Here is a 57,172-nt window from a genome sequence, read left to right as displayed (position 1 = left end):
CAAAGCCCAAAAAGAATTTTAAAAAAAAAAAGAGTAAAAGCCATCAGAATAATTTTTTTTAATTTAAAAAAAGAGTATTCCCTGCCTCTCTGCACTAGACACTAGTGCATTGCATTAATGTCAACACTCTACACATTTTCTTTTTCTTAATGTTCTATGGTTTCAATCAGAAATTGAACTGTCATTTCTTTTCCCAATGACTCCTACTTTTGGAAAGAAAATTAGAATAAAAAGAATATTAGGAGAAAAAAGAAGGTCAAAAATAGTAAATTTTTTAAATTGAAAGTTTTTCTTTATAGTGTTCTCTCCCATTTATTTTCCTCCCCTTTTTTCCTCCATCCAAACTAAACCTTAGAAAAATTACAGATAAATAAATTCAAGGTTAGACAAGATGCTTCTTTTCTTTCCTTCGTATCAAATCTGCATAATTACAAAAGGAGGATGGCAACCAAGTCCCCAAAAAAACAAAAATTAACTTCTGGACCCGGTTAACACAAGAGGCAAGAGGCAGGAAAACCTTAAAAGCCCAACTACAATAATTCCACATCATTAAAATTACAATTAACAACCCTAAACAGCTCCCATTTCGGTTTCCCTATGTTCACCAGCTTTGGGTTTTTTCTCAAACAAAGTCTCCAATTCTTCCAAGCTCTTCCCTTTGGTCTCTGGTATGAACACATAAAAGAACAGTGTCCCCACCACCATTATCCCACACAACACGAAGAACATTCCGGCGAACGTTATCTTCTTTGATATCGTCAAGAACGTCATCGACACCACGCCGGAGACGAGCCTGTTCACAGATATCGCCAAGCTTGAACCTTGGGCCCTCATCCTTGTCGGAAATATTTCCGACGAGTATACCCACGTTATGGGCCCAAGCCCAATTGAAAAGAATGACACGTCAGCACACACTGCCACCACACACAGGATGATGGCCCAAAGTGGCTTCCTGACTGATTTCTGTAGAAACAATGAGCCCACTCCGAGCCCAGCTAGAGAGATGGACATACCCGTTGAGCCCAATAACAATAGGGGTCGCCTTCCAAACTTGTCTAGGTACAGAGCAGAGAGCAGAACGAATGAAGTTTTGGCTAAGCCCATGATCACGTTCACGCCGAAGAGTTGTTTCTTGTTGTGGATCCCGGCGGCTCTGAACACTTCCGGGCAATAGTACACAACGGCGTCGTTTCCGGAGGCTTGCATGAAGAAGTTCATTCCGATGGCAGTGACCAGCATGCGACGGACTGCTGGTGAGGGTCTCAGCAATAGCTCCTTCCAGACACCTTCCCCGCGGAAATCCCCTTCGCCGCCGGTGACCATTGCCGCCGCTGTGGTAATTTCCTGGAGTCTTTGTTCCGCTTCCTCCGGCGACGATGAGGTTTTCAGGAGGACCTTTTTTGCCTGGGCGACCTTCCCTTTCATGGCGAGCCAACGAGGGGATTCCGGCATGGCTATGACGCCGAAAGCGATGGCAATTGAGGGCGCGGCGGCGAGGCCGAGCATGAGCCTCCAGCCCAGGTGTAACGGAAGACTGGCGAGGCAGTAGTTAATTATGTAGCCGAGCAGGATGCCGAAAGTGATGAAGACTTCGGGAAGGGAGGTGAGGAGGCCGCGGCTCATGGCCGGAGAGAGCTCGGCGGTGTAGAGAGGGGCAATCATGAGGGCACAGCCGACGCCAATTCCGGCGACCATCCGACCGACCAAGAGAACCCAAAAATTGGGCGCGAGACCCATCAAAACGGCACCTAAAAAAAACGTGAATGCGGCAAACACAATGGTGTATCGGCGGCCAATCCAATCGGACATTTTTCCAGAAGCAAGCGATCCAAACAGAGAGAACACATTCAAAACACCCACCAGGATTTCTTGTTTTGAAGAAGAGATCCCCATGTCCTCCTTAATCAAAACCGAAGCACCGCTCATAGCCCCAATATCTGCAGGAATTCACACACACAATCACGCATAAATCACAAATGCCACATGAATCGAATTCAATTCAACCTTTCGAAACATAGAATCAAACATACCATATCCAAGGAGAACGGAAGTGACGGAGGCAAGAAGAGCACACAGAATAGTGAATCCATTGAGGCGAGGTGCGGGTTTCGTCTGATGATCGCCATTGTTATCATCCATTTTCTCTGTTCTGGGAAAATCAGAGTGAAAATCAAAGGAAGAAACAAAAAACGACGAAATTCGATCGAGGAGGGGGTTAAAGAGGGGGCAGGTGATTCATGAGAGCAACGAGTGTGGAGTTAAAAGAGAGAAGAAGAAGGAGAAAGAAGAAGAAAAATGGTAATAAACGGATAATGCAAAATCTCGGCTTGGTTTGGGAGGTAACTACGATTACTCTCTGCAAAACTAGGCGTGCAGTGTGGATGTTATGGACGTTATTGCATTTACACTTTTGCCCCTGGTTTATCCACTTTTCTATTTTTTCCCTTCGCTTCTGGCGGATCACAGGAATAAGAAGATCAGAGTCTAAACTCTCGTCAGATCTTCTACAAATTTGCCGATCATTTCAAATACCTTATCCTCTTTATCTAATTCAGCTTGCTCATGTTGTTTGCTTCGCAATATTGTGGATTCTTTTTTGTAAAAAAAAAAAAAAAGAATATAGCCAGCAATTTTTTAACCTAATGGGTTAAATCCCGCTAATAATCTTAAACTGTTAATGTTAACGTCTGTTCTTTTAATAATAATGTTAATGTCATTCTAGTCCTATTCATAAAGTAGAGAGAATAATTTTTTTTTTCCTAACTATAGTATGTCATTCATTTTTATTACAAGTTTCTAATTTTGTCACTCATTAAATGTTTATGTATGTTGTTTAACTTTTAAAGCACATGCATTTAATGGGATCAAAGTTAGAAATATAATCCCTTCAGTTTTTATTATAAGTTTTAAATAACTAATTCACGGATAACGAACTATTAGTTAAAATTAGTTAAAAACAATAAATAGGTTAGAAAGATAATTTTGTTTCTAAATATGTCCTTATAATAAATAAGAAAAATGATGAAAGAGAATGTGTGGGAAAATATGATAAAAGAGAGCATAATGAAGGAAAGACAATAAATAATTAAGGAAAAAATAGAAAAAATACATTAAATGTTAAGACAAATCCCAAATTGAAACTTATAAAATGGACAATATCTTTTCCTAAATTTAAAACTTATAAATAAGATTGGAGTGGTACTAAATTTTTAGACAGAGTTATTGGATTTTGAAGTTTTTTATTGATTGGGATGGAACATGTGCTAAAAAGTGACTAATCATAAGTAGGGAAAGAAGGAACAAAATATTATATTAATTTTATGGGTTTCGATTGTCACCACTAAAATCAAAACATTTCTCTCATTTCGATTTATGCCTATTTGCCACCCAGCAAGCAAAAAGGCTATAGATAGATTAGAGTAATATTTTTAACCCCTTATATAAAAATATGAAATTAAAAAAACCCGAAAAAAAAAATACATGAATGGATATTGGATAATGAATAAATCATACCCAAAAATAGGAAAAACATGAAGAGTGATTTTCTCTCGACAATCATTTTTATCCATTTAGTTTATATTGTGATTTGAATTGAGTAACAGATAGTATAAGACCCATCTCAATTATCCATTTGTAATTCACAATTAATAAATCCCAGTGATTGATTGCTTTAATGTAAATGTATTTTATAAAAAAAATATTTTAAAGTAATATATACTTAGTTGGCACAAAAATTAATATATACTCCCTCTTATCCTAAATATAAAATCTATTTTATAGTGTAAATTATACTATAAAATGAGCCTTATATTTTGAACGGGAGGAGTACTTAATTTTCCTACTATCATTTCAACGTAACTCTCTAGAAATATTTATGTCCTTTTTCAGTTTTTCTAGTGAGGTGTCATTTTAATTTTTCAGTCGCAATAATTAAATGAGTGCTATTCAAATCTCAAAAAGACAAGGGATGAACTATGATTCTAGTTGTCCTCTTAGGGTGTGTTTGGATGAACCAAACCGTGGTTTGGAAAAGTGATTTTGGAGAATAGATTCTAGAAAGAATAGATTTTATGAAAAAGTGATTTTGAGAAGTGAGAGTGTTTGGATAGTTGTTATCAGAAGCACTTTTTATATATACAAATTACTAAAAAAAAGAAATAAGTTAATATGATAATTACAGAAAAAATAGATTTTATGATATATTTTAATTTAGAGGAATAAAATTGTTAATAATATATTTTTATTAACATAATTAATAATACATAAGATAATATAATTAATAAATAATTAATATGAATATATATTTATAAAATATAAGATTAAATATGTTATAAAAAAATATGTTTATAAAAAAATAACAAAATACATATCCTATAGGCTCTCACACTCTCCCTTTTTTCTCCAAAAGCAAAATTTTTTGCTTTTCCAAAACCATGATTTGACCCAAAACTATGGTTTGGTTTTTGAGAGGGGTGTTTGGATAGCATTTTGTACAAACCATGATTTGGGCTTCCAAATCATGGTTTGTAAGTGCATCCAAACGGTGCCTTAATAAATAAAAATTGACCAGTAATACATTTTCTCCTGGATTCTTGGCGACAGCCTGCCAGAATTAGGAGCGGGTTATCAAAGTCAAAGTACTACATGTATTTACAGAGCATAGAGAGCATTTTCCCCCTCTCAATATAAGTCAGCCCGTTAACTTTATTATATCAATCTAAAATTTTGTTCCTAATTTATTACTTCTCTATTTTTTAATATAAGACTTAATTATTAAATTAATTTTAGTTCTAAATATAAGAGTCTTTTTTCATATTTATCAATTTTTTCTAAATTACCCTTATGGATACTCGCTCAATCATAATCAAGTAGAAGAAGAGGGGATATTGAGAAAGATAATTATGGTATTTTAGGAAAAACATGTCATATTTTGTTATAATTAACTAACTTATCTAATTTTTTTAATCTAATCAAATTAGTTAAACAAGTCTTATATTAAAAACCGGAAATATTATGTATATAGTTTTATTCTTAGAAAATGTACATATTAAATGGGATAAAGTTATAAAGTTGTTAAATTTTAGGATATAATTAATTAGGTTTGAAGTATTTCTTTCTAGTTAAACATGTTGAAAACTAACTTATAAATAAAACTAGAGGATTACCATATAGAGTACTACCTCCAATGTTTAATATTACCTCCGGTCTTAATTATAAAATTTTATTTGTAAACTACAAACAAAATTTTATAATTAGAACCAGAAGTAGTATAAAACATAGTGGCCTAATTTGAAGAGGCTAAGAAAACTAATAAATTATTTAATTATACGATATGTTATATGATTTTTCTAAAATACTTATGTGTATTATTAAATTATATATTAGTTTAGTTTATAAGTTAGACAAATTAGTAAAAAAATAAATAAATAAAAATACTTTAAAGTAATTTATTTATTTTTTTAACTTTTTCAAACTGGATTTTATGTTAATGACATGATGTAGTATTAAATAAGGGTAAAAGTCAAAAGTGATTAAGTTTTAAGATTGTGCTTATGAGTTTCAAGGCTTCTCTTGATTTCAACTAAACATATTATACATGCTTTAAAATAGGATTAGAAGACTGTAGAACAGTACCATCCTGTGCCCTTTTTATAAGAATCATTTTATCAGATCACATAGATTAAAGTGTTAATTATAATTGATTAAAGAGAATAAATATGTAAAAATTATAAATTTTTCCCCAAAAATAACCTTATACTTATTTTTAGGGTAAAGGCAGTACTATAAAAGAGAGAATAAAGAAATAAATTAATAATGCTTTAGAAAATGAGATAATAAATATATTAAATATTAAAATAGGTAATTTATAAGGACAAAATAGGAAACTAGCTAAGAAAATTTGAAACATCTTGCAAATATTTTATACAAATAGATGTTTCAATTACTCCCTTGGATGAGTAAGTTAAGATTAGATTTAGTCCTAATATAATATTTTAATTCAATTTATTTCTTATATTTATTATTTTTTAAAATTAATTTACTTAATGTATAAATTGATATATAATCTAATATTATATTGGATATTTTAAAGAGGTAAACTGGCAATGTAATATTTGTTGTAATTGACTAATTCATTTGAATTTTTTAATGTATTATAAGTGCTATTATGTTAAACACCAGATACAAAAAATAATAAGGACTGCATCAATTATCATCAATATAATTACTTAGAAACAAGAATTTATGTTATTTTACTGATAATTCAATTGCAGTTTCGTTTAGAAAACCCAGAGATTATGTGAATTTGCGTGGTTAAATAAATAAATTTGACCCGTAATTATGAATTGTGAATCATCATTTGTGTGATGGTAAGCACAAGCAGATTTGAAGTTGAACTTAAATTAAAAAAATAAAAAATAAAAAAGAGTCAAGTGGCAAAGCAATCAAATTTCACATCAAAATGTCAATAAATAAGAGTTTGTCGCATTTACCAACTCAATTATTGAGAGGAAAAATCAAAGGCAGTCCATTAATAATTGTATGTTCATGGAGGGGTCATTTTCTGGTTCCACAAACACAGCACTTTGTTTTTATGCATGCTTCTGTTATAGTACCACATTATTATTCAGCTTTCCTCATGCAACTTTCTATCCTCAATGTAGTAGGACCATGTAGTCCTTACTCATATTTGTAAGTTTATAAGTTGTAACACATTTTTCGCATGCTAAGTAATACTATCTCCTGTACTTAATATAAGATCTTGTTTGACTTTTATTTTGGTCCTAGATATAATATCTCAATTCATTCTATCTCTCATATTTATATACTTTTTTCCAAGATAGTTCTTCTAATAATAGTAGTTCCAACGAATATACTTGATTAGTAAGGATATTTTAGGAAAGATAACATCTATTTATTACAAATAACTAACTTAACTTATTTTTTTTAATATTTTCAAATCAGCCAATCAGCTCTTATAATTAGTATCGAAGGTAGTACATTAAATTGGCCAGATTTTTCAATCTTATCCTTATTAAATTTTTCTTTTAATATTTACCGATCATTCTCACATTTCTGTCTTCTTTCTCTCTCTTCAATAAGAATTAAATAAAGGCAAATTTAGAAAACAGAAATTAAATATACTGTAAGAGATTTACATTTAAAACTGAAACTTTTTTCTAATAAGTGACTTATATTTAAAACCAAAATTTTTCTAAACAAATGACTTCAGTCCAAAGTGGTATATTACACATCAATGTCTTCAACATATTACCCTCATTAATTTCCTTCTCATTTAAGACTTAAGTATTAGAAATTCCACTTAGAAATTAGGACCATTTTTCTTCTTTTTTTGGCAGAGACTATATATGGACCATATTCATCATCACTGATCCCAGTTTGCTTTGTTTCTTTGCCTTTGTATCTTTTTGCTTTTGTTTTCCCAGAAGCTTATTGGCCACATTCAAACAAGCACTGTATATGGTAACTGCATTCTTAGAGAGCTCTCGAAACAGACCTTTTTATGCATTATGGCTATCAGTCTATCACTACGTCTGCATCATTTTCTTTACTTTATTCAGAGTCTGTGTGTGATTTTATGTTTGAAAATTGAAAAAAAAATCTAAAAACAAACTTTAAAATTTTAAAATTCCAAATCATGAATAACTATTAAAATATGTTGTTATTTGCTTTTTAAATATTATCTATTATTATTAAAGTATAGTAAAGAAGACTGATTTAAAAATTTGAAATTTAAAGGTTTTTTTTTTTTTGAAATTCTCCCTTAAAAACGACTCTAATTACAATTTTGATTATATGTATATAATGTTCAGCTTCGATCCTCTAACTTTACATTTTTTAATATAAATGATTAATTTTCCAATTGATAGTTCGGAGACTTTTTTATATTATTTTCTTGGAATAAAATTGTAAGTTTGATTAAAAAGCATAAAATCTGGATTATAGAAATCAGATTATAAGATTAACGCCTAACTCCTTTTGAAAATAGTGGTATTAGCATATTGGACTTTATTTAGTTAGTTTCAGTTTTAAAACAAAACTGGTCAACTTTGAAAATAATATATTGTATTAATTACTCCCTCCTATTATTTTTATAAACTTCAATTCTTTTAAAGAAGTCGTACAGGAAAAAAAATACTCATTTCATCCTATTTATAAATCTTTTTCAATATATTTGACTAAAATAAAGAAAAATTTTAAACCCTATTAATTTTGTATTAAAATTAACAACTCCAACCTCATCCCATTTAACATATAAACTTTTCAAGAAAATAATAATTTAATCTACATAATAAAAATAAAAGATAAAATATTATAAATAGGTCAAAAAAAGTTTCTCCTTATGCATTATAAGTAGAACCAAAAAGAAGTTTGCATGGAACTAGGTTCTTTATACTTATGCGTCCATCAAGCTTGTGTGTTGAGAAAGCTGATTAGTGTAAGAATTAGCTTGTAGTAAGCATTAATTAGCTTTCATGTTAGATACACTTCGGTCTTTATTAAGTTGCTTGTAAAAAAATTATTTTCTAATTTTATTCTTATTTAATTTTTATTCGAAAGAGAAAAAATGGAGATAGGTGTGAGAATGATTTGTAATGGTAAATATTGAGAGAAAAATTAATAAAAGTAAATGTAAAAAAATTTATTAATTAAATACATTTATTGATACTTAAAAATACTCCTCTGGTCCTATTTATAGGACAAAAAAAAGATATTTTTTGGTCCTATTTATAGAGTACTGAGAGATTTTTTTTGGTATGAATATACAATCTTACCTCTCATTTATTATTATATTGAGTATTGACTTTGTTTATATGAAATATAATGTATATTAAATATGGATAAAGTTAGAAAGTTGTTAAATTTTAAATGAGAGTTAATAAAATGTAAGGTTTTTTTTAGTCTATATAAAATATACTGAAAGTATCTTATAAATAGGATGGAATCGGAGGAGTAAGTTATAAGAACTCATAATAAAGATCGGAGTAATTTACAATGAGTATTAATGATGGATGCTGATATTGATACGTGATACGTTTTTCATTTGGTTAGAGCAGAGGCAACATGAGGAGGAGGGAAGGTGATTGGAATGTATTGGAGGAAGGTAACGGCGGATGATTGACTCCGCAGCTATGCAGTTTTTTTTTTTTTTGGACCGATCCGCAGTTATGCAGTTACGCTCTTGACTAAATAGTCAATGCCATTGAAAGCTGTGACACATGCATCGGGACCCCCCCCAAACTCTGAAATTATAATTATTCTTCGAATTAATTAGTTAGAATTATTATCATTATAAAGACTATTTTAAGAAATAAATAAATAAATATAAGAGATAAAATAGATTGGAGTATTATATTTAGAATCAAAATAAAAATCAAATCCACTGGTGTCATAGGAACTCAGGCAGCTCCAAAGAAGAAAGAAGCTTCGGCAATATCTTAAATTTAGTACTAAACTAAGGATCGTTCATGTTCTTGTCAACTGTTAACCAGAGGCCATGAATGATTTCTATTGCAATTTGATTCCTCTCGCCAATTACAACACATTTCTTGGCTGCATCTGCTCTCGCCTTTGATCTTGATTCAAGTCATTCAACCCACTGCTCAAATATACTATTCAGAGATAAAAAACCTCGCCAAGAGAATAACTCTAAGCTGGAACAGCTTCAAATTTCTGGGAAATAGAAGAACCCGGGGTGGGGGGACTCACACATACTCCCTGCTCTAGAGGCCCAAATAAATACATCACAGTCTTCTCTCTCTATGTGTCAAGCTTCACACACTCGTAACTTGGGCTTGGCCCATTACATGTGGGTGCAATAGTACGGGCCCATCAATCATCAACTTTCTGGACAATATTTTCACGGCAATATTATATAACCATTTGCCAATATTGAGTCTAGGAAAAAGAGCTAATTACTCGCACGAATCAGTACCTATTATACACATACACAACCATGTGCTTAAGCATACATGACCTTGGTCCGTGGCCAGAGAGAATTTAGGAAGTGTTTGGATGAAACCAAATCGTGGTTTGGAGAATAGCTTCTGGAAAATAGATTCTAGAGAGAATAGATTTTGTGAAAAAGTGATTCTGAGAAGTCTAAATTAATATGATAATTATATAAGGGATAGATTTTATGATATATTTTGATTTGAAAAATAAAATTGTTAATGAAATAATTTTACTAACATAATTAATAATATATAAGATAATATAATTAATACATAATTAATGTGTCTATATATATTTATAAAACATAATATTAAATATGTTTATAGAAAAATGAATTTTTTTATATAAGAGACCGACTGGGGAAAGAGTAAAAGAGGAAAGGAAGAGCAATTATTTGAGTTGGGGCTATTTGGTCATGTGTGATGGGCCTACTATAAGCTTCCAATAATTGGAACCAAGAAGCAACTCTGATATGCTCCTGATAAAACCATGGTTTGGGGGTTCATCATATTTTCAGGGACTATTTGGCTGATATTTTTTTTCAAACCATGGTTTTGAGGGTGCTCGCCAAACAGGCCCTTAGAAGGACAGAAGCGAAAATCACAGTTTACGCCCACATGCAAGTTCATCCAGTGGGCTCGAGAGTAACCTCCAAGTCGCATCAGAAAAATGTCCAGCAACACATTCCTTTTACACCCACTCCAAGTCTCTAACCATAAATTAATTACAAATTACTTGCGTTAGTAATCTACACAACTATATAGCAACTTGCAGCTAATTGATACTAGTGTCTTACTGGTGAAAGTTTTTTCACTTTCACTAGCACACTCACGGGTTCCATTCGGTAGTCACACGCAGCAACAGTATATTGCAACTTGTAACCCTACTATCAATGCATAAATTGGAACACTGTAACAGATAAGATGGAGTGGGTTATTCAATTCTGTCGAAGAAAAATTTTCAAAATATTTACACTGGCGGGCCAGAAGATTTGTTCTTTTAAGTTATTATGAACGCTTTTAGTTGAACAATTGTATCATTATCAGCTAAACATTACGCAAAATACTCAAGAAGTTCTGTGCCAATTTGTGAGACCCAATCAACAGAAGTACGAAAGAAGAGTTCCCAAAACAAAAGATCCAATGCCAGGACCGATGAAAATATGAGCCATGCCAGTGTTTGATAGCGATTCCATGGCCAACCTGAGACTTGAGCCATTGTCTTGAGAAATGGAAATGAACTTGTATTTAGATTCCTTTTCTTTATGGACCACGCCGTAATCCACTGCACACGACCCGGGTCTAGGTCGAATTGCTCCCTTAATCTCCTCCCCAGATCAGGCATGTGACCACCCCCATAGAGTATTGCAATCCTATTGTGTCCCTCCTGAATTGCCTTTCTCAGGGAGTCTACTGCGGCTTTATTCCTCTCACCAATTATAACAGATTTCTCCTCTACATCTGCTGTCACCTCTGTTAACCTTCACAACAATATTTTTGGCATCAATGACCAAAAAGATAAAGGAAGATTGAGGTATGCATCAGAAGCAAATGATGGCATATATACTCACTCAGTTGCTAGCCTCTTTGCAAGGAAGAACTTAATTGCAGCACCAAAATCAAGGCTTGACAACGCCTCTATTTCAGGATACGCTGATGCTTGACTTCCGGCATCTGCACAGACGCTTCCAATGATAAAAAGGCCAACGAGAGGCATAGGAAGTACCCGAGAAGCCCATAAAAGCTTGGACCTCCATGAACCAAGATCTTCTGGAACAGAAGAAGCCGGCTGCAACATCGCCTTTGTGGATCTAAGAGTCATATCTCTTGCAAAAGAAAAGAAGCTTTCACCTTTTTCAAGCTGAAACAAAAGGACATATTTTTATTATTTGAACAATGGAAGAGAATAGAGTGCGAGTGGCAAATTTTCGGGGAATGCAAAAGGAACATAAAGATTGACAGATTGTTCAAGACAGATTCCACACCCATTGCTAGCTAAAAATAAGTTCATCCCTCCTTTGGATAAGAAAACTCAGGAACCAAAATAGTGAGAGCAATATATGCAATCCCCAAGCACTGTATTAAGAGTAGGCTCCACTATGTAAGTCAGAAAAATGAAGGGCCCAACCTGGAGCAATTTGAAGGTCTCATAGTCAAGATCTGCATGGTACCAATTCTCAGCTTCGTAACTCAGAGAGTCTAATTGGAAGTCAAGCATGAGAATTTGAGCCATCCATCGCTGGATGCATCCCAAGATGTTTATACCCTTAGCGCCGGAGCCTCTCACCCTTGCTTTAGGGATAGTGTTTCTTCTACTTTCTATACTTTCCCTGCTAGCTACCATTTCATAAAGTACGCAATCATAGGATTCAAGTACATTTTGGAGGGCTGTAAAATACCTGTTTGAAGAAATCAGGAGCACCAAAATTAATTATTTCTCAAGATAGAACATAGATTAAGTCGGAGCAACTAAAAATACTAGTGACTCTTGATAAATAAATTAAAAACAGTCAAAGACAAAGAAACCAATTCTGTCACCCAAAAAAAAAAAAAAAAAAAGAAATCAATTCTATCAATACTTCGTTAGTGCAAAGGAATTCGCCTCTTTATCTTTAAAGATACTCTTTAGTCATTTATGGCAACTGGATGTCAAATGATGGAATTAATTTGGAAGAAGTGATAATTTTGTTTGCCCAACTCATTATGAGTTACCACCACATTTTGTAGTCAGACAGTAGAGGTATCTTTAAAAATCAAGCTAATACGATGTGCATAGTAGACCTATGATTGACATGAGTAATGTCACACTAATGTTAGACTGCATTTAGATAATGATAAATCTAAATTCCTCCTCACACATGAAGCTTCTAAAGCGAAATTTTTTGTGTGACATTGTTTATCTCATCACTATTTGCCAGGGATAAATAAGAGAAGCCTTCATTTGCCGAAACCTCAACATCTACCATCCTTTATCAGCAACAGGACTCCATAACTTTCCATTATTCTTTTAGATTACAAATGTCATATGCACTTCATTTTTCTATGTCAACTACTAATCCGACAATCCCACAAGGATAAGCTGCTTTCAGAACTAAAAAACAAAAAATTGGGAAGCTAGACAGACTTACTTCTTATCTGCGATGTGAATTGTTGAAACTAAATCAACCTACACCACCAGATAGTGCAAAAGATAATACACAATAAATCAGTTCATTCATAAAAGAAAAAGAAACGAAAAAACCATCGTTGAGCAATGGAAAGGTCTTAGTTCGCACCTGAAAAAAAGGGTACAATAGAGACCATGGGAATTTCTTCCTGTAGCTCACTATTGCCGTCTGCAACTCTCCACTCCCTCCATCGATTCCTCGCTTGAATCTCAGGAAATCCGCCATGGAGGCGTTTTGCCAGAACTTATCCGCAGACTCATCTTCTACAACTTGTTTGGAAGAAGAAGCTCTGACAATTGAGGAAAACGGAAGAGAAGTGTAGACTGAAGAGAACTGAAAAGGGGGTCTAGTAAATTTAAGGCCTCGTCTAGAGGAATGGATGGTTCTGATTCTGATGGAAGTGGAAGTAGACGGGGAATCGAGATTGGAAATCGAAGGAAACGAAGATGAAGAAGGGATTACAGATAAAGAAGTAAGCACCATTCTTCTTCTCTCCCAAAGGTAAGAGAAGGAGGCGTTCGGATAGCCAGAAAAATTGGAACTTTTTTCGGGCCTCGAAGATCCTTTTCCTCGTAAATTACTCTAATTACGGTTAACTGTCGATTTGTTTGGTGGGGTTCCTTACGCACTCTTCTTGCTGCCTATGTCATAGAAAACAAATCTTGTAGCTCTTAACAACTTTAGGCTTGTACGCAATGTGCCAGTTCTTCCAATAATTAGGGACCAGAGGATGATTGTTCTTCCGGATTTCTGCTAAAGTAAACTTCTTTATAGAATTCATCACGGGACTATTTTATAACAACATCAATTTTAAGCATGTTTGTTTTCGTTACAAACTTGACTTATTTTTAGTTCTTATTTTTTAGGAATTTTTAAAATAGAAGTTATATTTCAACCACATCCTCAGCCCTCAACAATGAATTTTTTTTTAAATACATAAATAATTTAAAGTAGATATTTTCTTGCTTTATATATTAGCGTCCCCGTTTCGTATCTCCAAGTTTGACCCCAACTATTTTCTTAATTTCTTTTCTACAAATTAGATTCCAACTAAAATTTTCGTGCTTTCACATCTTATCACTTCTTCTCACATACTCTTCAAAATTAACTAGATTGTAGGTTCATATTTCCAAAAGTATAAATATACATAATAACATAGAAAATTATAATACATTAATTATTAGTTAATATTATACTACCTCCAATCGTTAATATAAGAACTAATAGATTAATTTGAATAAATTAAAAAAATTAATTAAATTAATTATTTGAAATAAATAGATATTATCTTTTCTAAAATATATGTAATCATGTGTATTAGCCAGAGTTATCATTTGATAAAATACATATTCAACTACTAAAAAAATTATCTTGAAATAAATAAATAAATATAAAAAACAAATGGATTAAGATTTTATATTTATGATCAAAATAAAAATTAAACTAACTCTTATATTAACGATCAGAACTAATAATACAATAAAATAACAAAGAAGCATACATATAAATTAAAATTAAACCAGGCATGACGGGGGAAATTACCCTTGGCCAAGATAAAGAAAATGTTGAATTTTCCGAGTAAGCACAAACATTAAGAGATTTATTGCTCACTTGAGAAAAATAAATCAGTTACAAAGAATACAATGGATGATGCAAATAAAGCAAAGGGCACAATAAGCCCAGCCTATATATACTACAACATAATCAATTACAAAACTAAAGATACAAAAGAATTTCCACAATAATCGGCAGCATCCAACTGTATGAATGGATATGTATGCTGAAATATTCCTCTTCAGAATATTATCAGATTTCAGAATATGTCGCTTACTGTGATAATATGCAAAGTCCAGCTTCTAAATCTACCAGTGTGATGGTAAGAAGTTCTTCTGTATCTATACAATCAAAGCTAAGCCTGAGATCCAAATTTTCCCTAGCATTAACCAACATAGTGTCCACCAAACCCCCATTCATTTCCTTGCGTTGCTTTTCTGTTGTTTCCCTTTCTATCAATGCTGATACAGCTTCTACACTGCATGAGTTATGCAGCTTGAATCCATACAGCAAGCTTTCTGCTGCTTGATTTCTCATCTTGATGTGGAGGATTTCCGCTAGTTCGGCCGAATTGAAGTCGTTAAAATGGAAGAACTTGGTCACCCGCCTGCAGAAACCTTCATTTGAAGCGATCACTCGCTTCATTGGTTCACTGTATCCTGCAAATATAACCACGATTTTTCCAGAGTCCATGACAGACATAATCTCCTCTAAGGCTTCCAATCCATAGTCCTTATCATCTGCCTTCTGCATTGGTATCAATCTATAGGCTTCATCCACAAATAGGATTCCCCCTTCTGCTTCTTTTATCTGTGTAAAATTGGGCGATGCATGGTGGTCAGGTTTGATTTCTAAAAGAAGTATGCAATTAAGGATTTCAAAGCCAGTACCATACCTTCCTCCTGGTCTTTGGACCGGTATGACCAACAAACTCTCCAACCAAATCAGTTCGTTGTACCTCAGTCACTTTATCAGTTGGTAGAATTCCGACCATATGGAGTAATTTACCAAGGATCCGAGCTACCATTGTTTTACCTATTGAATATAACAATCAACTTCAATGACTAGAGGAAACAGTACAAAGAAAAATGAAATATAACCGAGTAAGTGCACAATGAGAAGGCAGCCAAGATTGATACAGCATTATTTCCATTATATATACGGTTAGATCATTGAAGAATGAAATCAATCTAAAATGTCATGCACTCACATGCACTGAAATCAATCACCAACAGTTAAAAAAACAATTAAAAAGAGAAGTACTAGGTTGTCGGGCTGTTTTTAACTTCCAAACATGGAATTGATGAGAAAGGGCTACAATGGCATAATATCATGGGCTAAAAGAGAAAACAAGGATATATATAACTTCTGAGTAAGATATCTTTCCAACACAGGTTACATGTGAAAAAGTACATCTCAGAAAAATCTATAATGAATAACCTGTTCCCGGATTTCCAAGGAAGGCCATATGTGGGGGTCTTCTGGGGCCAACTTGCAGACCAAGCGCTCTACGTCTCTCATCCAAAAGCATGCCCTTTGCCCACTTTCTCAATTGTACTTTTAAATCATGTAGCCCCACAACATTTGCAATTTCATTTTCAAGCTCATCCATTTTAGCTTTGGATTCACCGCATGCTTCAATAGCCCGTCTCCTTCTCTGTTCTTCAAGATGCTGCTGTAAAAGTCCCCTAAGTTTCTTACTTTCAGGGCCTTGAGAAAGGTGATTTAAAGGAGTCATCCCCTCCTGCAATTCATAGCTTTGAGAATCAATCAAAACCTTTCAAAAAGATGTAAATATAACTTTGAAACATCAATGCACATTTACTACATTGTCCTTAGCACTGCAATCAGCATTGTACTCAAGCAAGGTTTTCACAGTTAAGCACTCTTCAGCCCGTAGAGAGTACCAGACGGCAAGATGTAGAGGCGTCATGCCGTTCTGCAAGAGCACACGCAGGCGGAAAAAAAAGAGTCAGATAGAACATTTAAACAATTCATTTATTGCTTTTGACCTGGAGCAGGGTTAAGCTTTGCACAGAATTCCAAGAAAAAAGGAACAGAAGAAAGATGAAAAAAGGATATGGCAGCAGGCAAGCAGCTCAAAACCATGGCACGGCCTGGGTGGCTTAGGAATCATGTTTCTACAGTAATATCGTGTGTGCGTGTTGGGGGGGGGGTATTAAATAAGAGAGGTGACAAGAAAATTCACATTTGCTTTAGCTTCAATAAAAGCACCATGAGCGAGAAGTAACTTCGTCGCTTCATTGCATCCATTCTTTGCTGCCATGTGCAATGGTGTCTCTCCATACTACAAAAACAATGCAGAAAAACTTCTTAGGAGAACATTCACTTATACTCAAGACCATAAAGCTTGACATTTAAACAAGAAATTTAAGAAAAATTATTATCCGGTTCCTACCATATTCTTGGCCTCCAACTCAACTTTATCAGGTCCTTGCCAATTGAGAAGAAATTTAACTATATCAGTCCTATTGTGGCCAGCAGAAACATGAAGTGGAGTCTGAGCCATCTGCATTAAAGATAGGTTGGATCCTCAGACATGAACTAGGAAGACGACAGAAGGAGCCATAAGGAATCCAATAAAGTGAAGACCATATAGCCAAGCGATATAGTTCAATCTCACAAGTCAAGCATCGGGCTCTTTAAAATTTTATTACACGAAGATTCATAATTGTAAGTTAAGGAATGATAGACAGTTCAGTGAATAAATTTAAAAAAGCTCCGCACCGGAAACAGCTGACTCAGCTTTGATCAAGATGTCTTGCCCCAAGTGGCTTGCAATCAACATCATCGATGTTGATAGCATATTCAACGCGCAAAGCATTATATTCATCTCACATTTTCCTTTTGATTCTTAAACTTGCTGGCGAATTTTAATAATGCCAAGCCTACGCTCAGAAATCGTAACCAAGGATTACAAGGTACCGCATCCAAACTGTCATTTCTCAGCTGGACTTTTATGCCCTACCAAGTAGATCTGAATTCATTTGCATATTAAATCCCCAACCGACACAAAAGCAAGCATTATAGAGGACAAAAAAAGAATCTTTCTAATCCAGAATTCTCATACAACAAATCAAAGAAAAATTTGGTCCAAAGGAAAATGGTGAAATGGTGGAAAAGCAATGAAGAGAAGTAAAATGAGATCTTACAACAGGGTTTCTCTCGTTGAGGAGAGACGGGTTGTCTCGAAGTAGCCTCTGGAAGGCAGCAAGGTCCCCGGAATGAGCGTAGGCATGGATGGTGGCCGGCTTAGCAGATCTTAGCCGTTGATCCTGAGACTTCTGCATCTTGAATGCGAAGGAACAACGGCAGAATTGGGAAATGCAAGAGAAAGAGAAAAACGAGAATGAAAGTCAAAACAAGTTTTGGATTTTCTTATTGGGGTTTGAGTCTTCGGACGCGAGTGTGAGAATATGGAGGAAATCCGAAATCCCCCACGCCCGACTCTTGCGTTCCAAATCTTGTTTACACTGCCTTCTCGGCCTATCATATTCCTTCCATTTCTATATTACTCCTTGCAGAAACATTTGACGATTATGTCCCCGCCGTCCCTCTTCGTCCACAGATCAAAATAGCTGCTGGCCACAGCTGTAACGCGAGCACTCTTTTTTTGGCCACGGGACAGAGCCATCATTGTTGGCAACCACCCGCTTCCTTTCTCCTAATTTTTTTTTGGGGCAAAACACGTTGTCAATACAAAATACTAATGGTTTTAAATATAAAAAAACTAATTAATTAATTTGAGTAGATTAAAAAAATCAGTTATCATTACTAATCAAGTTTATTGACTAAAACTATTATTATTAGAAAGACTATTTTAGAAAAAATAGATAAATATGATAAATAAAATAGATTGTGGTTTATATTTAGGATCAAAATAAAAATCAAACAATGTCTTACATTAAAGACTGAAGATAGAAGCATTTTTTTGTTTTGATAAATTTGTCTTCCTATATTCTAATTTTACAAAAGCATTATTTTTGCATATAATTTTTGATAATTATAGATTTGCCAAATGAATACAATAGTAATTGATTATTGACTAATTTTGAGTGGGGTATTTAAACATCGAAATTAAATTATTTAGATTTGAATATTATGCTATGTAATTTACTAATAATATCCTCCTCTAAAAGTTTTTATCCGACAATTTAATGTGTAAAAATAAATACGAAATTTCATAATCATATTACTATTTCTTTCACTGAGATTGATCCAGTGTTTTAAAGGTTAAAAAAAAGGAAAAACTAATTTAGAGGTTCTTATTGTTTGCCCAATTTTAAATCAGGTCCCTATATATATATATATATATATATATATATAACTGGATCCTTTAACTTTGTGCAGTTAGATTTGTTAAACCCCATAGTTAAGTAAATACTAAGACTCTATTTGGTACGCAGGACGAGAGACTTGGGATTGGGTCAGGGATTGAGTCAAATTGTATTGTTTTGGTATGTGGATTGATTGTAACCTGGACTTAGACAATTCCATATAAATGGGATTGCACAAGCCCACCTCTCCCCCTGGTATTGCATTTTCAATCCTGGGATTGAAAATTGTGGATTTATTATAATTTCTGGACAAGACTACCCTCTAATTTTAACCTAGACTCATCTTTCTCATCGTCAATCTCCATTGTCATTCTCGTTTTGCCTGCCACTCTGCTCTCATCGTTGGTCTAGGTGTTGCTCTCGTTGTTGCTCTTGCCATCAAGAAAGTCGCACTGTCTACAAGCAACCTTTGCTCCTTTCTGTGGCGTAAAAATTTATGACTTCGGTGGGTTTTTGAACTTGGGTATAAAGCCTTGCAAGCCATTTTTTAATTATTTCTTTGCTATTATGAGTTCAATGTTAGTTGATTTTTTAGCAATCCATTCACCCGCCACCGAACGAATCATTTTTCAATTACATTTTTTCTTTCATTGCAAAATCTACATGTAAAATTCTGAACAGTACTACATTCAGTAGAATATTTTTTTTTTAAGTATTATACTCAATTACTTCTAGTAATTCATCTATTGCCATGGTGATATGCAGATTCTGGGAAACTCTTCGTCACCATCAGTGTCAAAAGGAATTTCGAATATGTAGAGCATGGTTTTGGGGTCTAAATATATGAAAGCGGTGCAAGAGCTCCTGGATGGAAGACTACTAGGGCCTTTTTTACTTTTTTGACAGTAAATGTATTATAGTCTTTTCATATTTTATAACTGAGTATTAAATGAAATTAATCCATCATTCCTTTCAAATATTACACCATACCAATTACCAAACATGATTACAAAGCTTCATTCCCACTTCCACTTCCAGTGACAATCCCAATCCCATTCCTAATCCCAGTCCACCAAAATTCAATGTTGCCTACCAAACAGGGCCTAACAGTGTTAAAACTGTCGTTACCTATCTCCTTCCCCTGTAACCCCAAAAAGTTTCAGAGCAAAACTCTCCTTCCTGATTCATTGTTCGTTCTTTGTTCGTTTCAATATCTTCGTTCATTCCTCCTTTGTTTTGCTATTGAAGCAATTACAGTGATTATGGCTGCATCTAGCCGCCGGTGGCTACTTCTCGTTTGTCTCATTGAAATTCTGCACCATTTTCGGCAAGCAAAGTGAACTTAGCTCGAACTCCGATCATCCTCCATCCCTATTGGACAAGCATTCATTGGCTGCGACGAGTTTTTCCAATGAGAAAATCTTCAACACACTCAGAGATTGTTTCTCAAAGATGAACAACCTTCTTAGCGACGACCTCAGAAAATGGCTTTGAGCTCAAGGTTTTCAGACGACACTGGACGAAGTTTAACTAGAGAGAGGAAAATAATTTGCCAGAAAGTCCATTTCTCTGACAAGGAGATCATGATCAAAAGGTAAAATAACTATATGGAGGAAGTGAATGGGGATTAGATTTTAGATTCATCAAAAGGAGGCAGTGCGAATGCGATATTGTAGATGATCGGGGGATATAAAGTGGTAGAGATTACGTGGGGAGCCGAGCATACACTATAGCACCGTACTGAAAAATTTACCATGGAAAAATATAAAAAAATATAATAAAATTATTTAACGGTAACAATAACACCATCAATGTTTATTTAATAGTCTTTAATTCTAGGGACTAACGGATCCAATGGTGTAAAGTTGAAAGACTCCATAAAAAGGAAAAAAGAAAAAGTTTAGGAATCTAATTCAAAATTAAAATAGTTTTTTCTATTAAAAAAAAAAAGAGAGAAGCGTTTTGACTAATTTAATGGCTGATTTGGTCACCAAAACATTTTGATAAACACTTTTTTATATCAAAGGTGATTTTTATTATTGATGAACATTCATGTTCTTCCCGCTTCATGTTCTGAAGTGTTCTTCGCCTCAAATCGGTAATTTCCTGTTGAACCTATTTTTATATGGTCTCCTTTTCTTCTTTCACTGTTTGGATTCAGGTGTTTGGGCTTCCCTTGGACTATTCTCTACAGCGGAGGTGGCATGGAAGATTGGTACTAGTTTGTTTGGTTCAGTTATTGAAGTCGATGAATCTTCTTGCAAACGTTTTCACAAACTCTTTGGGTTCTAAAAACTCTCCTAATTTGCCTCATACATGGGAAGCCTCCAGGGACAAGTCTTGTAACTTCAGTTGGAAGCGAACCAAGCTTGTTACTCCATGCAACGATAGACATACCAACTACTCATCGATCAAGAATCTCCTGGTCCACTTATGACCCGTGTTCTAGGAAGGATCATACTTATGACTATGATGTCGAAAAGCTTACATGTCCTAAGCAATCTTCTCCAGCCTTTCATAGAAAGCACGAGTATTTTTCTGCTGGGCATGATCGTGCATTCTCAAAGAAGCCTACCAGGAAAGGAATGTCGGTGTTGGAGATTTGTTGAACGTTAGAGTGACTTCATATCTACTGGATGAGCATCTTGATTGCAGCCTGCAAGTGTTTATGATACTAAATGGGAGCCTTTAAGTTCAATAGTAGCTACTTAGAGGTTCATCTTACAGAGCTTTTAAGCATCTTGATTGCAGCCTGGCTTGTTGCGGAGCTTCTGCCAAAAAGCTCCGCAAGTGTTTATGACTCTAAATGGAGCCTCTAAGTTCAATAGTAGCTATTTAGGATATGTTTGGAATGTCGTTTCGGGCCTAAACGTGCATCCCAAATAAAAAAATTGGAGCTGTAAGATTTAGTAATGTTTGGATTCATGTTTTGGCAACATGATTTCTTAGTTTGAAATGGACTTCTGAATTAAGTTGCTCTAAGTTTATTTTTTGGTTGCCAATGCGGTGAATAATACCGTTAGAATCATTAATAAATTAAATTTCTTCATTTTTAATAATTTTATTTTTCATATTTCATTTAAAATGGTCACATTATATACATATAATATTAGATATGTATTACTTAATAAAATTCATGTTCTTTTAAATTATTTTGCATCTAAACTTATTTTTCTATTAATCATTCAAATAAGTTTCAGCTTCTCAAATTGATTTTTCTTACAAAAGTCAATCTAAACACAAACCATTTACGCTATCAAATTGATCTTGTAGTAGTACTACTTTTGGTGATCTTTTACATTTTATCCTCAGCATCATCTTTCAAGCTCTCTGTGTTTCAGTTGATGTGACGGTTTTCTATCATTAGTATCTTCGGGAAGCTCTTCGGATTGCTCTTGGCTTGTGTTGCTGCAAAAGTGGTCGCATCACTGGCTTTCTATGGTCGTAGTATCATCTTTCCAGCTGAAGCGTCTGGCTCTTGTCACTGAGTCATCATCCTTCAGGATTCTCAGGGCCTATATGGTCGTTCAGTGTTCTTGTGTTTGCTTTCTTTTTTTAGTTTTTAGGTGGGCTCCTATGTTTTTATCAGCCTTTGCTATATAAAGGGTTTCATCAGTTTGTGTATCGTTTTACGTAGTTTTAATAAATAATCTTTTTATCAGAAAAAAAAAGAAAACACTAAAGAAAAACCATTCCTTGCAAGGCTTAATGAAGAAGCTCACTGGTAAACCTTAAAAGATCATCATTTTTTGAGGTTTTTTTGGGCATGAAAGTAATATAGAAATTGTGCCAAATTTTTATGTTATTGACCTATGAACTTTTTTAAAGTGTGCTTTCAACGAAAGAACATTGGATATCAAGTTATCAACCATATTAAAAAATATTAAAAAAAGGAAATCTGAAATAGATATTTACATCTAAATAAACGTAATATAAAGTGAAAACTGATTTAACTTTAATCAATTTTTCCGTTGCATAGGGCTAAACGTGTGATACGATGGGTTGACTCAATTGGGCTAAGGGTATGTATTAATAACTCTATTGGTCTAATGGTATATATTAATAACTCTAACATTATTTAATTAAATTTAAGTATTTTTAAGTTTAATTAAAGAACTCATTAACTAATAATGAGGGTTTGATCTAATAAAAAGAGTTAGTTCTTGACAACTTAATAAATAAAAATTCAGAATTTTGCTGAAAGATATGTTCATATTTTAGTATTCAATCGTATTTTGAATAAGATTGCCTTCAGTGATAGCAATTGAGAAGCAAAATTGGCTTTTCTCACTTGAGTCTTGATATTAAAATTCTTAATCTTACCTAAGACCGATAAATTCATTTTCACTCAATTCAATAATAAGTTACAGTAGTATTGCTTATAAATTTTGCTTAAAATTAATCTTTTAGTTCCTCTAGATTTAACTCATTTATAACTTGGTCTCTGAATTGTGACTCAGTACAACTCTATTCATATAATTTTGATCCAATTATAATTCAGTCTTTGAATTTTGACTCACTACAAGTTGAGTCTTATAGTTTTAATCATTTTATATCTAATAAAAGTAGGGATTAAATTATATAATAAATAAAACTACAGATATTAAATTGCATCAAATCAAAATTATGAGAATTGAGTTTTACCAAGTCAAAGTATCAAAATTGAATGACTAACAAGTTAAAATTGTAAAAAGAATAAAAAATTAATTTTTTAAATCACTCATTCGCCGTCGGCCAAAAGACAAAAACAAAAGAAATCACTCGTTCACCTAGTTGCCCATAAAACGTCATCGTAGATCTCGAAGCATCACATGTTTGGCCGGAAAAGATCAGACGGGACCATTATGAATCACATATTAAAAATATAAAATAAAATCTATGACGAAATAAAACCAATGCATTCATACTTTACGTAATTATTATTTCCTTTTCTTAATATAAAAACTAACCAAAAATTAAATTTTATTTTAATTAGATTTCAGTCCACTTTATCTTCTAAATTTATGATTTATTTTTTAAAATATTTATATTAATTATGCATATTAAATGGGATTTCATTCAAAGGTAACTATGATTAAAAAATAGTTTAGAAAAATTAACTCATAATTATTACATGTATAACTAACACATCTATTTTTTTTATATTGCTATATGTTAATGTTTTATTAATATTTAAAATGTTAATGACAAGAAAACACTTCATAAAATTGAGAGATCAAAATAGAAATGTATATGATATCATAAAGTTATATCAAACACGCAAGAGCAAGACAAGATGTGTTTCTTTTTTAAAAAAATCCCAAATTAAATTAGCATAGGATGAATCACAATCCAAACCGGTCGCGTGCTTAACAAATTACAGAAATTGGGTTTGGACTATTATCTCAACACAAACTAGTCGTGTGCCTAACAAATGCTCGAGCAAGGAAGGAAGGCAGAGACAGTGAGGGAACACAGACCCACATCGCCACGTGTCCTTTAATCTTGTAAGGATTGGGTTGCTTCAACGTGTGGTCGTCACAATTCTCTCTCTTCATCGCCACGTTAACGCTTCTCCATCTAATCGATGCTTACTCCTTGATATTTTACTTCCCTCACACAAAATTACAAATTTTTCAGAACGGCAACATTATAAATGCCTTGCCAATCTAATTTTCCAAGAATTTCGCTTTTGCTTTTGTGTTTCTCTGACAGCCATGGCCACTCTCGTAAAGCTACGATTGGCCCCAGAAAGCTTTAACCACCTCTGCTTCAGTGACCACCACCGTAGGACGTCCTCGCTCAGGCCGGGTTCTTGCCGTGATGGGCTTTCTTTGAAACCGTGCAAGGCCTTTAGGACTGAGGATGGAGGGGATTTGAAGGAGAAAAGGCACCGGAATTTGAAGAAACATGAGGTGAAATTGAAAAGGGAAAATGGGTTTTGGAGTTCTGTAAATTCTATGATGTTAAGTACTTTCAAGTTGGGCTCAAAATCAGAGGACGAATATCGTTTAGCTGTGGCCAAGGTGGAGGAGGTGCTGTCCTCGGTAAGTTTTCGCTGGTTTTCTTTTTAGGGGTGTTTGGATAGAAACGAAATCATAGTTTTAAAGGTGTTTTTACGGATTACGAAGTAAATATGTAGAGGAGATTATCTCGTTTTACGGAAAAATGCTTCTGGTTTTGGGTTTTCCAAACACCCCCTTAGATTAAACTAATAGCATGTTTTTGTTTTTGCTTTCCTTTTGAATTCAGGTCAACTTCATTTTTAGTTGTAACAAGTGAATCTAAAAAGGTATTAAAATATACTGAGTTTGTTGTTTCCAAGGCTAACTCTTGCACCCATCGTGCTAAAGCCACTGAATAGTCTTGCTACGTAGGCACCTTAGTTTACTCTTTTTTCCTGGCGGTGTTCACTGAGCTGTTTTCCATTTAATTAAAGTACTTCCTCTTTGACTTTTGTGTCCTCTGTTGCCAAATACTAGATTGCTGTTCAAATTGGAAGATATATTGTGACTATGATGAGCACTGGGGTCATTCTTGCCATTGGATTTCAGATGTCAGGTTAGCTATAGCTCCCATGTACATAAACTTATCTCGCATGTATTAATATATGTACGTAGGTATATGCTGTGTAGGTCCATGGGGGTGTGCGTGTGTGTGTAATATAAAATCTATAGGAAGTTGCACCATTTATTAGCTATAAACCAGTGCAGCTCCGCCTGGACTCTGCAAAGCAATGATCCACATAACTTATTGCATTTTGCCTACACAAATGTGAATTGAAAATTAAAATCTATCTATTCCTGTATACATCTCCGCGTAATATCAAATGAAAATTTTGTGAAGGTGGAGACAGTCAGTTAGATGCTCTGATATGGTATAGCTGGCTTGGAGGAGTTATCATTGGGACAATGATAGGTGCTAATATGGTATTGGAAGAACATTGTCGTGCTGGTCCACGTAATGTTGTCATAACTGGGAGGTACACTTGCTTTCTCCCATCACTGTTTCATCTCCACCATGAATATCTTCATCTGTGAATCCTTGCTCCTATAGTTTTCTTCTTTCATTTCCGTGTTATGTTTCAACCTTTGGAAGTCGCTTTGAGGATTTCAAAAGTTATGTACTTATGTTCTCATAATATGGTTTGTCGAGTCTTATAAATGGATTGGTTTGTACAGTACAAGAGGACTGGGTAAGGCTCTGGCTCGAGAATTCCTTCTCTCAGGAGATCGTGTGGTCATTACCTCTCGCAGGTGGTATTTTGGATTATGATAACTGTTTGGTTCAATAGAGAATGAAATGCATAGTATTTGATGCCTTTCATATGCATATTATTCACATAACTGTTTCTACTCTCACATTTTTGTGAAGGCAGTCCTGAGTCTGTGCAAGCAACCATCAAAGAGCTCGAGGAAAACCTGAAAGAGGGAATTTCAAATGCAGTTGGCTCATCTCTAACAAAGCTTTCTCATGCGAAAGTGATAGGCATAGCTTGTGATGTTTGTGAACCTGGTGATGTGCAGAGATTGGGCAATTTCACAGTCAATGAGCTTGGCCATATTGACATTTGGGTAAGTATGGATGTGATTCTAGATATGGCCTAGAGTTGAAATAATTGCGGACATTCCTGGTATCTGCGACACTTGATTCTTGTTACTAATCCTATGTTTTCAGCATAGCAATTCATGTTGGATTAGTTAATCCTATGGACTGTCGGAAGTCTCTTATATGAGTTTTTAACTTGGCATCAATAGTTGATATTCGAAATGATGCAACATTGATGTCACATGTCTTGAAGGGAAGGGTGATGCCTATTTTCTGTGCTAACAATTTTGTTATCTCTTTTCTGACAATATGGGTTTTCTCTCTTGATGAAGATGCCAGAATATTACAGTATTCTATGTATTGTAGAGAGCACTTTCTATGTTTCTGCTTCTCATGCCTTAACCCTGTTCCTTCCATTCAAACTCTGAAACAGATAAACAATGCTGGCACAAATAAAGGATTCAGACCACTGCTTCAATTCAGTGATGAAGATATCAGACAGGTACACGTTAATGAGTTGTTTTTTTGGTCTGTTTTGTTAAATTTTTATTTGCTTAATAGAAATTCAGTCTTTCAGCTATTATAAGTTTTAGCCACTCTTTTCATCTTCACTTTTGTTCGTTTCTGGTTATCTGTAGATTGTCTCAACAAATCTGGTTGGATCAATAATTTGCACTCGAGAAGCTATGCGTGTAATGAGGGACCAGGAAAAGGGAGGCCACATATTTAACATGGATGGTGCAGGTTCTGGAGGTTCCAGCACACCCCTGACGGCTGTGTGAGTAGTTCTCTGGTGAAGTTATTTTTAGATAACTTTATTTATTCATGGAAATGTATGTTCATCAAGAATCATGATTATTTCAAATGATGCTTATGAGACTATTTTTTTTCCTTCTTCTGACGTCTAGATATGGTTCTACAAAGTGTGGCCTCCGGCAGCTTCAAGGATCACTGTTGAAGGAATGCAAGCGATCCAAAGTAGGAGTCCACACAGCATCTCCAGGCATGGTTCTTACAGATCTTCTTCTAAGGTACATCTTCATAATGAATCTTCTCCTGTTCTCTGAGCTTGACATCATCCTAGATTTTTGGTTTAGGAATTTCTGCTGATTTCCCCTCTCAGTTTATACTAATAAGGCAATGGAAACTTTACCTTTCCTGAAAAATTAGTAACTTGCTTGAGTTGAAAGCCAGTACAATGATGAAGATATGATTAATGTTTGTTAAAACCATTTTGTGACTTGTGTACAGTGGCTCAACCGTACAAAATAAACAAATGTTCAACATTATCTGTGAGCTCCCCGAAACTGTTGCTCGAAGTTTAGTTACACGAATGCGAGTGGTCAAGGGAACAGGAAAAGCCATAAATTACTTGACCCCTCCCAGAATATTGCTTGCTTTGGTCACTGCATGGTTACGAAGAGGTCGCTGGTTTGATGATCAGGCAAGTCACACTGGTCATAATGTTCATAGCTTGTTTACTTAAACTGTGTTATCGGTTTGATTCCCTACAGTCATTTATTGATCTCTTGACTATTCAAAAGTCCAAGATATCAAGTGAAAGCCCATGAATTGTTAAAACCCTGTGTATTTCAGGGTAGAGCATTGTATGCAGCTGAGGCAGATCGGCTTCGTAACTGGGCTGAAAACAGAGCCCGGTTTTCCTTCACTGATGCAATGGAAATGTACACAGAGAATACCTGGATATCAGTCTTCTCACTTTCAGTTGTTTGTGCCTTCATAATACTTTCTAGCACAGGCAGTAACATGCCTGGCACTTGACGTCTTGGGTGAATTCTAAAAGGCTTGTTTGCTGTTAGTGAAGAGGCAAATTGATGCCAAGAATCATGAAGAAGATAACAACATAGATGCACACCAAATAGCAGGTGGATATTTTTTCCCCCACCATATCAACGTTCTTAAGCCCTGACCTTTGGCTTCCCAAGCACCAGTCTCAACTGTGAAATCTTAAGTTGTGTATAGACTGCACATTAAATTAAGCTTTCTCCAGTCATATAGGATGTATTTCATTCATTATATTGTAATGGATTCTCATGTTCTCAATCCAATTCATGTATTGATTTATAAATGAAGCATAATTTTGTAGTCTAAAGTTTATCCGGATTCCAATCAATCCTATTGGTGCAATTTTAGTTGACTATGCTGCCTTTGACATTATCCTCAAGCTACGAAGGAAAAGAACAGGGTTGTTTCCAGCTGGAGAATTGGAGAGAAATAAGTTAAACCATCTACCATGTTTGAAATTGGAGAGAGGAAACCCCCTAATTTCCTCCTACTTTTCCCTCTATCCAAACATAGCCTTAAGGTTGTATTCTGTTCTGCTCTCCAGGTAGATGATGCATGTGAACATCATGATTGAATTACACCTGAATGTATTTTGTTCTTCTTATACTTCTTTATTTTAGGTCGATTCTATTATCAAGAACGTGTTCTCTGACTTCCATCTCGAATTTCAATGATTAGAACTTAGGTGTGAATCTTAACTAAAGAAACTTATCCATAGTGGGATTGAGGATGGAAGGACTGGAATTTTTACATGATTGAATACCTACTTGGGGAGATAACATGGCAAAATGCCCTTGTTGCTTCTCTTTATGCTCGCACATGTGCCGACAAACTTGCAACAGCTCTAGTTTTGTCAATTGGGTCAGAGAAGGTAGTGTTTGGGCTGGTTCTGTCGTTTGAGCCAGGATGGGACCATTTTGTCCTGTGGATCTCCAAGAGGGCCACTTTGGCCCACCACAGTCCCTTTATCTTGCGACAGGCACCCACCTTGCATGCTATAGTTCATGGCATTCTCATTTGTGCTCATTAATCAGCTTCACGTAAGTTCACTTGTTCATTATTATGGTTAAGTGTCATTTTTAGTTCTAGAAGCATTCGTGAAGAAGCTGTCGGTATTGAGAAATTTTTTTCACAAGTGTTATAAAAAAAAATGGTGACTATTACCATTTTTAATGAAAAGGGTTATATGGCTCCTTTTTACCATTTACAGGGCAACGTTTAGTAAAAATAACCTTTTTTCAAATACGCACAATTTCTTCGCAAATACTTTTAAAGCAGAAATGACCATTAACTCTTATTATTATGGTGACATCTGAATTGTTCAAAATACAGTTTGCAACCCATCTATATATATGTTTTTTAAATCTGAACTCTGAGTAATTTTCCTAATATTCTACTTAACACAATAAAGTTAAAAAAATGGTGGGGTCATGAATAAAAAAGTAGGATTTTGAAGTGGGATGATCCTATAATCACGCCGGGCCAAAGCATCATTGTTGGTTTGGTTGCTTTCCGTTGTCCTTGTCTCTGTCATTTAAGAATATGGGGGACCCTTCCCAGATATTCGATCCTTATGATATTTTTTTCACATTTTGGGTCCCAACTAATCTATCAAACTCCCAACTATTTTCCTTGTTTTTACACCCCATGCCAATTTCTCACCAATAATGCCCTTTTCCCAACATATCCATGTTCTCTATGCTCTAACTGCTTGCCTTCATGATTACTCACATCATTATATTCCATTTACATAATAATTAAAATGGATCTTGTGTGTGTTTAAATGAAATTCATTTGTTAAGAGAGATTGTCCAGTTAATTTAAAATTTATTTAGTTAATTAGGAAATATCAAAATACATCATGAGTTTTTAAATATAAGAATTAGTTGAAGGATTTGTTTTGATTCTAAATATAAAATCCAAATCAACTTTGTCTCACAAATTTAATGTAATTGTTTTCTCAAGAAATCCTATTGATTGCGTATATTAAAGAAGGTATAATTTCTAATACAAATGACTACCACTTTGTTTCTATACGTGAGTCACTTATACCCTATTCTTACATATTAAAGAATACATTAAATTGATAAAAATTTTCGCACTTGCCCCTATCAAAGAAAGGTTGTTGGAAAAGAAAAATGTTTTACATTCTCTCTTACTTATTATTATGTTCAACAGGGATAGAAATAGAGTGGTAAAGAGAATATTGTACCAAAAACAACACATATTTATTATAAATAATTAATTTAACTAATTTTTTAATATTTATAAATTAGTTATCTAACTTCAACATTTAGAATATAAGGGAGTGATGAATACTCTCCCTTCCTTGTGATGAGAAATTTGATGCTTTCAATAATTAATAAATATTTTCCCCTCTCCCATGTACTCATCATATTTAATAAGGGTAGTATGAGAGTAGAAATTAGTATGATGGAAACTTAGTATAATTAATAAGGACAACATTAAAAATAACTTGAATTTTATAATAGTTTAATGTCTTTGATTGTTTTTAATTGTTTATATTGATATATGTAAATTAGTCAGAAGTGAATTATATAAAAGATTAGAAAGTATCTTTTAAAAGAATTAATGATATAAATAAAGATTCTTATATTATAATAAACCGTATGAAAAAGCGTTGCAGGTACTATATCCAGTCTCAAACATAAGTACTAGTTTGTATAAACTAGTTCTTATATCTAAAACACGAGCTAACATGGAAGAGATAATTTGGACTGAAAAAAAAAAAACTGTTTTCTGTTTGTATGGGTCCGCGTAAGGCTGAGAGAGGAAACTAGAAAGGATTTTGGCTGAGATTCCAGAGGGAAAATTGAAGTTCTTTATTCTCTTATAACAAGTTAACAACCAAACAGAAGACAACGAAACTGCGAGAAAACGACAGAGAAGCAAAGCAAGAATAAAGATTCTGTGATTAAAATCCTTAATTTCATATTTTAGGGTTAACATGTTTCGGATCTAAACAGACGGATGTCTTGTCAGGGTAGGGTGGAATCATCAATTTACAAGCAAAAGTTCAAATTATAATAATGCCAATCCCATGTGATGAGTGAGGCTATTTGTTTATTAAACTCCTAAATTATCTTCTTTTTGTTTTCTTTAAAAAAAGTGAAAATAGCTTTGTGAATAAGTTTCCTCTTTATAAGGACATCTATTAGTCTTATTTTTGGTCGGCCACATCTACTAGTCTTTAATGTTTCAAGAGTTTTTTTTACCTATCTATTAGTTTTAAACTCCTAAATATAATGATTTTTTCATTCTCAAGTTGGATAAACCAAAGATATTATTAAAGTGTTTCTAAGAGTTTTTAACATTTAACTAATTTTTTAAGAAAAATTATGGGAAAAAAAGCTCTCATAAAAAATTTTATTGATGAGAAGAATCTAAATCAAGATATGTAAACTGTGTGTACAAATTTACAAAAAAACCAATACCTTCTATGTACAAAGATTTATCATATTTTCCTTACCACTGAAATAAAGAAGATTTTTTTTTTCATTTTCTATTTTATTATTTTTTTTTAAAAAAAGGACATGAGTGGGTAACTTTTACCAACAGTTCTATCACTAGCAACAAAGTAGAAAAGTTGAAAAAAGAGAAAAAAAATAATAATAAAGTTTCAACTTTTCAACTCGTGGGCTGTCCTCAAATCAAATTTGTGCAATTACCAAGACATGGATACTCATTCAACCAATAGGAACTGAGTCTAGTAGAAAGGATTAATCCTTATAATGTGACGAATCAATATTCGAATCTCCATTAAGAGAAGTGTCCACATTTAGTGCCCGATAGTATCTCGAATAGGATTGCCTCCAATAGGAGGATATCTATGCTTTAGCAAAAACAAAAAAAAATCAAATCCTACTTAAAATTAAATTAAATTAATTTTTTTTAAAAATCATATTTTGTCTCAAAGTTAATAAAAAATTTAATTTGATCATAGATATAATATTCTAATTCATTTTGTCTCCCATATTTATATGTTTTGTCCTTAACTCTTATTTATTCCTCAAATTAGTAATTTACCTTTTAATTAAAGACTTGATGTAGTATTATTTACAAGTTTTAAATTAAATAGTGCCTCTCATGACACGTTGATTCTTAATGTGACCCAACAGTTTTAGATTCGTCGTATCCTCCTTGCCCTTAATGGCATTAATGGTACCCACGGCATCAACGAGTGCGTCGTTCAAAGCATCTTCAAACTAGTCATCTTCTTCGACCAATAATGAGAAGGTATGGATTAAGCAGCTCGCTCAAAGAACCAAAGTGAAAAACGGGAGGTGGACTCACAAAGTTGGACGCGCCTTCCCTATTGCCCAAAGTCGGCCGTTTCCCATTATCAGATAGAGAAGTAAGCTTAGCAGAAATCTCCTCAAGATAAAGTTCAACTTTAGTAATGGAGGATTTAAGATCAGAAATATCCTGAGAATGCTTATCCAGCTACGTGATAGAGTCAATAGTAGCTTGTTGTAGGTTTAAGCGCTGCTCAATATCACTGAAGCGTTCAGTGGATCGTGTCTCCAGCATAACAGACCGAAAGGCAGCTCTGATACCTTTGATATCAAAGTTAGCGTCACTGTCGTTAATTATCTTGATTGACACTAGGAGTACCCATAATGTGATCAACACTATCAGGGCCAAGAGGCTCAATCTGAAGGTTACTGAGAGGCCGGAAATCATTTCTCTCCTATAACTAACTCATAAAAGGCAATATACGCTATCCAAAAGCCAATTACAGAAAACCCCCCGTGTGTATTATTTATTGTACTGTATATATATTATTTACCACATATCACTGCAACTCAGCATACTAGGTTGGTGACAGCTCATAGTTAAAACACAAATTCAAGTGTAGTTGAGAAGGAGCATGAATGATGAACACTTGGGGGGCCACAAAAAATTCTTTAGGAGTCAACAACTCCTCAGGTACCATAGACTGCCTATGACCTAAACCTTGCAACTGTATAAGTTGACCATTGCGCCTAAATTCAAACAACTTTAGCTCCATATCCGCACTAAAATGACATAGCTTCCTCAACCATTAAGTACCCAGGATAACATCATATCCACCTATCTTCATGACTAGAAAATCATCGCTAAAATGGTGGCCACTTATTTTCCAAGACAAAGCAGAACAATGCTTAGTGACACTAACCTTGTGTGAATCAACAACTATTAGATAAATTTGTTGTAGTGTTTGATGAACCAAAGCAGTTACCCCCTTCTCGACCCTTTGACCATGTCATTCCTCTTAAAGATGACAAATCAATTAGCTGCAAATACTATCGACATGGGCCTCTCTAAAAGGTTGAAATTGAGAATCAAGTGCAGCAAATGCTGGATAATGGAATAATTCGAGAGAGTTGTAGCTCTTTTGCTACGTCGGTGGTACTCGTGTAGAAGAAAGATGGCATATGGAGATTTTTTGTGGATTATCCATGATTGAATAATGCTAGTGACAAGAATAAATTTCCCATTCCGACTTCGGCCTTATGAACGCTCCTTCTACTTTCCAAGGGCTAATGAATTATGTTTTTAAAGCATATCTACAAGAGTTTATATTAGTCTTTTTCAATGATATTTTGGTATATATATAGCAAGGATTGGTTATCCCATTTACAACATCTGGAGATTACTCTAACAACGTTGCTGCAACAACAACTTTTTGCCAAGGCTTCTAAGTGTACTTTTGGAGCTAGACAGATTGATTACTTGGGTTATATCATCTCTAAGCAAGAAGTTCAAGCAGACCCTAGGTAATCGAATGCCATATCTTCTTGACCAATACCTACCTTAGTGCGTGAATTACAAGGATTGTGAGGCTATATAGCGCTATGACCAAGCCCTTGACTAAGTTGTTGAAGAAAGACAAGCGGTTTGTGTGGACCCTTGAAGCTGATTCAGCTGTTCAAGTGCTTAAACGAGCCATGGTTTCTCCACTAGTCCTTGCTCTTCCCAACTTTAATGACATAATCATTATCAAAACCGATGCCTCTGGTTATCGCATAAAGGCGGTCTTATCTCAAAATGGTCATCTGTTGGCTTTTGTCACTAAAGCTCTTGCTCCTAAGAGGAAGTCAATATATGCCTATGAAAGGGAGCTCTTGGCTATTGTGTTTACCGTGAAACAATGACGTTCATATATGTTGGGGTGCAAATTCATCATCAAAACAAATCACTTACCACTCAAGCACCTTTTGGAGCAAAAAATTCTCAGTCATAAGCAATTTAAGTAGCTACACAAGATGTGGGGCCTGAAATGTGACACAGTATGGGTAGTGAAAACACTGCTGCTGATGCTTTATTAAGAAGGGCAGAAGTGTTATTGCTGCTACTTCCATGCCGATTTCTCCCCTTTATGATAGGGTGCGAAATTCATGATTAATTGATGATAACTTGCAAAACTTGGCTCTGATGCCATTGATAGTAGTAAGAGAGAAAACAGAGGCAAATACATTCGACAAACCAAAAATGATCGAGGTACAGGGCTATATTTCCCTGACCTCCAGCCATGTCATCTTAAAATCGTCTCTCTCCTATAACTAACTTGTAAAAAGCAATGTACACTATCTAAAAGCCAATTACAAAAAACCCCCGGCGCATATTATTTACTGTACTGTATATATATCATTTACCATATATCATCTCATGATTGTATTAACATGCGCGTGTGTTTTTATTCTATAAAAAGATCACTTATATAAAATGAAAAAAATTATACAAGTAACATGGATAGCAAAGAGTTTGGGAAGTAGGGAACCAATAAGGTATCAATTTTGTAAAAATAGTGATTGGAAAAATTTTGAAACAACATGTGCACATTTTTTTTTTTTAAATGCCACTTAAATCAGAACAACCAAATAGACTATTATGCAAATTTATGACTAAAAATGTGGAGAATGGCTGAGCTAACAACACGACAAGAGATGCCGAAAAGAACCCTTTTTATATATTTCATTGTATTTATGTAATAAAATGAATGTATCTATATAGTAGATGCATGCACGATATGCCCAGATTAAAATTTGAAATAATAAAAGTCAAACTTTTTTTTTTCCCCAATTTTTGGTCAAATGGGAAAAGTCAAATTTCCATTCTCATCATGCCTTTGCCTCACCATTGTCAACGGTTTTTTCCCCGTCCCCCCCCCCCAAAAAACCATCATCAACGGATAGAATTCAACGCTTTTTTTTTTTCCCTTTTAAATACAGTCATTATTATTTTTCCTCGGAAAATATGGGCTTTGCTTTTGTGCAACCGGAATCATTGATGTGAATAAATACCTCCACCTCCTCCTCCTCCTCCTCTTCTTTTTTCCTTCTTCAATAAGTCGACACCATTATTCTCAACCTCAACTTGTACATATACTTTTTCGCCATCACCACGCGCTCTCATTACTTTCAGAAAAATAAACCAAAATAAAAAAGAAAATTAATGATTGATTTTATATATACAAACCAGATCTGTGTTAATTTACTATTCATATTTATATACAGTCAATTGACTATATATTAAGGGTCACGTTTATGCAGCTTTGTGTGCATCATATCAAGGTGGAAAAGTTCAAGTGGCAGGCCCAAAAAAATTACTTGTGGGGGAAATCTGTGTCTACCATAAATATTAATTTTTTTAAAAAATATAATATGAAAATAAAATGTATTAAAAGAAACAATACAAAAGTTAAGGAATATGATATATTATTATTATTATTGCTTCTTAGAATTTACAATTTTATTTATGGAGTTTAAATATACCTTATTATAATTTGCAAGCTTATAAAATTTATTTTTATTTCAATATGTAAGTGAAAAATTATATTTTTTTTAAATACACACACAAATATATATATTTGTATGTATATGTTAATATGTATGAGATTTAAAAAAATGTTCAATAAGAGTAAATGTGACTGGGCACAAGTGAAATTTTTACAAGGATGAGAGGTATGAGAAGTAAATCATTAGGGTTTATGTATGGAATTTAATCCCCCTGAAAACCGAAAGGATCAGCTTCTAAGGTATGAAGCCTGGAGAATGATGATGTGAAATATATCGCTTTCTCAGAGATGCTCAAAACGACAGGTCGTGCGCCGCCTTTAATGCCGAAGTTAGATTTTTTTGGCCTCAGTGCTTTAGTTAGAACACAGGATCATCACCTTACGTATGCGGTTTCATATTCCCTGGACTTTCCTTTTTATCTCTAATTCCAAAGCAATAAAGTAGCATCAACATCAACAAGAATCAGAAAAAAAGAAAAGAAAGAAAATCCGATTCCTCTTATGAAAGAAAGACGGGGTAATTTCATGGTGTTTGTTACATTTGAAAATTTCTTTGAATGCAGAATTAGTTTGAAAGTTTAAAATTATAATAATATTATCTTTTACTGTTAAAAATATTAATAGTTAGCATCATAATTTTAACTATAAACATTAGTTTTATTAATATTAAAGGTAATACCACTTCTAATTAAAAACTTTCAAGGTAAATTTGCATATTAACTCAATAAAGATTAGGTTGCCCAATTATAAGTCACTAAATGAAATATTAATTGTTAGGATTGTTATCAAGTGCTTCTTACTTAAGCATGAGATTATATGTTCGATCTATGAGTTCTTTTTGGTTTTAATATTACTCATATTTAAACTTTGATGCAATTTTTCTTTTTGGCTTCACAATATGTAATTCATAATTTCACATAAAGGTTATTTTATTTTATTTTATTTTCAGGTGGATTTTATGACTTTTTTTTTTTTTTAAAAAAAAGAGTGGTTAGAAGTGTTTTATAACAGGCATAGCGTAATAATGAAGTTTGCTGAAATAGCCGAATAATCTGCAGTATCTTCTTGCATATTTTCAAGGAATGAAAAACCAATATCTCTTAATTAACCCCCAAAAAAAAAAAACTATATCTCAGGGGGAGCTGGCTTTTTCCAATAATAAATTACAAGTGGGCATATATATTTCGAAATATGGATGTGAAAATAAAATATTTTGAGGAAGAACGTCCACGTCATGAAGTGCAGGGGCTCACCTGTTGGCATCCAGCTGGTTTTATTTAATTTGCCTTCTTACTTAGAGTAACAGCCACTGCATTATAAAATGTTTCTTTTTTTTTTTTAATTTTTATAATATATAAATAAATAAATATTAAGAACGGATGACCTAATATTTGACTCAATCAAGTTTTACCTCAATCATCAAGGGATTAAACTTACTGGTGACAGCATGAAATTACTAAATAAATGGGATCGCCCAACTAGCTTTCATATTCTGAATCGTCTGATCTCTTTGCTCTCTGACAGTGACCAAGTAGATAAGCCTGCCCTACCTTATTCCACTCATTCATATTCACAATTAAAAAGTTATATTAATAATAATTTATAAATAGTGTGGTTGGTTGTTTCAGATTTTAAAGCTGAAAAATATGTACAGATTAATGTGCTATTATATATTACTCCTCCAATTCTTAATGTAAGACTTAATGAATTAATTTAAGTAGATTAATAATATTTATTAAATTAGTTAATATGATATTTTTTTAAATATCCTAACCATCTTCTTTAATTCCTTTCCTCTATTTTCTACTTGATTATTATTGGAAAACATCAATAAGGACTAATTTGCAAAAAAATAATAAAAATATCAAATAGGTCTTATATATGAGACTAACATTCACTTCCTAATTAACTCCTACGTTAAGAATTGAAGGAGTACTATTTAATTGATTATATTGGCTACATAAATATATATTCTAAATTATTAGAAATAATACAAATGTTGACGGTGGTTTTTCCTGATTCATTATTAGCGATGAAAGGACCAAACAAACAGGATTGCACAACTAACTTCCATACTCCAAGATTTTCTTTATTTGACTTGTGGTTCTGGTTTTTCAATTGGAAAAGCAAAACTGCCCAGGAAACTTCGATTTATTCATATTTACAAGTAATTAATTAACATCTACTTCAGATAATAAATAAAGAAGGGGACGAGACAAGCCAAAATCCTGGCATTAAAAAAGTTTGTTTGGAATGACTTATAAACAATACAAAATAAATATATAAAAAAAATTGCGTCTCATCTTATTAAAAGCACTTAAAAAAAAACAGGTCTAAAAGAATTAAAAATTATTTGGCTTACTAAAATCTAAGCTATAAAACTCATGTAGAGTTTAAACCACTAGTTACTAAAATCTTAACTTGCTGGTAAAAAAAAAAAAATTACTAAAATCTTAAGGCTTTGTTTGGTTGGGGTTTTTTTGAGGGGAGGGGAAGGGAGGGGAGGGGAAGGGGATGGGAGGATGTGTTTGGTTGGGAGGAGGGGAGGGGAGGGGAGCTAAAAAAATTTGTCCTTTTGTGCTCCCCTCCCCTCCCCCTCCTCCCCTCCCAAATTGGGGTTTTTTGGAGGGGAGAGAAATATTATGAGAATCTTGACAAATATGCCCATGTCATTTTTTGAATATTCCAGTGGTGTCCTCTTGATATTTTTTTGGCGCATTTCCTTTCGCGGTCGCTCAGTTATATACACGCACAAATATAATATGCATATATATATTAATATATTAATTAATTATATATATTAATATATATTATAATTATAAAATGACACTATTAATATCATATATATTTTTTATTTTCTAATATGTGGAGGGTATTATTATATAGTTAAGGTCTTGTCTTTTTTTTTCTCCCATTCACTTTTCTCATATATATTATACTTTTATTTCATATTTTTTTATCACATATAAGTGAGGTAATAGGTTTTTTTGAAATTGATAAATTAGGAAATCATAATTTTGATATAAATATTATAATAAAAGAATAAATCAGTCTAAATATAAAGATAAGGGCATATTTGTCAATTTATAATCTCCTCCCCTCCCCTCCCCTTGTGAACCAAACAAGAAATCTCCCCTCCCCTCCCCTCCCCTCCAACCAAACAAAACCCATTATCTCCCCTCCCCTCCCCTCCTCTCCCCTCAATTAACCTCCCCTCCCCTCCCCTCCATTGAACCAAACAAAGCCTAACTGGATGACACAGGCACAGCAGATGTAACACACAAAAAAATGAAGGGAAAAGGGAAAAAAAAAGGAGAATTAACTAAGAAATGCATCTCTTGTATTTTAGGAAACTTTTATTTGTCATATTCTAGACTAGATATCGAGATTTTTTTTTTCTTTCCTCCAAATTAACAATTTTGCAATAAATATGATATCAGATAATAATTAAATCCTGATTTAATTTCTATTTTAGTTAGAAAAATTAGTCTAATGCCATTTATAGTTTGACTAAACATTAATTTTACAGTAAAAATATGGTTACTTTCTTTAACGTATAAGGAATCAACCGTTTGCTGTCATTCCGGTGCAACCAACTTAGTTTACTAATTAATTACGTATCCAATTTCACCAAAAAAACAAAACAGTTAAAAGTTTACTGGTGTCTGTTTTAAAATGATTACTTTTAGCTATTACAAATTTTATTTTGATAAAATTAGGGCGTATTTATTCATCGCGATGGTAAACTTAAAATATCCCTGCAATATTAAGAAATATCATAATAATATTATTCTTTTGCCATCGTATTATTGTTTTAAAGAATGCACTCAATAATCATAAGGTATCATAGGAATGGTTAGATAGACTGATAGGGTAGTGAAAAAAAACACAAATTCATTCCTATAATTTTTTAAAATTTATTTTAAAAATCTTTACTAATTTTTAGAATTTTAGCATATTTCATTTTTTTTCCTTTACAGCTTTAAAAAAAAAAACAAAGGAGAGGCATTGAGCATGTTCTTCTGTACCAATTTTCTACCATGGCACATGCAGCAAAACAACCTACGCGGACTCGTCTTAATTATATTTTTAATCAAAAGTACTACGAGTATTATATAACATCAAAATAATAATTAATGACTTTCGCTTTCAGAGTTCAACGGTTGAATAGCCAACTGTAATGACAAGATTACTTTTCTAGTTGTCTTCATTATGGTTTGTCTTCTTGTTCACACAGCCCTTTAATTTCGTCTGAGGAATAACAATTTCATAAGTTCTAAAATTTTCCATTTTCACTAACCATTATTAATTCATTACCTCCTCGCTCTCATTAATGCAATAATTCTGCACCACAAGATCATAACATCCTAGTCAAATTACTCTCTGATCCTATATCCTATATATGAGATTCAAATAACTGGCTCACGTATATAAAAAGTCAATTAAAAATAACAAACATATAAAATGTGTATTTTACTTTTTCAAAATACCATTATTTGTGGAGAGAAAAAATGATCATGAGTAGAACAAATGTATGAAAAAATTTATTAATGCGTGATATAATATATAATTAATAGAATAAAAATAAAAAATTTATTTAAAGATTTAAAGATTTTTTTATGTATATCTTATAAATAGGTCATACTTATCTCAAAAAAAAATGGCAATGGAGTATTTATAAAAATGCTCTCATGTATCCCCTCCTAATTATCAAAATAATAATCATTTGTAAGTATTATTTGAAGAAACATAATCATTAGATTTAAAAAAAAAAAAGAAATTGCAAGATTTACTGGTGAATGAGATACCTTCGTACCATTTTTAATATCTAATCCACTTAGTACTTATTTGAAATACCTTAAATAAACACTTATAATTATATTTTATATAAATTGGGATAAAATTTTTCTCACTATTTATCTCATATTTTATTAATCATGATTAAAAACCTATTTATAAGTATTTTCAAACGGCCCCTTAATAGTGCAGTCACTATAAAAAGAAGGGAATCTCACTAGAAGGCAATCGTATGCTTTGGGAATGTTAATTATTCTGTAATTATCCTCCATTATTTATTAATGAAAAATTGTTTAAAATAGAAATACCTGCAGGCCTTTTAAGACTAGTCTGGATCATACTGTTTGCCTTTACCAAGTTTTTTCCTTGAATTAGCATCATGTTCATGATCTGGATGAAATCAAATATTTAACTTTCCATTAAGTGATTTCATTTATTATGTGAGAAATGGAAGACATAATTTTTATGCCACAAGGAGCTCATAAATAGGAACAATTCCATTTAGTATATCAAAATGTAAATTATATTGCCAACAAAGATTGTTCTGGCTAGTATAAAGAATTCGGAATAGTAATTTCATTTGTTATAAACTTTGACTTCTATGTTAATCTATCAAAATGCAAATTATGTTACTAATAAATATTGAACTTAAAAGGGAGGATGCATCTTATAGCTCACAATAATAGGTTCAAATGTCCATTCTTAATGTGAGAATTTGAATAATTCATAAGCATAAATGAATTTCGGTAATTTTTATGTAAAAACGAGCTCTAGAATTCGAAATAATTCCATTTACTATTAAACTTCATCTTCTGTGCACCAAAATGCAAATTATGCTACTAATAAAGATTAATTCAAACAATAAGAATGCATTTTATAATTCATAATGATGGGTTCAAATCTCCGTTAGCAATGGAAGGACTTGAATAATTCATAAATGCGAGTCCTAGAATCGATTTATAAATATTTTTAAAATTTGAGCCATACGTAGATTTTGGTAAGTATTTTTTATTTTAGCACCATCTAATTTTATGTCTGTAAAAATTAAATTGTATAATTTTCTAAAATTTGTTAATTATTAAAGTCATTAAATCTCCTTTTAAACTAGAAACAATTTCTGTTCAAAAATTTTTATTGAGTTTTGTTGGAACAAAAGAATTGTTAAAGTAGGTGAGAATTAAAAAAAAGAAGAAGGCATAATTAAAAATAGAAGAAAAATGGTTATTGATAAAAACAGAAGAAAAAGGAACCGTCGATACGGACCAATGACCCAACAGACAAACAGAATGAACGAATCCAAAACGACCACTGTAACTGCGTAGGAAACGCGGCTCGCCTCGCGTGGGCCCCACTCACTCGTCTCCGGAAAATTAAAGAAAAACAAAAAAGAAGGGGGGGAAAATATATGCTTGAAAGGTGTGAAACGCTCTCTTTCGTCTGGTGCTCCCTCCCCTCATCTCTCTCTTCACTGTCTCTCCATTTTTTCTCTCCCTCTCTCTCCCAAGGTTTCAACTTCTCATAGGGTGAAATAGACGCAGCTTCAGCCAGTAATCGCGGCCTAAAAGTTTCATTTTTTTTTATTTCGGATTCTTTTTTGGGCAATGTCAGCGACGCCGTCTCCCGGTGCTGCGCCGGCACCCAAGTCGCCGCCGGCTCCGGCGACCAACAATACTTCCCCTCCACCCAGCCCTTCAGCTCCTCCACCGTCCACACCAGCATCACCGCCGCCAGCTACGCCCTCTGCTCCGCCGCCAGCCACGCCCTCTGCTCCGCCGCCGGCGACTCCTTCATCTCCTCCTCCAGCTCCGGCTACACCTTCTCTGAGCCCTCCTTCTCCTTCCCCTCCATCATCAACCTCACCACCACCAGAATCTTCAGCGTCGCCTCCTCCACCGTCCAGTACCAACAGTCCACCGAGTCCGGCGAGTCACAGCCCGCCGTCTCCTCCATCGAGCTCAAATTCGCCGTCTCCTCCGTCGAGCTCAAATTCGCCTTCGACTCCGAATCGAAGTCCGCCGCCACCGTCTTCGTCGAAGTCGTCGCCGTCTCCACCTTCGTCATCGTCCTCATCGAGTAATATATCAACTGGGGTTGTTGTCGCCATTGCCGTGGGGGCTGTGGCGGTTCTTCTTGTGTTGAGTATTCTCTGCATTTGCTGTAGGAAGAAGAAGAGAAGACGTGATGAGGAATACTATGCGCCGCCGCCGGTACCGCCTCAGGGACCCAAAGGTGAGACCTTTTTTTAAATATGTATGATATATAATATTTAGTGTACATAATTGAATCCATTTTCATCTTGATTCAGTTAGAATTAGGCAGGAATTAGAATTCCTCAGCTGCTGCAATTTCTTTGTAGCACGCGCTTGCGTTCGGTGCTTTCCACTATTTTTAAAAACTGACCTTTGCACTGTTTTTCTCTTGCGGGATCTGATCATACCCACAAAATTAATCTTCAGGGTGCGAGGATCTAAATCGAATCTTTTATCCTTTAATCCATTCGTCGACTTTAACACTTCGATGGGTTCGGATTATCAAACTATCAATTTTCAGGATTAATGTTTCAGTTCGTTCTTTTTCATATACAGCTTACAGCTATATAAAGCGATCTATGTATGTTCGTGTGCGCATTGATTTAGTTGACTTTAGTATCGGATAACAAATCATTGTTATTATGATGAAATGGCTTCTGTTTTTATCCTTCTTTCATTAGGTTTTTGCCTGACATTGTTCTAAGATGACGATGGTGTTTTTGACTAATTTCATACTATTTTTTTCACTATTGCCAGTTGATCCATATGGTGGCCCACAGCGTCAGTGGCAACACAATGCTCCCCCTCCTTCAGATCACGTGGTCTCAGTAATGCCAAAGCCATCGCCTCCACCACCACCAGTTGCATCACGGCCTGCCCACTCACCCGTTTATGCTCCTCCACCGCCACCGCCTGCTTTCATAAGCAGCAGTGGTGGCTCTGGCTCTAACTATTCAGGCAGTGAAAACATTCTTCCACCTCCTTCTCCAGGCTTTGGACTGGGTTTCTCAAAGAGTACATTTACATATGAGGAGCTGGCCCGGGCAACAGATGGCTTCTCTGATGCCAACCTCCTTGGACAAGGTGGATTTGGCTATGTGCACAGAGGCATTCTTCCTAATGGAAAGGAAGTGGCTGTGAAGCAACTTAAGGCTGGAAGTGGGCAGGGGGAGCGTGAATTTCAAGCTGAAGTTGAGATTATTAGTAGGGTTCATCACAAACATCTTGTTTCTTTGGTTGGATACTGCATTACTGGGACACAGAGGTTGCTTGTTTATGAATTTGTTCCCAACAATACATTGGAGTTTCACTTGCACGGTAAACCTCATTTCTTCCTGTGGAAAAACCCTTGCTAAGTTGAAATTGAGCTGCAAGCACTTCTGTTTTGTGGCATAGTGACTTTAGCAGCAGGAGGCATCTGATGGGTGTTTGAACTGCAGGAAAAGGGAGGCCTACCATGGACTGGCCCACAAGACTGAAAATTGCTTTAGGATCAGCAAAAGGATTGGCGTATCTTCATGAGGACTGTATGTGCCATGCACCTGACTTTAAGTTCATCAGCAGAAACTGAATCATCTCAATTTTAATGTTAATTGCAATACCTGTGTGTACAGGTCATCCTAAGATCATCCACCGTGATATCAAAGCTGCTAACATTCTTCTGGATTTTAAGTTTGAAGCAAAGGTATGCTTGTCATTTTTCTTGTTAGCATCCTAAATTTTATTACTGGTGCTCATGTGTTCTACTGTGGCATGTTGTTTTATACTGGCAGGTGGCAGATTTTGGACTTGCAAAGTTTACGTCTGATATTAATACTCATGTTTCCACTCGAGTGATGGGGACATTTGGGTAAGACTACTTTCTATCTTTCCAAGAACCTCAAAAGTGAAAAAGAGGTGAAAATGCTGCTTGCTTGTACCTGTTATTTGGCATTGTTTCAAGCTCACATTAATTGCTGCTTGCAGTTACCTGGCTCCAGAATATGCTTCTAGTGGGAAACTCACTGACAAATCAGATGTTTTCTCCTTTGGAGTCATGCTTCTGGAATTAATTACTGGACGCCGACCAGTTGATTCAGGGCATACATTTATGGAGGATGGTTTGGTAGACTGGGTAAGCTTGAGTACACCTTCCATTTTCTGGGCCTAAATTTGAAATTGGAATCATAAGCTCTTAGGCAACAAGAAAGGGTTTTCCCCTTTTTTTCTTTTTCTGAGGGCCACAGAGTAGCCTTTAACTGCATCTTTGTCACCGCAGGCAAGGCCTGTGCTCGCTCGTGCTTTAGAAGATGAAAATTTTGACTCCGTGGTTGATCCAAGACTCCAACATGAATATGACCCCAATGAGATGGCTCGTATGGTGGCATGTGCTGCAGCTTGCATACGACATTCAGCAAAGCGCAGGCCAAGGATGAGCCAGGTAATTTGACCCAGTTTTTCTTTGGTTTTTTTTGTTCTAATTATTTTTCATGATCCAGTTTTTCTTCCGTTTGTTTGTTCATATTACTGTCTGTTACATTTAAGAATGTTTCTTGTGTATCTAACATGTATGCATCACAGGTTGTTCGTGCTCTGGAAGGAGATGTATCTCTAGCGGACCTTAATGAAGGAATTAAGCCCGGCCATAGCTCTGTCTACAGTTCTCATGGAAGTTCAGATTATGACACAGTTCAATACAAGGAGGACATGAAAAAGTTCAGAAAAATGGCATTTGGTGGAGGAACCAATGAGTATGGTGCCAGTGGCGAGTACAGCGGACCACCTACGAGTGAGTATGGCTTGTATCCTTCTGGTTCAAGCAGTGAAGGCCAGAGTCGCCAGACCACAAGGGAAATGGAGCTGAGAAAGATGAAGAACAGCCAAGGTTTCAGTGGAAGTTCATAGCATCTTGTTCCATCTAACTTGTATAAATCTATATCTTCCTTTTTTACACCTGTCAGTCTCACTTTGGTTGCTTTGACTGACATTCTGAGTGAGTTAACTTCTTTTTTAAAAATTGTATCTATAAGGGTTTTAATTATAAAACAAATAAAAACACCAGTTCCATTCTTTCATTTGTTTTTTTGGCTGCTGTTTATCTGTCATTTTGCTGGTTGTTGGAATTGTGGGTAGGGTTGGTGTTGTTAGCCTGTTGATTTTCAAACTTGTCATATGGAGTAAGTTTCCTAGATCTTGTCATTCTCAACCAAACTGTAACATTATTTCCCTTTTGGTTTATAAGAAAAATAGTGATTTCACCTCTGGCCAGATAAATAGTTGCATCTTCAGTCCTCAAAGGTGACAGAATTTGAAAGTAACTTTGTAGCAGAATTTAGATCTTGCAAATGCTCCAGGTGCATGAATGTTCGATCTCAGGTTCATCCCTGCATGCGACTTTGTCCTCCCCTTGGATGCTAAAATCTAGTAAATGAAGAGGAAGATATGCCTTTTTCATTGGGACAGAGATGCTAGATATTGAGTCACATGCATAGGATCAATCATTGAAAAGGGACGTTTGACGCAGGACAAATGTGCCACCATATTACAGGCACATGCCATTCTGCATAAAGAACTATAAAGTGGACCTCAAGTTGGTGTTGGCGAACGCTAAATTACCAAATGCTTCAAAGCGTATATGACCTGTAAAGTAGGTTGGCATGCACATGGCCATGGCGTGGTCTCACGCCCAATATAGCTCAACTTCAAATGAATTTTAAATGCTCATAAAGAGTAATAATATACACGCGCACACGCACATATGTATTGTTGCTTGGCACATAAATTCTTCATTGAGAATCGTAGTCCTGCACAAACTGACTGGCTCAGTATGCCCATCATATGGCATATCTATTCATTATTTTAATTTTTTTTAAATCAGAAGAAACGGCGTGAAGTTTCAAACGAAATTGTACTTGTGACCTCCCACTAGTAAGAGTTTTCTTATGCTACTAGAATACAAGGTAATTGGTGATATCTATTCATATTTGGTATTCCCCAACTTGATTGTAGACATCTACGCATTGAAATATAAGGGGGCTAGTCTATTTTGTCCCCTCTCTTATTATGGGTTTTGTATAAAAAGAAAATGAAGGACCAAAAAGCAAAAAAATTGTCTTTTCCTTCGTCTCTTTTCTTTTTTTTTTTTTTTTGATAAGCATAGGAATAATCTTATTAGAGGTAATCTTGTTTGAGGTACCGTGAAACATTAAATGTAAGCACCTCTTTTAATAAGAATTCAAACCTTGATTTATTACGGACTAACCCACATTGTTTTCCTTCTCTTTAAAGCTTTCAAGCATTCAATAAGCATGAGCATTGAGCAGTCATACTTCTGGGCCTGGGAATCCCTTTAATTTTGTTTTTGGTACAAGTCCCTTTCATTGTTTGTTCGTTGCATCCCTTTGAATTTTAAACTTTAAAGGTTCACCTGGATGTACATTTTTCTGACCATGTAGTTCTTTGGGCCTGATAGGTTCATTACGCCCTATGCCCAATACAACTTGGGTTTTCCTCACACACCTACCCGATATTATTCATTCACATTGCTGGCCTCATTCATTATTCATTCATAATTTTTTATGATTAAGAACTCAATCCTTCTTAAGGCAAAGTTGATGTTCAAGTTTTGTGGATAGAAGTCATATTAAGAGAATTGATTCCAGCAAAAATAAACAATACTCAGAATAATTTTTTAAAATTTTTTTCTAATCTTGTAAAAATATCATGACAAAAAATATGGTGATACAGATGTTAAAACTCGTGACGCCAATCATGAAATATTGTACAGGTAGAGAGAGATATATGTATCTGTGTAGATATATATATATATATATATATCTCTGTGAATTGTGTGAGTGTTTGCAGGTTCACCTTTGATTTTGAGAAGTTTATATTACTCGCACGTAAGAGAAATAGTCTCGTTCACCAAAGCGCCCCGCCGCCCGGGGGGAAGGGTGAGGGAGGAAACAGGGCCTGTTGTTTTTTTTTGGTCCTGTATTTTTTATTCTCAAAACAATTTTTTAGAATAAGTTTTTAAAAACAAAAAAAAAACTTTTTTTGGATAATAATTTAAAAAAAACATATAAAATCATACTTGGCAGGTGGTAGTTGTCATTGATAATAACAAGTGACGGATGATTGGTGAGAAGAGAAAAAGACTTCTTTAATTTTACAAAACAAAAAATAAAAAACCACAAAAAAATAAAGTTGTTTTATTCTTTAGTTTTTAAAAACAGATTATTGTTTTTTTGTTTTTTTTTAAAACAATTAACTAAAAACAAATGATCAAACAAAATTTTTTATTTTTAAATAACAAGTTGTTTTCAAAACAAGAAACTAAACAACCTTAGAGCCTGTTTGACTTAGTTTTGGAGGGCAATAAGTTACTTTTTTTCATACAGAAAGACATTTAAAAATTTTGTGGTATTCGAGTTGGTCATAGAGTAATCTAACTTTTGCATAAAAAGCTACAATAAATTATAAGTAAAAATTAGCTACTTATGACTTTTGAAACATAAAGAGAGAAAAAGTTAAGAAATTTAGTATATCATCTAATTTTTATTATAAGCCTCAAATAACTAATTTGTAAATAATAAAAAATCATTTAAAATTAGTTGAAAGTAATAAATAAGTTAAACATATATTTTTATTTTCAAGTATGCCTATAGAAATCTATTTTTATTTTCAAATATGCCCTTATAATAAATAATAAAAAAATATCATATTAACATAAGCTTATAAATAATTTAAAATTATTATATTATGTAAATTGATAACTTTTTTTACTTTTCATATTTAATGAAATTCTTATTTATTTTGTTAATTTTATAAACTAAAATTACTTATTTAATCATAATTCAAAAAAATTATTTTTACAGACTAATTTTTATAAAATCTAATCTGAATACAGTAATATTCATATTACTGAATTTAACCTTTTCACAATAAATTACTTTTCTAATTACTAATTCAAACGGATTTTATAGTCTTACTTGCTGGGAAAAACAATCAACTGACGTTTCACGATGAATAAAATTTTATGGCAAATCTCATTCTTACTTAACAAATTACTTGACCATCATTGACAACTCTCTTCAGGAGCGTATCAATCTGTATAACAGGAACCAGATTTTCTAATTTATTTCTTTCTTCTATATGGATATCCTTATTATTTGGAAAAAAAAAATCCAATCTTTACTGATTAGAGTACGGACAAATTTTCATATTTCTGTGGATTTTGGGTTTGAGCTCAAGAGGGGGCCACAGTTGAAACCCCAATCACGTTATCAAGACGGAAGGAAGCTGAAGATATTGCAGAGACATATCAATCTTTGAAGGGCTAGGCAGAAATGCGATCCCTCAATATCCTTCCTTCATTGCCGTCGCTGCAAAACCTTACCTCGGACCACATTCACCTCTTCAAACCCGTTAGCCCCTTTAATTTCCACCCAAGTTCCAAAGCCCTAACCAACGGTTTTTGCTACAGAGTCCAAAGCTGTGGACTCCATGGCCGGAAGATTAATTGCAATGCTTTTAAGGATTCCGGCGAAGAAACTAAGGTTGTCTTGGACTCCAGTGGCGGCGATGATGGCGGAGGGAGTGGTGGTAACGGCGGTGATGGTGGTGAGGATGGAGAGGTGCAGAAAAAAGATGGGTCTTCGGGACCTTTGCCGGATTGGTTGAATTTCACTTCTGATGATGCAAAGACCGTCTTTGCGGCACTGGCAATCTCGCTTGCGTTTCGGTCGTTTGTGGCCGAGCCTAGGTACATTCCTTCCTTGTCAATGTATCCTACGTTTGATGTTGGAGATCGAATTGTTGCAGAGAAGGTAGTTCAACGCTTCTTCTTTTTCTTCTTCTGTATTTATTTTTTTAAGCTTTCTTTAATTTTCATGTGGGTGAGGAGGTTGGTGTTCTTTCTTTCGTAATGTGAAATTTGAGTACATACTTGAAGTAGAACCGTTTTCTTTGAGTGTTAAAGTATTCTGTGTTGTAAGTGTGTATCTGAGACTGCCATTTTGAGTGCTAGGCATATGTGAAGATTTCAATTTCCAGGTCTATCTTTTGTAGTTAAATGTGTTTATAGTTTCACCTCCAGAAGCTTGCATTGCATTCCAGAAGCATTGCATTGCTTTGGAATTTTGACTTTGATATCACCATCCAACGAGCCTTCCCATTATGATACATTGTCATTTAAAAGATGCATCTTCATTGTTTCAGGTTTCATACTATTTTAGAAAGCCTTGCACAAATGACATAGTAATATTTAAAAGCCCACCAATCCTTCAGGAAGTTGGGTACACCGATGATGATGTCTTTATAAAACGAGTGGTTGCAAAAGAAGGCGATATTGTGGAGGTAAGATTTTGATACTCTCATTTCATATGTTCTTTTCCTTTTATCCTTATTAAAGTGGGTCAGAGTTGTAACTATGAACTGTTCCATTTCCTGATAGCAATGGCAAATAAACCAAATCAGGACAGACTAGAAGAAACTCAAAATTCGTATTGCACTTCCAGAAACACTTTTTATTCCACAAAACAAAATTAGAGTTTGTCCAAAATCCGGGAAAATCCCTTCTAAATACTGATATTTCATAATCTGTACAGTAGTCTCAATCCAATATTTAATTTCTTCTAGGGAAAAGAAAGAAAAGATATTATGGTCCCTGCAATTACATTATTATTTGTGCTTTTGTTGTTTGTCTTGCACTATAGATAACTTTCACAGACGCACATGAAAATGTCACAAGTAACAACATAAGGAATTGCAAATCTTGATTTTATTTCAAAACTGTGAATGAACCTGATTGGTATGGGTACATATGTAGAATTGGCGTATTGTTGTTTTACAAATTCAGTCACTAACGCTATGTTTGGCTCGACGGAGGGAAGGGGAGGGGAGGGATTTTAATCAAGGGAAGGGGAGGGGAGGGATTTTAATCAAGGGAAGGGGAGGGGAGGGTAGCTACAAAGGGGAGGGGAGGGAGGGGGAAGGGAGGGGAGGGATTTTAATGATCTCCTGTTTGGATTGATTGGAGGGGAGGGGAGGGAGTAATTTTAATAATACCTTATTTTGTTCTAATAAAAAATTGACTATTTTAGCCTCATAAAATTTAAATGAATTTTCTCACTTTTTATTTTGTTAAGATATAACTATATATATATATAATATAATTCACTAATTTTGATTTACAAGATACAGTCACACACTTATAGAATATCAAGACAAAAACTCACAAGTGATAGATTTCAATCAGAGAAAAGACCTTGAAGGTGAAAGAAAATACCAACGGACTCTTAGAATTAGAAGAAGAGAAAAAAAGTTTACAAATGCTTACTAATTTTGGAGATAATTATCTTAATAACCTCTTATTAGATGCTCAAAAGAACTCTCTTATGTAGAAATGTTTATGACTAATTAGAAGTTAACAAATCAAAAGGACATATAAGGAATTAAAATATCATCTCTCATCTCCCCTCCAAAAAACCCCACTTTTGGAGGGGAGGCTAGAAGGGAAGGGGAAGGGAGAAAAACCCCTCCCCTCTTTAAAAAACATCTTAACCAAACGAGGGGAGGGGAGGAGCTCCCCTCCCCTTCTAAAAAATTATACCAGCCAAACAAGGGGAGGGGAGCAACTTCCCTCCCCTCCCCTCCGAAAACCCCGTACCAAACATAGCGTAAGGCTCCAAAGTTGCTTTGACTACGGAGCCATGCCTATCTATTGTAGTGAATTGGATGATTGGGTTAAGGGCTGCCCCCCTTCCCCGGTCACTAAGGCTTTCACATCTCTCTTGTTACTCAGTTTTCTCCGTTTGATTTAGTTCTTTGCTCTTTTCAACTAAGAGCAACTTTGTTGTTTCAGGTTCATAAAGGGCGTCTTATAGTTAATGGGGTTGAAAGGAACGAAAAGTTCATCCTCGAACCACCCTCTTATGACATGACGCCTACAGTAAGTACATAAATGCAAGGCTTAATTCTCACGTGGCCGTATTAGATATGAGGGGTCTAGATTACACTATATAATGTTGGCTACAATAGGCAAGCCATTTTAGGCCATGTGGTTTCGCCTTCTTGCAGTTCTTTTGGGCTACTTGAATTTGAGGCATGGCATCAAAGAAAGAAGTGGGGATTTGTAGTTTCATGGGGTTGAGGTGGAGGGGAGGGAATATTTAGTTCAATCCTTCTTGAGAAGATTATACTAAAGGGATAGGATATTAGATTCAGAGCAAGTATCATTTAGTATTAATAATGTCTTGTTTCGCAGCGTGTGCCACAGAATTACGTTTTTGTGATGGGAGACAACCGTAACAACAGCTATGATTCGCATGTGTGGTAGGCGTTTTAGATTCATAATTTTCCAGATTCATCATTTTAATCATCTGGTTTTTGTCCCATTATATTGATGTTGTCATGTCATGAATATGATTTATTCAGGGGCCCCCTGCCAGCCAAGAACATCATAGGCAGATCAATTTTTCGGTATTGGCCACCAAATAGGATTGGCGGCACAGTTCCTGAGGTAAGTTGTCCTGTTGAAAGTGACCAGGGGACTAGCCTAGCTTCTCAATGAAACTTCTTCACCCATCCAGCAATTTAAGGGATGTTTCTTTGTGAATTGTAAGATAAATTAGCCAATGTTGATTCTGTAAAAGGAATAGGACTTGTACTGGGGCCAATTTTTTTATGGCCCTTCTTGGTTCATGTAATATTTTGATAGACGAAGATTTTTAGGTACAGGCGTTTTATACTAGCAATGATTGCGCATTCCTTCTCTTGAATGATCATGTTCAATACCTTTTGACCGCCAAGAGCATTTTTCAGCTCTATCTACAAAGTAAAGCGGAACTCCTGAGTTTTTCAAGATAGCAGAACACAGTAGGTTGCAGATTTGACAATAATTTTGTAAACACCGAGGGATGTATTTGGGGTAATTGCGTTAAAAAACTTGGACTCTTGACTTTGGGGCATGCTTTAACCATGCATGGAAGAGCGTTCTACTTAGAAAAAATGACAGAAAAATAATTATTGAATTTAAAAAAAAACAAATAAGTTTTGTTCAATTACTTTTGTAATGATCTTGACTATACTTGTAATAATTTTTACTATTTAAAATCTGTCAAAATTATTTATTTATCATATTGAAATTCCTGTCATTTTCCCTTTTATTTAAAGTCCCTCATCCTGAGGTTCTTAAAACAACTTTCAAATGGAAACACAAGCATCCTTTGCTCCATCAGCTTTCGAGCGGGAAAAAACACGGTAGAATCCTTCTATCATGTCACTTTGGTCCTGTTATAAGTAACTTGTGGAAAGTTTTTTTTTATTCTAAATATAAGTTACTTGTAGGAAATTGAATGTTTATTTTTTAATTTTATCTTTATTTAATTTTCTTGCGACAGAGAGGAAGGAAAAGAAAAGATAAATAACTAAATATAGAGAGGAAAAACTTTTATAAATATAAATTAAAACTTATTTATCAATTCAATATATGTTTTTGATATATGAGAACAAGTGGCTTAACTAGAGTGGGACAATAGAGGAAGCAGATCAAGGGTCTCACTCTAATGTATGATGACAGAGCTGGGAACATGATGAAAAAGAATGTCAAACAAAAAAATATTAACTGATATAATATTTATACTCTTCCGGTCCTAATTATAAGACCCAATTAACTTATTTGAGGAGATTAAGGAAGTAAGTTAAGTTGGTTATTTATAATAAATAAGTGTTGTCATTCCTAAAATATCCTTGCTAATTAAGTATATTGGCTAAAACTATCATTATTAGAAGGATTATCTTGGAAAAAAATGCATAAATATAAGAGACAAAATGGATTGGGGTCTTATAATTAGGACCAAATAAAAAGTCAAATGGGGTCTTCTAATAAGGACCGGAGGAGTATATCCATTGGCCATAACCAAAACACACACACAAATGAAGCAAACAAGAACAAAAACACGTCTAGAAACATTATTGATTCTATAATTAATTACACAACGCAGCAATGTCGCTAGAAATAGCAGCTTAGATAACAGGTTGGCAAAAAGCAGCTCAAATAACAGGAAGGACAGCTTATTCCAAGGTGGAGTAGATGGGTGAGTGAAGGACTAATTATCACCTTCAAGATTTTATCCATCCCATTCCCCGTTGAAAAGCGATGCTACTAAAGCTTCACAAGTCTAAAACATTTCCTAGTAAAATTTTTTCTCATTTCCTGCCTAGCACTACCAGGTTGCAGCAAGACCATCATCATCAGTTGTATGTACAAGCATTCTCTTTAGGTTTTATGGGTTTGTTGCTGTGGGGAGTGATAGTAAACAAACAAGTAACATGCTTTCGATGTTTTGACCTCACCAACTTCCCCACAACATTACCTCGTGACTTAACTTCGAAATCTAGCTTCACTGGGACTCCATTGTCAATTGAACCAGCCAAGCTTGCTCCAGCACCATATAAAGGAACCCTGCTTCTCTGGAGACTGACATGCACAGTCTTGTGGGTTTTTCTTCCCTGATAGGAATTCTTCAACTGCAGCAAAATGTATATGAACATTGAATTAAAGAATGGTGGCAATCAATATGCAAAAGTTCTCTGCGGTTTGCGTTTGCTGTGGAGCCAATCTTTATAAATTAAAAAAGTTATGGTCACTTTTAAAAATCTTACATCACCAGTTGCAACTGCAATCTCAGAATACATGAGATTCACTGACTTGGAGCTTACGTGAATCCCAAAAAATGTTGCCGGGTTATATACGGTCATTTTCACAGAGCAGTTCGTTGTCAGCATCTTGGTTGGAACTCCTGTGGGATCTGATCCTTCTCCCAAGTAGAAGCTATGTACTGTCAAACTCTGGAAGAAGTGAATCATTGCCATTAGATTGACCGAGTATTTCTTTATGTACAAGAACAGAGAAAAAGAATTCAAACATTGAGATGTGATAGATAGGAATTGGAAGTAGACATTTTTAAAGTCTGTCCGCAAATGCCATTCCTAGTACTGTGCTTGTTTTGAACTCTATCAAAGCTTATATGTTGTCCCAGTACACAAACAAAATCCCTCACTCCTCATCTTTGCAACCTCAGACAGAATAATAATAAAAAAATAAATATAAAATTATCCAAGTTTCTCACTATTCACATGTTCACTCTCAGCACATGAAATTATCACTCACATGCAAGCGGAGATTATCAATTAAATTTATAGAGTGATCCTTTCTCACTCCACATGAGGGCATGAATCAAATTTCCCTTTTTTTATATGCCAGCGCTGAGTATAAGGGAGTCATGAGGACCCCTCAACTATCAACAAAAGAATATTCTCCTGAACAACATAAGCAGTGGCCATATAATACTAATGAAAGGAATTGCCCCTCTGATTCACATAATCAAAAAATTATAATATCCCAATTGGATAAGAGTTGGCAAAGCAAACGTCAACAATCCCCGTACCTTGACACCGAACTGAGGTTTGTAAGACCTACTAACTCCCCAGATGATGAGACAGAACACAGTGAAGATCACAACAAACCCTAGCACAGCAAGTGAAGCTTGAGTCCTTCTCAACGATCCAACATTGTCACGATAATAACCATCATATCCCCTTCTTCTTCGATCACTTTACATTCAGGCCACCCTTTGTCGTCCCCTTTCCGATTCGATTTCTTTCCCCAGGCAGAATTGTAATTACCCGAAATCCTACTGGCAGAGGAGGCCCGAGAATGGTGACCGTAAGACTGGTGCAAAGGGGACTCCGTGGGACTGTTGTAAGCAGGAGTGGCTTGCATTGAGCAAGATTTGTCGCCATCGTGAGAATCCCTAGAGGGACTTGCACATAGTAAGCAGGTCGCTTGGGAGATCTCGGAGATGATGGATCGAAACTAGTGACATCGGAATCAGACTTGGCGTGCATCGTGTAAGTCCCGAATTGAATCAAATCAGAAGTATTCCATTCAATGCTTTAAAATTGCAATGGCTGAGTAATTTAATTCTCCCAAAATAAAAATTTCACAAGCATGCTGAAAATGAACGCGCGATTCAGTGAAAAAAGAGAAGCTTCTGATCCAATAAGTACGAAAAAGAAGCGAGTAAAGTAAATGACAAAGGAAAATTCAGCTCACTCTGTAGCAAGAAAACTGAAAGGATTTCTGAGTTGCGTTGGACAGGCAGACTGGGAGTTAGTGAATCAGACTGAATCAAAGCGACAAGGAGGAAGACACTGCGCGTTAGATTTTATTATTTATTTATTTTTTTATAAAAAAAGGAGAGCAGTGTTTGGTTTGGTGTAACTTTTTTCAGTACCCAGAAAAAATGGCGAAAAAGGAATTGTAATGAATTGAAAAAGGAAATAGAAATTTGGAAAAAGAAAGGAAACAGCAAATGGATTGGAATGAATAAGATCAAAGTTACTCAAATACCCTTCAATGTAATTCCCTTTTTTTGGCCTCCCCTTTGATGTAATCACTGCATCTTTTCTTTTCTTTTCTGTTTTTGAATAGAAGCTGAAATTCATTTAGGGGATAAACCCTAATAACCTTATAAGGAGTTAGAATCCTTCATCAAAATCCACCCAAGAACAACTCGACGAAGGATGATTAAGGATGCAAAAATTTCCACACATCATATGAGAGGATTTTGTTAAAAAGGTAGCAATGCCTAAGTCCTCCCTAAACATATGCAAAAATCTAACCTGCCAGTTTCTATACACAAGGAGCCTATACTTCTTAACCAAGTCTTTGAAAGGATGCTCATCCCCACACCCCATCAAAATGAGGTTAATGGCATCAATTCTCAGAGTAACAGAAATTAAGAACATACAAAATGCCAAAAAATTCAGCTATTGAAAAAGGTATAGCAATGAGTTTACATTTGTATCCACATATCCATTCTCCTTGTGCTGTTTTTAGTACTCCACATCTACGTTGCCCACTTTGAAAACCATTGTATTGAAAATCGGACCGGACTAGCCGGTTCAAACCAGAAACTGGTGAACCGTCAAGGAAACCGGTCCGGTAAGCTGTGAACCGGGTTACTGTGTGACTCGGTGTGACCCAGCTTGAACCGGGTGACTCGGACTGAACCGGGGTGACCGCCAGGTTTGGTGGATCAACCCGATCTCCCCTTTAAAAAAAAAAATATTTTGATTTTTTTAAAAAAACTGTTGATAATTAGGACTTAGTAGGATTGAGTATTATAAGGAGAAATATTTATTATCATAAATCCATTTTGATATTTTGTTGGAA

At 34.6% G+C, this 57,172-nt stretch overlaps 6 protein-coding genes and 1 pseudogene across 6 annotated transcripts; 3 read left to right on the top strand and 4 right to left on the bottom strand.

Moving 5' to 3' along the window:
• Nucleotides 1-518: 518 nt before the first annotated feature.
• On the bottom strand, nucleotides 519-2,217 carry LOC114731076 (polyol transporter 5-like). The gene is made up of 2 exons (XM_028918203.1): nucleotides 2,031-2,217; nucleotides 519-1,937 (listed from the first exon to the last, which is right to left on the bottom strand). The coding sequence occupies exons 1-2, from the start codon at nucleotides 2,137-2,139 to the stop codon at nucleotides 571-573; spliced, it is 1,476 nt and encodes a 491-aa protein (XP_028774036.1). The 5' UTR covers nucleotides 2,140-2,217; the 3' UTR covers nucleotides 519-570.
• An 8,626-nt stretch (nucleotides 2,218-10,843) lies between these two features.
• Nucleotides 10,844-13,857, bottom strand: LOC114731071 (uncharacterized). Its single transcript, XM_028918199.1, has 5 exons — nucleotides 13,250-13,857; nucleotides 13,103-13,140; nucleotides 12,103-12,373; nucleotides 11,546-11,835; nucleotides 10,844-11,455 (listed from the first exon to the last, which is right to left on the bottom strand). Exons 1-5 carry the CDS (start codon nucleotides 13,622-13,624, stop codon nucleotides 11,029-11,031), a joined length of 1,401 nt encoding a protein of 466 aa, XP_028774032.1. The 5' UTR covers nucleotides 13,625-13,857; the 3' UTR covers nucleotides 10,844-11,028.
• Nucleotides 13,858-14,711: 854 nt separating this feature from the next.
• Nucleotides 14,712-18,267, bottom strand: LOC114731072 (protein CfxQ). Its single transcript, XM_028918200.1, has 7 exons — nucleotides 17,869-18,267; nucleotides 17,115-17,225; nucleotides 16,905-17,003; nucleotides 16,524-16,634; nucleotides 16,136-16,439; nucleotides 15,591-15,730; nucleotides 14,712-15,505 (listed from the first exon to the last, which is right to left on the bottom strand). The coding sequence occupies exons 1-7, from the start codon at nucleotides 18,004-18,006 to the stop codon at nucleotides 14,969-14,971; spliced, it is 1,440 nt and encodes a 479-aa protein (XP_028774033.1). The 5' UTR covers nucleotides 18,007-18,267; the 3' UTR covers nucleotides 14,712-14,968.
• A 6,369-nt stretch (nucleotides 18,268-24,636) lies between these two features.
• LOC114731077 (probable chlorophyll(ide) b reductase NYC1, chloroplastic) lies at nucleotides 24,637-28,654 on the top strand. The gene is made up of 10 exons (XM_028918204.1): nucleotides 24,637-25,019; nucleotides 25,455-25,533; nucleotides 25,819-25,954; nucleotides 26,154-26,228; nucleotides 26,351-26,546; nucleotides 26,954-27,022; nucleotides 27,159-27,298; nucleotides 27,429-27,551; nucleotides 27,772-27,964; nucleotides 28,117-28,654. The coding sequence occupies exons 1-10, from the start codon at nucleotides 24,690-24,692 to the stop codon at nucleotides 28,300-28,302; spliced, it is 1,527 nt and encodes a 508-aa protein (XP_028774037.1). The 5' UTR covers nucleotides 24,637-24,689; the 3' UTR covers nucleotides 28,303-28,654.
• Nucleotides 28,655-42,379: 13,725 nt separating this feature from the next.
• LOC114731073 (proline-rich receptor-like protein kinase PERK1) lies at nucleotides 42,380-46,149 on the top strand. The gene is made up of 8 exons (XM_028918201.1): nucleotides 42,380-43,153; nucleotides 43,711-44,271; nucleotides 44,394-44,480; nucleotides 44,568-44,638; nucleotides 44,727-44,803; nucleotides 44,920-45,067; nucleotides 45,212-45,373; nucleotides 45,514-46,149. The coding sequence occupies exons 1-8, from the start codon at nucleotides 42,526-42,528 to the stop codon at nucleotides 45,835-45,837; spliced, it is 2,058 nt and encodes a 685-aa protein (XP_028774034.1). The 5' UTR covers nucleotides 42,380-42,525; the 3' UTR covers nucleotides 45,838-46,149.
• A 3,047-nt stretch (nucleotides 46,150-49,196) lies between these two features.
• LOC114731075 (chloroplast processing peptidase-like) lies at nucleotides 49,197-52,523 on the top strand. Its single transcript, XM_028918202.1, has 5 exons — nucleotides 49,197-49,760; nucleotides 50,152-50,289; nucleotides 51,797-51,883; nucleotides 52,199-52,266; nucleotides 52,369-52,523. Exons 1-5 carry the CDS (start codon nucleotides 49,281-49,283, stop codon nucleotides 52,502-52,504), a joined length of 909 nt encoding a protein of 302 aa, XP_028774035.1. The 5' UTR covers nucleotides 49,197-49,280; the 3' UTR covers nucleotides 52,505-52,523.
• A 1,632-nt stretch (nucleotides 52,524-54,155) lies between these two features.
• Nucleotides 54,156-56,143, bottom strand: LOC114731074 (uncharacterized; annotated as a pseudogene).
• Between the last annotated feature and the right edge of the window lie 1,029 nt (nucleotides 56,144-57,172).

This window comes from Neltuma alba, unplaced genomic scaffold (genome assembly GCF_004799145.2).
Source record: "Neltuma alba isolate B1F8T4 unplaced genomic scaffold, ASM479914v2 tig00012800_pilon, whole genome shotgun sequence".
NCBI classification, from domain to species: domain Eukaryota; kingdom Viridiplantae; phylum Streptophyta; class Magnoliopsida; order Fabales; family Fabaceae; genus Neltuma; species Neltuma alba.
The sequence above is the reverse complement of the archived record's forward strand: the minus strand, read 5'-3'. Positions and strand labels throughout refer to the sequence as shown.

Excerpts from the sequence above, each read along its gene's own strand:
- LOC114731076 (XM_028918203.1), bottom strand. The coding sequence starts at position 2,139 with ATGGATGATAACAATGGCGATCATCAGACGAAACCCGCACCTCGCCTC. Across the intron at positions 1,938-2,030 it reads TTCCGTTCTCCTTGGATATG|ATATTGGGGCTATGAGCGGT; the intron begins GTATGTTTGATT and ends GAATTCCTGCAG.
- LOC114731071 (XM_028918199.1), bottom strand. The coding sequence starts at position 13,624 with ATGGTGCTTACTTCTTTATCTGTAATCCCTTCTTCATCTTCGTTTCCT. Across the intron at positions 13,141-13,249 it reads TATTGTACCCTTTTTTTCAG|GTTGATTTAGTTTCAACAAT; the intron begins GTGCGAACTAAG and ends CTGGTGGTGTAG. Across the intron at positions 12,374-13,102 it reads ATTCACATCGCAGATAAGAA|GTATTTTACAGCCCTCCAAA; the intron begins GTAAGTCTGTCT and ends TTCTTCAAACAG.
- LOC114731072 (XM_028918200.1), bottom strand. The coding sequence starts at position 18,006 with ATGCAGAAGTCTCAGGATCAACGGCTAAGATCTGCTAAGCCGGCCACC. Across the intron at positions 17,004-17,114 it reads AGTTGGAGGCCAAGAATATG|TATGGAGAGACACCATTGCA; the intron begins GTAGGAACCGGA and ends TTGTTTTTGTAG. Across the intron at positions 16,440-16,523 it reads ATTGCAGTGCTAAGGACAAT|GAGGGGATGACTCCTTTAAA; the intron begins GTAGTAAATGTG and ends TATGAATTGCAG.
- LOC114731077 (XM_028918204.1), top strand. The coding sequence starts at position 24,690 with ATGGCCACTCTCGTAAAGCTACGATTGGCCCCAGAAAGCTTTAACCAC. Across the intron at positions 25,020-25,454 it reads TGGAGGAGGTGCTGTCCTCG|ATTGCTGTTCAAATTGGAAG; the intron begins GTAAGTTTTCGC and ends GCCAAATACTAG. Across the intron at positions 27,965-28,116 it reads GTCGCTGGTTTGATGATCAG|GGTAGAGCATTGTATGCAGC; the intron begins GCAAGTCACACT and ends TGTGTATTTCAG.
- LOC114731073 (XM_028918201.1), top strand. The coding sequence starts at position 42,526 with ATGTCAGCGACGCCGTCTCCCGGTGCTGCGCCGGCACCCAAGTCGCCG. Across the intron at positions 43,154-43,710 it reads ACCGCCTCAGGGACCCAAAG|TTGATCCATATGGTGGCCCA; the intron begins GTGAGACCTTTT and ends CACTATTGCCAG. Across the intron at positions 44,481-44,567 it reads GGCGTATCTTCATGAGGACT|GTCATCCTAAGATCATCCAC; the intron begins GTATGTGCCATG and ends CTGTGTGTACAG.
- LOC114731075 (XM_028918202.1), top strand. The coding sequence starts at position 49,281 with ATGCGATCCCTCAATATCCTTCCTTCATTGCCGTCGCTGCAAAACCTT. Across the intron at positions 50,290-51,796 it reads AAGAAGGCGATATTGTGGAG|GTTCATAAAGGGCGTCTTAT; the intron begins GTAAGATTTTGA and ends TTGTTGTTTCAG. Across the intron at positions 51,884-52,198 it reads CTTATGACATGACGCCTACA|CGTGTGCCACAGAATTACGT; the intron begins GTAAGTACATAA and ends CTTGTTTCGCAG.